This window comes from Rhinatrema bivittatum, chromosome 2, assembly GCF_901001135.1.
Source record: "Rhinatrema bivittatum chromosome 2, aRhiBiv1.1, whole genome shotgun sequence".
Lineage (NCBI taxonomy): Eukaryota > Metazoa > Chordata > Amphibia > Gymnophiona > Rhinatrematidae > Rhinatrema > Rhinatrema bivittatum.
Genome location: NC_042616.1, coordinates 508938261 through 509010349, shown reverse-complemented (window position 1 = coordinate 509010349; position 72089 = coordinate 508938261). Strand labels below are relative to the sequence as shown.

The following is a 72089-nucleotide window of genomic DNA, read 5'->3' as shown; positions in this document are numbered from 1 at the left end:
TCCCCAAAGAAGAAGCAGGCAGTGGAGTTCATGCTTCAAAGGCTCCTCAGACTGAGGGCTGTGGTTCCGGTGCCCACATCTCAAGAAAGTATGGGGCGATATTCCATTAATTTTGTTGTGCCCAAGAAGTAGGGCTCCTTTTATCCCATCCTGGATCTCAAGAGGGCCAACTGTCACTTGAAGATGAGTCATTTTCACATGGAAACCTTATGCTCTGTGATAATGATGGATCACCAACACTTTCTATGTTTTGTGGTGTTGGGGCACCATTATCAGTTTGGGGTGCTGCCTTTTGGTCTAGCCATCACTCCCAGAACATTTTCCAAGGTTATGGTGGTAGTAGCGGCATCCTTGAGAAAAGAAGGAATTCTGGTGCATCTGTATTTGGATGACTAGCTGATTTGAGCCAAGTCTCAGGAAGAGAGCCCATCTGGTGACACACAAGGTGATCTCCTTATTGCAGGAGTTCAGGTGAGTGGTAAACCTGACCATGAGCAATCTTCAGCCATCCCAGTCATTGTAGTATCTGGGGGTCCGTTTCGACACAGGACAGGACAGAGTTTTCCTACCAGAAGTTCGGAACCAGAAACTGATGTCTCAAGTGCATCAGTTGATGAATACCATACACCCAACGGTGTGGTCCTACCTACAGGTGCTCAGCTTGATGGTGCCTATCCTGGAAGTGGTGCCATGGGCAAGGGAGCATATGCATCCTCTTCAGCGCTCTCTGCTATCTCATTGTAACCCGCTATTAGTCTGTGGGGCTAAACCTCAAGTTCATGGTATGTGGGTCTTGTACTTGGGATTTATGCATGATTCATGCGCAAATCAACTTCTGCATATGCGCAATTATGCTTTGTACACATTTTTTATGTACAGAAAACATTTTGTGTACCAAACATGCCTTTGCATATTTTGGGTTAGTGTACTTTCTTTTAAACTCCATATGCATTGGCATACTATTAGCTTACAGCACTGGGGATTCATTCTTATTGCATGAGTAAAGAAAGCAAGCTTCTTATTATAAACTCTGTTTTCTGTAGTTAGGAGGATGAATTAGCCATAACATGTGGGTGACATTCAAAGGCACTGAATGGACCTCTAATACCTAGCACAGCTTTTGCTCTGCTGAGCATGTTGGGAATTCCCACTCAGATATAGCCTCTTGAGTCCCCTCAGTTAATTTTAAAGTTAAATCTAACTGGGAAGTTGACTCTTCAGGGAGTGGGCAGGTATTTAGTATGGCTAATTCATCTTGCTACCTATGGAAAACACTGTTTACGGTAAGCAAACTTGCTTTTTCCATCAATAAGCAGGACTGAATTAGCCATATGTGGAATCCCAAGCTGAGGGTTGCAGTGGCATGTTTACTGAATAAGCAATCCAGGCCTTACCATGGAGAGTTGACTACTGGGTGAACAGGCTACGCAAAACAGGCTTGCCTGAACTGTCACCTTTTGAGAGATTTTCCAGACAGTAATGGGACGTACAAGTGTGTAATGACCATGTTGCAGCTTTGCAGATGTCTTCAAGAGGCATGGCTCACAGATGGACCACCAATGGAGCCATAATTTTAGCCTGATGAGCCTTGATAGTGCTCTAATTTGAAGGCCTATTAGCCTATAGCCATGCATTATATAGTTTGTTAGCCAGGTGGACAATGTATGTTTGGCCACTGCTGTGCCCATTTTGTTGGGATCGTAAGAGATTGACTCTTCTGGCTGAAGTTACTGCAACCAGGAATATTACTTTCCGTGTTAAAAATTTGTGAGAGGCCATCTCCAATGGTTCAAAATGTGGCTTCATTAGTTGTACCAGGATCACTTTTAGATCCCATGGAATGGGAGATTTTACAACTGGAGGTTTAGTATGCCACATGTCTTTCATAAATTGAGACTAATGGATGAATGGAAATAGGGTTACCTCAGTTTGAACATAGCAAGCTGTTATGGCACTGAGATGTACTTTTACTGATAAAGTGGCAAGGCCTGATTTAGAAAGTGAGAGCAGAGTTTAGTAATTCTTGGCTCGCATGTAAAAATATCCAAATTGTGTTGATACCATATGGAAAACCTTTTTCATTTGAATCCATAAGCTCTTCTCACTGCAGATATTCTTGGATTCACAAAGCTTTCTGAATTTGCTAAATGAACTTTTACTGTTTAATATATATTTGAGCCTAGTATAGAAGTTGTGTATAATTGCATAATTTTGTGCCTTAGGTTTTAGAAGGGGGCAGATTTTAACTGAAACCAAGTATGTATTCTAGACTGTTTTTCTGGGTCAGATTAGCCATTGTTTGCAGTTCTTCCTGTGAGAGCCAGCTACAAGCTATCTGAAAGTATTCGCTTTTTTATATGTGGGCTAAGTATATTTCTTGTCTGATTTTGGTAATATTTTGTGCCTTTCCGGGGGGGGGGGGGGTGGTGGTATTTTACTTGTGAACAAAAGTCCTAAAGTGTGTATTGGGGCTGAAAAAGAAAAAAAAGGTTCCTAAGTTTTACCAGTCTGTCTAGGGGGAGGGGCTCTTTGTAGATTTTATTGATCTAGAGACCAGCATTTGAGAGCAGACATTAGCCGTTTGTAGTTCTTCCTGTGAGAGGCAGCTACAAGGTATCTGGGGAAAAAAAAAGTTTTTTCCCCACCCCTGAGTTTACTTTTTTTATATAGTATTCCCTGGACTCCTAGATAATTAGCCTCAATTACTTCATCTCCCATTACATAATTGTTACTATTATCTGAGCTGTATGGAACTAACTGTCACATTGCTTGTAAATATTGGTTTTTATATTCTACCCATTAATCTTTACTGGCTAACACTAATAGTTTTAGTTTTTATTTCAAATACCTATTGAAAATATTTGCTAGAGCCTAAATTTTACATTACCTTATCTATAGGATTTTAAGGAATTAGTGATAATTTAACAAAATGTCTTTCATTCAATGCAACAATTGTGATGCTTATGTCCCAAGGCCTATCATTTGGAAAATCAAAGGTTGTCCCTTTTGCCTTCAGCTGTCTACAATTAAAATGGAGCTGATTCATCTAAGGGAGAAATTGTCCAATTACCCTCCCCATCCTTGATCCATCCAGTATTTCTCACTTATCTCCCACAGAGGTTTCAGAAACCCAGGAAAAAATGGTTTATAGTGGGCACTGGTAGAACAAGACATGTGACAGACACCACCTTCCCCAACTTTACATCATCCTGTGCATTAACCCTCACTCCCACAGAGATGTCAGACATCAACAATTCGATAACAATGTGCTCTGGCAAAATAAGGCCTGTGATGAAGAGATACCCACTCCCCCCACAGTTACCCCTACATAATGCTTTTTTGCATTGGAGAATGAAGAAACCTCAGCAATAGATTTTGAAGTGATTTATAAAAGTGAAGTCACACAATGCACCCAGAAGCCCTTCAAAAGAATCAAATGTCATAAAAGAAAGTTGCTTCTGCTGGGAGACTCAATCATCAGAGGAACCAATTTGGGAGCACATTTTGATGGTGACACTACACTGAGGAGCCTTTCAGAATCCTCAGCTAGTAGAAATGCAAACCAAGTCATAAAAGAAGAAAGTAGGAACTTTGATATCAGTGTTATTATCCATCTGGGAACCAATGACCTCAATAGAAATGGTATCTATGAAGTACAAAAAGATTTCCAAAATCTAGGAAAGATGAGACACACTGCAAAGACTATTGCCTTTTCAGAAGTAGTACCTGTTCATTGAAAGGGAAATGAGAAGCTATGCCATATAGATGATTTAAATCCCAGGCTCAAAACCTGGTGTACAGAAAGCGGTTTTGGATACATTGGAGGCGGGGGTCACGTATGGAGCAATAAAAGGCTATATGGAAAGGATGGCCTACATTTATCTGTAAGCAGGATGCTAAGTGAGAAATTCAGATCATATATTATCAGACATTTAAACTAAAGAATGGGGGTGGCGGGAGATGGCCAATGAAATTGACATGTTAGCCCCAAGCAATACAGGAAGTGGGAGGAAAAAATAAAATCAATCAGCTCAAAAATGCAGAAAAGGTGTCTAGGAAGACATGCAACAAATTAAGGGAGAAAAATTGGAAAGCTATAACTACAAATGCTCATAGTTTGGGCGAGAAAATCCCAGACCTGCAGACCTTAATAGTGGAGGTAGACTTGGACATTGTTGCTGTTACAGAGACATGGTTCATGTATTCTCATGATTGGGATATAGCCATACCGGGCTATAACTGGTTAAGGAAGGACAGAGAGGACATAAAAGGGGGTGGAGTAGCTCTTTATGTCAAAAACAAAATCCAAGCAACTGAACTGCAAGGAATGTGGGATAGAGAAGCAGCATTATGGGCCATCCTAAAAAAAGATGATGGTGCATCCATTTTTACTGAAGTGGTTTACAGGCCTCTGAGGCAACTAGAAGAACTAAATAAAGATCTGGTCGAAGACATCCAAAAGGTAGGAAAGAAAGGAGAAGTGTTGATGTTGGAGATTTTAATCTGCCGGTTCTCAAAGGATGTGGCTGATAAAACAAAAGCAAAAAGATCAGCTTTCAAGAAATATAAAGGATCCCAAAAAGAGGAACACAGGGAAGAATATCTGGTGAAACCTAGGGAGACAAAGAAAAATCAAGAATGCAAAACGTCAGGTAGAAAAAAGGATTGCCAAAGAGGTAAAGCAAGGCGACAAAAATTTTTTCAGATATATCTGTTATGAAGAGAGTCAATTAGTGGACCCTTGGGCCGGCTGATTTGAGACAAAGTCCAATAGTTAATAATGAGCCGGGAGGCGGACCCAAGCTGGAGCGGGTTGGTGAAGTCTTCGCCCTGGAAACCCGAGACCCCTCCCCCAGGAGGAGCCCGTAGGGGTCCGGGTCGCTGGGACTTAGGAGATCCGGTGGAGTCTGTAGACCGAGGCTGGCTGAAGATAGAAGAATCGTGAAGAAGTCCGAGGGTCGTGGCTGGCTGAAGACAAGGAGAATCGTGAAGAAGTCCGGGGGTTGTGGCTGGCTGAAGACAAGGAGAATCGTGAAGAAGTCCGAGGGTCGTGGCTGGCTGAAGACATGGAGAATCTGGAAACCAGAGCTGGAGTCAAGGCACGGCTGAACCAGGCAGGAACCGGAGCTGGAAGCAAGGCACGGCTGAACCAGGCAGGAACCGGAGCTGGAAGCAAGGCACGGCTGGAACAAGCAGGGACCGGAGCTGGAAGCAAGGCACGGCTGGAACAAGCAGGAACCAGAGCTGGAAGCAAGGCACGGCTGGAACAAGCAGGAACCAGAGCTGGAAGCAAGGCACGGCTGGAACAAGCAGGAACCAGAGCTGGAAGCAACTAAGCACTCAAGAGAGCGACCTCGTTGCAAAGGCAAGGTAAGAGAGGCAGACGCCGGTTTAAATAGCCTGCCGGCGTCTGACGTAAAAAACGGGGCGGTTCAGCATTTCCGGGTGCTGGACCTACAAAAGCTGTTTCTACGCGCGCATGCGCGCGTTCCCCGGCAGGGGGAGGAGTCAGGCACGAGCCGCTGCCATGCGGTCGAGTCGGCCCCGGGAGCGGCGGATCGCAGCGGGCATGGGGGAGCCGGTGAAAAGGTAAGGACCCGGTTGCTAGCCTAGCGACCGGGACCGCAACAGTACCCCCCCCCCCCCCCCTTACGCCCCCTCTTCAAAGGACTCGGCCTGTCAGGATGGTCTAGATGGAACTGCTGCAGGAGGGTTTTGTCCAAGATATTGCGGGCAGGCTCCCACGTATTGTCTTCGTTCCCACAACCCTCCCATGCTAGCAAGTATTCCCAACGCCTGTTGGCAAATCGAGCATCTAGAACCTCTCGTACCTGAAATGTGGGATCCTCAGCTGTGGGAGTGGAACAGTCTTCGAGTGGTTTGGGATGAAACCTGGAAAGAACCACTGGTTTTAACAGGGAGACGTGGAAGACATCATGGATGCGTAGAGTGGTAGGGAGCCGTAGGCGATAGGAGACCAGACCTACCCTTTCTGCTACGCGAAAGGGACCACAGAACTTGGGTGACAACTTCGTGGAAGGTTGTCTTAAATGAATGTTTTTTGTACTAAGCCACACATGATCGCCAGGAAGGAAAGAGAGTGCGGGTTTCCGGTGTCGATCATAGTAGTGCTTAGCAGTGTGTGCGACTTTCTGAAGTCAGCGTTGAGTAGAGGTCCAAAGTTTACCCAGTTGGTCAGCAGTCAACTGAGCGGCAGGTGAAGAGGTGGGTACAGGCAAGGGCAATGGTGGCTTAAGTTGTTTGCCATACACAATTTGGAAGGGCGACTTCTCTGTCGCCGCATGTATTTGATTAATGTAGGCAAACTCTGCCCAAGGTAGGAGATCCACCCAATTGTCTTGTTTGTGGTTGATAAACGCTCGTAAGAACATCTTTAAAGAGCGATTCATGCGTTCTGTTTGACCGTTACTTTGCGGGTGAAAGGCTGTAGAGAAACTCAACTGGATCTTAAATTTCTTGCATAAGGCCCTCCAATATCTGGCCGTGAATTGTGGGCCTCTGTCAGACACGATGTCTTGGGGCAGGCCATGGATGCGAAACACGTGGTGCGTGAACAGAGAAGCCAACTCAGTAGCGGAAGGTAGTTTGGGCAAGGGCACGAAGTGAGCCATTTTAGAAAAGCGATCCACCGTGACCCATACCACAGTCTTGCCTTGGGAAGGCGGAAGTTCTACCACAAAGTCCGTGGCTATATGTGTCCAGGGTTCCGTAGGCACCGGTAACGGTTGCAGTAAACCTCTCTGAGGACCAGTTAGTGGTTTTTGCAGGGCGCAGGAGGAGCAGGAGTTAACGTAGAGCGAGACGTCACGTCGAAGTCCAGGCCACCAATAAAAGCGGTTTATGAGGTCCAATGTTCTGTGTCTGCCGGTGTGTCCTCCGGACAAAGTATTGTGTCCCCAAGACAAAACTTTTCTCCGGAGCCTTTTCGAGACCGGAGTCTTACTTGTAGAGTCAAGCGAGGTGGTAGTTAGTTGAACACATGCAGGATCCAGGATAGGTTGCGGAGGATCCTCCTCTTCTTCCAGCTGGGTGGTACAAGACAGGGCGTCTGCACGAATATTCTTTTCTGCTGGTCGATACTTAAGAATAAAATTGAAGCGACTGAAGAAAAGTGACCATCTCGCTTGCCGTGGATTCAGTCGCTGAGCTTGGGCTAAATACAGTAAATTCTTATGGTCAGTATACACGGTCACCGGATGGTTAGCTCCTTCTAGCCACTGCCTCCATTCTTCGAAGGCTAACTTGATGGCTAAAAGTTCCTTGTCTCCGATGCCGTAATTACATTCAGCAGGCGAGAATTTCTTGGAGAAGTAGGAACAGGGCATTAACTTGCCAGAAGTATCGTGTTGACTGAGGACTGCTCCGACCGCTAGGTTAGAGGCATCGACCTCCACGATGAAGGGGCGTCATGGATCCTGGTGACGTAAGCAAGGTGCTGCTAGAAATGCTTGCTTCAATTCTTCGAAGGCATTGGAGGCGGTAGTAGGCCAATCGTGGGCGTTGACTCCTTTGCGGGTAAGCGCGGTGAGAGGAGCTACTTTCTGAGAGTAATGAGGTATGAAATGCCTGTAAAAGTTGGCGAAGCCAAGGAAGCGCTGTAAGGCCTTCAGGCCAGACGGACGAGGCCAATTGATAATGGCTGCCACTTTTTCAGGATCCATCTGGAAGCCAGACGAGGAAACAATGTATCCTAAGAACGGAAGTGTCTCACATTCAAACTGGCATTTCTCAAGTTTGGCGTATGTGATTGTCTCTAAGGGCTTGTAAAACCCGCTTAACATGTTGGTGATGCGTAGAGAGATCTTGAGAATAGATCAAGACGTCATCGAGGTATACTATGACAAAAGAATGAAGCATTTCCCGGAGTACCTCATTCATAAGATTCTGGAAGACAGCAGGAGCATTACATAAGCCGAAAGGCATTACCAAATATTCGTAATGTCCGTCGCGAGTGTTGAATGCTGCCTTCCACTCGTCTTCCGGACGAATACGAACCAGATTGTATGCCCCACGCAGATCCAGTTTTGTAAAGACCTTGGCCCCTTGTAGTCTATCGAGCAATTCCGGGATCAGAGGCAAGGGATACCGATCCTTTCTTGTGATTGAATTTAACCCTCGATAGTCTATGCATGGCCTAAGAGAGCCATCCTTTTTGGCTACAAAAAAGAAGCCCGCTCCTGCAGGAGAGTGTGAAGGGCGAATGAAGCCCTTAGCAAGGTTTTCCATAATGTAGTCTGACATTGCGCGGGTTTCTGGTAGTGAAAGAGGGTAGACCCTACCCCGCGGGGGAGTGGAGCCTGGAAGTAAGTCAATGGCACAATCAAAGGGCCGATGGCACGGGAGGAGCTCTGCCTTTTGCTTAGAAAACACGTCAGAGAATTCATGGTATGGCAGAGGAAGCTCCAGAGCTGAGTGAGAGAGCAGAACTTCGGGCCTCGGAAGGGGGTCCAGGCAGTTCTGGATGCAATAAGAACTCCACTGAGCAATTTGGAGAGTATCCCAATGGATCACAGGGGCGTGCTGCTGCAACCAGGGGAGTCCCAAGACCACAGGGTGTACGGACTTTTCGAGTAGCAGAAAAGAGATTGTTTCGGTATGAAGTGTGCCAGTTCGTAAGGTAAGTGGCATCGTGGTTTCGGAAATGTAGCCGGGTAGAGGGGTTCCCCGGATGGACGTAACTCGTAGCGGAGGTATCCGGCGCTTTGTAGGTAGTCCTAGTTGATGTACTAGTTCCTCTAGGATAAAATTCCCACCGGCTCCGGAATCAAATGCTAGAGTCTGGAAGGAGCCCCCGGGGTACTCTAAAGTAATCGGGACCGTACATTGAGGAGCAGCATTAATACAGCCTAGGGAAATCTCCTCCTTTCTCCCTAAACTCGACCATTTCCCGGTCTCTCGGGACATTGAGCCAGGAAATGGCCCTTGGTACCGCAATACAGGCAGAGCCCCTGGGTGTGGCGTCGCCTCTTTTCTTCTTCGGTCAAAGGCGTCCGCCCGAGCTGCATGGGCTCTTCCGAGGAGTTGCTGGTAGCCGACTGTGTCTTGTGAGGTGCGGTTAGAGATCGAGAGAAGGAGGGTGCCAGCGAAACCGGCCGAAGAACTCGGCCTTCCTTGGCCCGTTGTTGCAGACGTCTGTCAATCTTCCCCGCCAAATCTATTACCTCGTTTAGGGTAGAAGGAACATCCCGGGCCATCAATTCGTCCTTAATACGACCTGCGAGTCCTTCCAGGAAAATACCTCGCAAGCAGTCATCCTGCCACCCGAGTTCTATAGCCAGAGTGCGGAATTCTATGGCGTAATCCGACAGAGAGCGGGACCCTTGCCTTAGCTGCAGGATCTCTGTGGTAGCAGTAGTCATACGGGCTGGTTCATCAAAAGTCTGTTTGAAATGAGCCACAAAATCCTGCAAATTGTGAAGCATGGCGTCCTGATGTTCCCACATGGGCGAGGCCCAAAGCATGGCCTTCCCATCGAGCAGTGATAAAATATATGCCACCTTGACGGCATCAGAAGGGAACTGCCCTGGTAACAGCGTGAAGCGGATGAAGCATTGGTTCAGGAAAGCCCTACATGACTTGGCATCCCCGGAGTACCGTGTGGGTGCCGGAGGTTGAGTCTGCACGGGAGTCTGAGGCGCAGGCGGAGGTGGGGGTTGTACTACCTCTGGAGGATTAGCATCCAAGCGGCTTGCTAGACGATCCACCGTAGCAGCAAATACCTCCAGGCATTGCTGTTGTTGCTGGATTCTTTGGGCCATTCTGGGAATGGCCTGCATGGGGGAGGAGTCCGCCGGGTCCATGGCCTTTGCAAACTGTTATGAAGAGAGTCAATTAGTGGACCCTTGGGCTGGCTGATTTGAGACAAAGTCCAATAGTTAATAATGAGCCGGGAGGCGGACCTAAGCTGGAGCGGGTTGGTGAAGTCTTCGCCCTGGAAACCCGAGACCCCCCCAGGAGGAGCCCGTAGGGGTCCGGGTCGCTGGGACTTAGGAGATCCGGTGGAGTCTGTAGACCGAGGCTGGCTGAAGATAGAAGAATCGTGAAGAAGTCCGAGGGTCGTGGCTGGCTGAAGACAAGGAGAATCGTGAAGAAGTCCGGGGGTCGTGGCTGGCTGAAGACTGGAGAATCGTGAAGAAGTTCGAGGGTCGTGGCTGGCTGAAGACAAGGAGAATCTGGAAACCAGAGCTGGAGTCAAGGCACGGCTGAACCAGGCAGGAACCGGAGCTGGAAGCAAGGCACGGCTGGAACAAGCAGGGACCAGAGTGAAGTAACTCCAATACAAGGCGAAGACGTAATGCGAAGACAGCCCTTTTATAGGGCTAGGCAGGAAATCAGTCCAAAGGTGGGGCCCAACACACTTCCTGTGGCTGGCCCTTTAAATATTGAAGAGAGGCACGGCCACGTGCCTAGGAGGAAGAAGCAGGAGCTTGTGCAGGACCGCGGACAACGGCCTGCACCGACGTCGGCATCAGAGCTGGGCCTGAACGCAGGCCCCGATGACGGGGGTGGCTCCAGTGGCCAATCGAGCTCGGGGATGCGGCCTCCTGCCGTGAAGATGATGGTGACATCGGCGGCAGCTCTATGCCACGATGGATGGCGGAGAAGTCCGCGGCTCCGGCCGCGGTGAAGACCAGGGCTAGATGGGTAGCCTCCGGGCTGCGAAGATAACTGAGGCTGCGGCTACAGCCATGCGGGAGGGCCCAACTTTGGCGGCGTCCGTGCCGCATCGGGTGAGGCAGCAAAGAGGTAAGCAGTGCCTGCTCGTGGGGGGACCCGCGGGCAGGGTCCATGACAAGTCATCATTGAATATTCCACATCCAAGCCATCAAGTTGACGGAGGGAAGGTTCAGATGAAATAGATGCCACTCTTCTTGAGTTAATAAATATGGATCTGATCCAAGAGGCATCACAGGATGATGGGAGGTGTGTACTAGATACGCAAACCAGACTTGTCTGGGCATGCTGGAACTATGAGAATTAGATGAGTCCAGTCCTTCAGTACCTTTTGCTTTGCTCTGGCTAATAGCTAAATTGATAGAAAAGAGTACACGTGATCTGCATTACAGTCTAGCAAAAAAATCATCTGGAGTGGATCTGAGTTTGCTGAGAGGAACTTTTCTAGATTTCTGTTTTGTTCTGATGCAAATAGATTGCTGGAAATCCCCAGAGAGCAAACAGGTTGTTGATTGCTGTAGGCACTATGGGGTCGATTTTAAATTTTACGCTGCCGCGTAAAATTTATATTTTGCTGCCACACGCATGTTATAAAATCCGGGGTCGGCGCGCGCAAGGGGGTGTACACTTGTGCACCTTGCGTGCGCAGAGCCCAAGGGGAGCCCCGATGGCTTTCCCCATTCCCTCCAAGGCCGCACCAAAATCGAAGCGGCCTTGGAGGGAACTTTTCTACTGCTCCCCCCACCTTCCCCTCCCTTCCCCTATCTAACCCACCCCCCAGCCCTAACTAAATCCCTCCCTACCGTTGTTGCAGAAGTTACGCCTGCCCGAGGCAGGTGTAACTTGCGCGCACTGGCCGGCTGCCAGTGTGCTATCCCCCGGCACAGGCTGCTGTGCTTGAGGACTCGGGACCGCCCCCACATCCCCGTCCCTGGACCGCCCATTTTTGAAAGCCCCGGGACATACGAGCATCCTGGGGCTTGCACGCGCTGCCGAGCCTATGCAAAATAGGCTCGGCGCTCACAGGGGTAAGGTTTTGGGGGTTACGTGCGTAACCCTTTGAAAATCTACCCCTATTTGCTTTAGCATAGATTTTTGAGCACACAATCTGCCAGCATGTTGGAGATTCCAGGAAATATATCACTTGCAGCAAAGCTTGATATTTGCATGCCTATCCCTATATTTTTAATGTTTGTTTGCATAGAACATGGCAACTTGAATGTCTGTTCAAATGAGAATGCTCTTCTTTTTTTTTCTTTTAATTTTAAGTTTTAAAGAACCATACAAACCTGTAGGAATATCTCAGGTGTGGATATCTTACAGTAGAGTACTAGATTTAACCAATAATCTTATCATACAAATTCATTAGCTTTAGGGAGTAGTTATATCCACTTTTGTGAGATAGTACCTAATTTTAATATAGCAGCATAAGGAAACAAGATTTAATATGGTAAAACTATTTTCTTTGTTCTCTTTGGTTTCAGTGTGTTACAATTTCACAGCACAAGACATGGTCATGAAAGATAAATCGAACTTACACACATTATCTCTAAGCCCAACTTGCACTTAGTAATTATACAAATGCCAAACTAATTAACCCATCTGAAAGATAATTAAGCTGGTGTTCTAACCCTTAGCCATCTTGTGAAGGTCCAGAAATCTGTCTCGACACTACAGGTTGAAATTCAGCAAAATCCCATATAGTGGAGGACAATTAGAACCCAAAGGTCTCACAGACATCCCCCTAAGATATGACAGCATGAACAGGATAAAGATGTTCTTTGTTTTCAATTCTTTCAAGGGATAGTTAGTCAGACTTCATATCTGGGATTCTGAAGGTAATAAGTATAAAACTCAGCCTTAGCTTAAAGGTTAACTGCAGCAGTCAAAACTTTGTAAGCAAAGCTCTCAAGCTAACTTTTGGGTAATCTAGGAGGAAAAGCCTTAGGATAATGTCTGCAGTCTGAATAATTCAGAGACCTTTTCTCTGATCCAAATCTCATTGCATATTCAGCTCCATAGGGTCAAATGTTGATCCTGATTGGATGTTACCACCTCCAACAGACATATGATTAGTGGAATGCAAATGTTGTCATCTGAGTTCAGATGCATATGAATATTCCCTTGTGGGTTAATGAAGTTTGTAGAGTCCTTCAGCAAAACAGGTGCCGGAACACCATTTCATAGCTGGTCTCATGGTTGGAAACAAAGTTTTAACAAGGACGTGTTTTACAATTCTTGTCCAAGGTTTCTTCTCACGGGTGAGGTACTGACAAATGTCTGATATGAAAAACAAACACAGTCTCATATGAAGTTGCCAAAATCAGGCCTAAAGCAGTACATCTTTGTACTGCTTTAGGCCTGTACTTATGGCTCAGTCTGTATGCATAGCAGTAGGCCTCAAGTTCAATGATGCATATCCTTGTTAAGGGTCACTGGTGTTTCTCCTATATACCATAGCAATATAAAAACACAGGTACAATATATAGTAGAACATATATATACTCACATTTTGTTTCCCTCAATTCCCAATTTTTATTTATTTATTATTTTTATATACCGACATTCATATTCTTAGTGTTTGGGTAATTGCCAGGTTCTTGTGGCCTGGTTTTTGGCCTCTGTTGGAAACAGGATGTTGGGCTTGATGGACCCTTGGTCTGACCCAGCATGGCAATTTCTTATGTTCTTATTCATCTCAATTGAGATATCACACCGGTTTACATTCAGGTACTGTAGGTATTTCTCTATCCCCAGAGGGCTTACAATCTAAGTTTTTGTACCTGAGGCAATGTAGGGTAAAGTGACTTGCCCAAGGTCACAAGGAGTGACAGCGGGACCTGAACCTTGGTCACCTGGTTCATAGTGTCTGTCTTGTGTGCAAACCATATATTACTATCATAAATTATAATGAAGGAAGGATCTAATCATTTCTGGCCAGCTAGCCATACCTCAGAGGGCACACACAAAGTTTGGAACTTACTGAGAGTATTATTGTGTATGGCTGTTAATTTGCCCATATAATATAATATGGATATCCTCCTCTGTAGCAATGGAAGAGTTGGAATAGCAGACCCCTTCCACTTGCAAGCAATTTCACATCTAGCTGCTATGATTAATTGTAAAAGTGAAATCAACTTCTTTTTGGCTCAATCTTTGGGAATAATGAACAGTAGAAAAATTTTTGGATCAAGGGGGAACATCAATAGCTAAACATATTAAATATCATAAGAACATAAGGCTTGCCATACTGGGTCAGACCAAGAGTCCATTAAGCCCAGTATCCTGTTTACAACACTAGCCAAGTCAGGTCACAAGAACCTGGCAGGATCCAAAGGGGTAGACAGATTACAAGCTGCTTATCCCAAGAACAAACAGTGGATTTCTGCAACTCTACTTTGTTAATGGACTTTTCCTCCAGAACGATTAACCTTTTTTAAATGCAACCATACTAATAGCTTTCACCACATCTTCTGGCAACGAATTCCAGAACTTAATTATGCGTTGAGTAAAAAATATTTTATTAGTTTTTTTCTTAAATATTTTATTGAATTAACAAAAATACTTTAATATCCATAGGCAATCAAAGGAATATCAAGAAAATATAACATACAGTGCCCAATATTCAACATTATATTCCAATAAGATAGTCCACATAATTTGGGAAGCGCTTTCAAAGCATAACCTAAACAGGTATAACAAAAGAAATCTGTATACAAATATAGTAAAAGAGATACAAAAATATAATACCATCTATACTTCGCTTCTGACAGTCATAAATCAATCTCCTTATCTGCAAGAAATGTCTCAAGATGGGAAAGATCTTAAAAAATAAATGTATTCTTCTGATATAAACAAGGCACTTGCAGGGGAATTTAAGGAAAAATAATGCCCCTAAAGATAAAAAATTCTTAGTTTTAATAACAAAAACTGTTTCCTTCTTAATTGTGTATTTCTAGCAACATCAGGAAATACTTGAATTTTTTTTTGTCCACAAACAAGAATATCCTCCTGCTCCTAAAATATTTCTGTAACACCAAATTTTTATCTTGTTCACTACAAAAAAGAAACAAAGAGTAGCCCTGGTGGGAATATCATCAATAGATGCCTCCAGAAAGGTCAGATTAGGACCATCTCCCTGTAAGACATACAATTCATCCTCCCGTCCTTCAGATCTAATTCTAGACCAAGGGATATATATATATATTTTAGAAATTACCATTTCTTTAATCAAGGAAGTAAGTAAGTAACACTTCTCCAATATACTCTATTTATTTATGCATTTTCATATACATATCAAGGCAATACACTTGATTTGAAATTCTGTGGTACAAAGGAAATTTATAATTCCACTATAGTAGTCATTATACAGGTAAATTACTACTTCCAAGTCCTCTATTAGAGGAAACTAACAAGATCAAACTTACAGGAAATAGTAAACAAGTTACAAATTAAGTAATACTGACTATCTAAAGGACATTTTATATATTGGGTGGCCCTATATATCCTGTCTTTAATGGTTGTCAAACAATGGGGTTGATAGAACTTGTCAAAAAAGTATTCAATTGGCAAGACTGGAAAAAAAACATATGAAACATTATGCAACTTGACTATACATTTACAGGGAAACAAATATAAAAAAGCCTCCCAATTCCAAAACTTTAAGGTTTCAGGAACAAAAATTGTTTTCTCCTTTTTTGGGTTTGTTTAGAGAAGTCTGGAAACACAGAGACTCATATCCAAAAAAAGCTCAGATCGATGATGAAAGAATTGCCTAAGAACCCAATCCTTGTCCGATTCCAATAAAAAGGAAACTAATAATGTTGCAGGTTTTATCAGTTTTTTTGAGTGATTTCCAATAAAGCTGATACATCTAACGGAGAACTAGCAATAGGAGATAGTTAGACACCATTTATTTGTCCAGAGCCTTTTTTCTTGAAAAAGGGAATGTAATATATATGAGAAACAGGTGGAATTAATTTCTCCGATAGCTTTAAACTTTCCATCAGATATTTTCTCCACATTTCTAGTGGGGGAATTATTGGAGCCCTTGGAAAGTTAATAAAGCGTAGATTTTTTGCTCTGTGTTGATTTTCCAAGTTTTCTAATCTGTATGCCAACACTTTATTTTCCTTAATCAAATTTTGTTGTAAGTTCATCAGTTTTCCTGTTTCAGCTTTATTTAACTCACACATTTCTTTTGCTTCTGCAACCTCTACCTCCACTTTTTTAATCTGGGTATCCACCATTGAAAAGGAGTTTGAAACAGATTTAAATTGGGTAGTCAAGTTTAAATTCAAAACCTGAATAGTGCCCCACAATACATCCAGAGTAATGGAAGCAGGTCTTACCAATGCTAGTGACTGAAAAGCGAGTTGAGGGAACATTGGTTCTTCCCCTTGCTTTCTTTCTCTGTCAGCAGGTGAAGTCGCCTCCTTTCCTGGTTCCAGGTCCGGCATTTTACATGATGCCGCCGAGCCCGGCAGCACAACCACCTCTCCATGTTCTCTCTCGGCCAGCCCTCCCTCTGACCGGCTCAGACGATATGCTTCTGCTGGCTTGGGGGGGGGGGGGGGGTGTGGGGCACCACTCCTCCAGGGAGATTGTGATGGACAGCTCTGGGAGTGAACCAGCTTCCTCCGCGTGCCGGCTCTGTTCCAGCAAGCTCACCCCTGGGTTGTAGTCCTTTGCAGTGAACAGGAGAGTCCATGGGTCCCCGAATTTCTAACGATGGCAATTGTGCAGGAAAAGCTTGTTCTCTGGCCCTTTTCTTCCTACCAGAGTGGGGCATGTTGAGGAAAACAGTGACCGGGTTCCAGTTGGCATCTCACTATCAGCAGGCCAGTTCAGCCATCTTGGTCCCCCAACAAAGAGGTCTAATATACTTTTTAAACAATTCAGTAGGATATAACCTTGAAATAGGAAAATTTAAAACACAAAGATTCTTTGATCTCATTTAACACTTTTTTTGCATCACTAGACTATCTTTTATAAAAAGTATTAGATAACTGTATTGAGGCAATATGAAATGTTACAGAAGTAGAAACAAGAGTATTCTTAGCTTCAGCTGAAAAATGTCCAAAATGAGACAGACTGAGTTAACAGCTTTTCCATATTTGTGACTGCCCTCAAAATATTAGCAAGAGTAATGGACATAGAATCAAGGAGCTTCAAACTAGAACTTCCTGATGGGGGCATCCCCACAGATGGAGAACTTCTGGGCTGAGTATGAGCCACCATTTGTTTACCTGATTGCATTTTGTCATGTTGGGAGATGTTGACTGCAGGGTCTAAAGAATTTAAGTCAAAGAATTAGCTTCAAGACCCCGAGTAATTTGAGGTGATGGATGTTGGCCAGGACTCTCTGTAGACCCAGATGAAAATGAGATATCAGGAATAGAATTCCATGTAGATTGACTCACCCTTCACATCAGATGTGTATCCATAGGGCCTCTTACCAGAGTGGACATCGAAACTTTGATCTTCCTTTTCCTGCCCATGAAATTCCCAGATAGAACTAGCCCAAAAATGCAATAAGGGGCGCGTTCCTTTGGCACGGGCCGGCAGCTGTATACCACAGCCTCCTGGCTTTTACTGGCTCCTCGGTTGCGGGTTGATGACATCACCAGGAACGGGTATGTGCCATGACACACCTGCCCCAGATGAGTGGGGCCAAATTTCAGTCCTCTAGCCAGTTCCTCCTGCTGGAGGGTGATCTTTCCAAGGCACTCCCAAAACACACTGCAGCCTTCTGGCTTTTACCAGCTCCTTGGTCGCGGGTTGATGATGTTGCCAGGAATGGGTATCTGGTATGCACCACAACACCTTCCCCAGATGAGCGGAGCCTAGTTGCAGTCCTCTAGCCTGTTCCCCCTGCAGGAGGGCGATCTCTTCAAAGCACTCCCCTTCTCATATTAGTTTTAAATGTATTACCCAGTAACTTCATTGTGTGTCCCCTGCTATTTGTACTTTTCAAAAGAGAAAACAATTGTTTAACTTTTACTTGTTCCATTCTACTCATTTATAGCCATCGCTTCTCCAAGCTTTCTTCATAGGGGAATTGCTCCATCCCCTTTATCATCTTGGTCGCCCTTCACTGTACCTTTTCTAATTCTGCTATAATCTTTCTTGAGATGTGGTGACCAGCATTGAGCACAATACTCAAGATGAGGTTGTACCATGAAGCAATACAGAGACATGTTGGTATTCTTTGTTTATTCTCCATTCCTTTCCTATTAATCCCTAGCATTCTATTGTCTTTCTTAGCTGCTGATGCATACTGAGCAGATTTCAATGTATTTTCAACGATGACACCTAGATCTTTTTCATGAGTGTTGACTCCTAAAGTGGAACCTTGCATTTTATAGCTATAATTGTTACTCTTCCCTAAATGCATCACTTTGCACTTGCCTACATTAAATTTGCCATTTCCATGCCCAGTCTCCCAGTTTTGCAGTGTCCTCTTGTTATTTCTCACAATCCTCCTTGTGATTTGACAACTGTGTCATCAGCAAATCTCATAACCTCACTTGTAGTTCCTATTTCCAGTTCATTTATAAATATATTAAAAAGCATCAGTCCCAGATTTCATCTCTGGGGCACTCCACTATTATAACAGCCACATAGCAACAGCCACATCTAGATCAGATCATGACCCTCTAGCACTTACTTCCTCTTCGTTGTAATTAGTTTGAGTTATCTGTCCCCTCTATGCTCCTCCTCACCAGTTCTATACCCCTGTTTTATTGTAACTTTTAAGCTTCCACTAGTTAAGGTTATGTTATAATACTTTACTTTGTTCCCTGTAAACCGATATATGATCTTTTTTCATGAATGTCGGTATATAAAAGTGTTAAATAAATATTCACCTGGGAGCTTACCGAGGAGACCACGCCGAAATTGGTCTGCGTCATAGAGAGAGCCACGGCACGGAAGGACGAAACCAAGGGAGATTATCCGGTTGCCTGAAACATCTTGGTCCCGCCTACCAGTGACGTCATCCGCCTGGGCCCTTATTTCAACAGAGGGCTGCGGTGCGCAGCCAAAGCCGCGCGCCAAAGGGGCGCGCCCCTGGTAGCGTTTTTTCTTTGTTTGTTTCCCAGATACTAGTAGTGATTCTTCTAAGAAAATAAAATCTTCGATGGGAAGGAAGAGGAAGGCCAGAATGGCAATCTCTACCCTGGTAAGAAAGGAAGTCTCAGGCCCTTTGGACCAGCATTTCCTGCGATTGGTGAGTCAGCCTACTGGAGAGGCAACTCCAGATACTTCTATTTTTTTTTCATCTGGGACCTCCCTTAGTCCAGCCGAAAACCAGACGCCCATTATACCTGCTGAAGGAAAAGGGGCAATAAGTATTACTGCCCCAAATACGCTGGCAATGACAACTGCAGTGCCTTCAGCAGATCTACTAGTAATCCAGGAGAGACATTCTGAGACTAATGTGATGGGACAATCAATATCTGATACCTTAGGGGAAGGGAATGTTGACCCTGAGAAAACAACTCTAGTAGATGTGTGGAAAGTTGTAATAAAATTGGAGAAGATGGTATCATCCTCCATGAGTCAGTCCTTTAAATTTTCCACTGAAACAGGGAAGACTCTGGAGGATCATGGTGAAAGGATAAAGCATCTTGAAGTATGTTGTGGATCAACATCAAAGCAATTGTCAACTTTGCAAACCACTGGCTCAGCCTATATGAAGGATTCTTTAATGTTGTACAGAAAAATGGAGGCTTTTGAAAATGCAATAAGGAAAAATTTAAGATTTTTAAATTTTCCTTTTACTAGGCTGTTATCAGCCCAAGAGCTACTTGGTAAATATCTCAAAGAAGTATTGGGTATAACTAAGGATGTAATAATATCTAAGATGTATTATATTCCAATGAAAAAAAGAGAAGTAGTACAACTTGAAGGGGAAATTGATGTGTTAAGTACAGAGAGCCCCAATTTGACAGCTTTTCTTGAGGAATCAGTGGATGATATTCAGTCTAGATCCACTTTAATAGTGGAATTTTGTTTAGAACAAGAAAAAAATTATGGTACTCCAGAAATATTTTAGGAATAAAGAAATAAGTTTCTGTGGCCAGAAAATCCAGATATTCCCTGACGTATCGAAAGATACTCAAGCAAGACGGAAGCAGTTCCTTTTATTAAGACAAAAGGTATTGGCCCTTGGGGCATCCTTTCATCTTAAATTTCCCTGCAAGTGCTTAGTCACCTATCGTAATAATAAATTTGTTTTTCAGGAACCAAGCCATCTTGAGAGTTTTCTTATAGATAAAGGACAGGACATTGTTACAACTTCAGGGAATGGGAATGCTTGACTGGTTTAGAAAATGTATCTCTTTCTCCTTATGAATACTCATGGTTTTGAGTTAATTTTCCTATGATTGTTGTGGATTTGCTCCCCATAAAGTGGGCTATTCATGTTTGGTTCATAAATGAATGTAAGAGTGAAAACCTTTCTTCTGAGTTAATGTTGTATAAACTATTCTTTTTCTTTTTTTCATGTGCATTTGTAAAAATGACAAGAAATTCAATAAAATATAAATTAAAAAATAAATATTCACCTTTCTCCATTAGATAATTGTACCATTTAGCCCTTCTCTGTTTTCTAACTTTTAACCAGTTGCACTCCACAATAGGACTGCCACCTATCCCATGACTTTCTAATTTCCTAAGAAGTCTCTCATGAGGGACTTTGTCAAATGCTTTCTGAAATCCAGATATACTATATCAACTGGCTCACCTTTATCTTTTATTTACGCCCTCAAAAAAAGTAGCAAATTTGTGAGGCAAAACTTCCCTTGGCTAAATCCATGTTGGCTTTGGCCTATTAAACTATGCTTATCTATTTGTTCAGCAATTTTGTTCTTTGTGATAGTTTCTACCATTTTGCCTAGCACAGACGTCAGACTCACTCATCTAATTTCCTAGATCACTCCTAGATACCTTTTTAAAAATTGGCATTACATTGGCAACCCTCCAGTCTTCAAGTACCATAGATGTTATTGATTTAGCATAGTCACCTTTTTGAAAGTTAATGCTGTCTTAGTAGATTTCTTTTTTGCGCTGCCTCCAGTTGTTAAGTCAAATTTGATAATGTTGTGATCACTATTGCAAAGTGGCTGCAACACTTTCCTCTCACACCAAATCCTGTGTTCCACTAAGGACTAGGTCCAAAATAGTTTCCCCTCTTGCTGGTTCTTGTACCAGCTGCTCCATGAAGTAGTCATTTATTTTATCTAGAATTTTATTTCTCTAGAATGTCCACATGTAATATGCACCCCATTAATACTGGGGTAATTGAAATCACCCCTTATTAATGTGCTACTGATTTTGTTAGCTTCCTTAGGGGCAGATTTTCAAAGGGATACGTGCGTAACCCCCAAAAAGCTGCCCCTTCCACCCCCTGCGCGCGCCAAGCCTATGCTGCATAGGCTCGGCGGCATGCACAAGCCCCGGGACGCACATAAGTCCTGGAGCTTTCCGGGGGGGCGTGTCCATGGTAACTTCGTAGTATAGGCATGATTTTGGTCATCTGGTGTTATTTGTAATGTGGCTTTGTTACATTGTACCTTGCTATAAAACACTGGAGTGAGCAGGCTATAAGTCTTAAATAAAATTTTAAAGAGACATTTCTAGTAAACCTAAAAAATGTCAGTCTAAAGAGAAAGATTTAAAAGGAATTCCATTATTCCTTATTACTAATTAGATCAACTAAAAGCTAAACACATTAACCTTACCAAACTGTTGCATTCTATTTCAAGAGATTTGTTTTTATAAGGAACCCTTAATGAGCCAACCAATTCCAACATGCAGAGTAAACTACAGCCTCTGACCTAGATAACCTCTGCCTTTTATCTACAGCAGTAAATTGTTCCATGCTGGGAAGTAGTATTTACAATGAGGGAACAAACTATTTACTTTCAATTCAATGATATTTCAGGAAACTATACACCACTCATTTGTTTCAGGTACCTTCCACCACTAGAAGACAAAGGTTTGTTAATTGAAGTAAACATTTGAAAATAAAGAGACAACTATGTTTTAAAGATTTTATTAAACCAAGTATAAAACGTTGTCTACCACAGAACAGTTTTCTTGCTTCATGTGGAAACAAAATCCATTTTTACAGTGAAAAAATAAATACCTCAGAGTATGAGGTTATATGCCAATGTGCCATACAAAAGTAGAGTTTTTTTGTATACTTTTGACAAAAAGTCTGTGCAAAGAAACAAATGCATAACACACATTACTGCTACATTAAGGCAAATATGAAAAAGTATACTCTGAAAAACCTCACTAAAGTGACAGTGTACTTTTTCCAGCTTTCAAAATCTGCTAGTATTGCACCCAAAATGATCTCCTAGTTTTCCTTATATCTGGGAGAACATATCAGTTGACCAAAGTCCAAAATGCCCAACTGTTGTGGAAGAAATGGGGGAGGAGGAGGAAAAGGTCAACCAAATTAATCTTCAAAATAGTGAATATGCCTACAGTTAAAAAAAAGATAAAAAAAAAAGATAACTGTACACTGTGATTGTTCCAGCAAAGCTAAATCCCAAAAGGGAGACTAAAGCAATGTTACCAGCCTACACCATCTCCTCCCTTTCTTTTCAATTAAAGATCTGCTGGTACAGGCTCAGGTCAGTACCTCCAGGTACTACCTATACTAACATACACAAAGGCTGTATAAAGCTTTCACATCAAGCAGCTCAGTTATGCCACAAAACTAGAAATCACAAATTTGGAGTCTTTTCTATTAAGTAGACTGCTGACATTTTTTTTTCAGTTTGCGAAATACAAAGGACTTGTAAAGTGATTTTTTAAATTTATTTTTTTTTTTAAATACTGATTTCCTTGCTTGCCCATTCTAAGCAAAAATCACTTTAAAAACCATTTCACCACACTAAAATCCTATGGAGCAGTTCTTTAAAAACAATCTTCCTATTAAAATGTATGGAATTATTAATGATAAAAATACAAGAATACTCATAAAATCAAACAAAAAAACCCAAAGACCCTACAAACTACAGTTCTCTTATCAGGGTAAATCAAGTTACACCATTGTAGTCCTCCAAGATTGTATACAGAATCTTCTGGCAAAATGCTATTACTTGGACAATACCCAATAGTTTGAAAGGAAATAGTTATAATGCCTCCCTCCTCCCCCAATTGCCATAAAACAGAATTGCTTAGTCAAGCAGTTCCCCTATCTACTTTCAGTTTCCTGTAACAGTCAACTTAGAATATCCAACCAAATTAGTTTGCTTTCTTATGGTTGTTTTATTTTTGGCTTCCTGCTGCAGGCAGATTCTGGAATGATTGTTATCCTCTCACAATCAACTGTTGCGATTTGTATTAGTGCAGTTCAAGAGACACACATCCCCATCCAATGTTCATATTAACGTTAGGTTAAGTAAACTTGTATGGGTTGGCAAATACACATGCTGGACATGCTCCACAGAGGATCTGCAGACTGGACAAGACTAGAAAAGGAGGAAAGAAAAAGAAAATAAGTATCAGGAAGTTTGTGGAAAGAATGCTGCTCCTGCACCTAAAGCAATGGTTAATAACCTACAATAGGTTACCTTAATGTTCACTTTTTCCTTTTGTTAGTGAACCAGTTATATGAAAACAAAAGTGCTTTCTGTAGAAGCAATTTATTAAATTCCAATTTATCTTTGGAGCTTAATCTAGTCATCTTTTGTCCCCATGTCTGTTCAACAGGATTAGGGCATTCAGCTGAGCTTCAGTGCTCATCAGCAATTAGATTATTTGTATAACAAGAGGTTTAAAAAAAAAAAAAAAGGGAAAACTTCTGGGCATGCAGCTGGTTAACATCTCATTCCTGGCATTTACTAAGGCTGCCAGGAGATACTGCTGCAGTCCCAGCCAAGCAGCCCTCACTGCCCATTACTAAAATATAGGGCAAATAGAGTCAAGATTTAATTGCACTATTTTCGGGGAAGGGCACTTAATTTAGTTGAAAAATAATGGTTAGTCTGAAGTTACCTCAGGTGCAGTGTAGTTGTGGGGGAAACCAAATTCAGAGCTTGGTATGCACACACACACACTTGTGTGTGTGTAAGAAGTCCGGGGGGGGGGGGGGGGGCCAGGAATGTCTATCGCCAAGAATATCCTTAACTGGATGAGAGGGTTTTTGCGATTGGCTGGTGTGATAGGACATTATCAGCCAGAGATGCATGGCGCGCTGTTGGCTTATTGCGATAGTATATTGGGAGCTTACAAGGACTACGAAGGTTGGGCCTGGCTCAATTACGATGAGAAGTTTAGAGAAAAATGGCGGGTAATAAATTCATGAGTTGGGGTATGCAGGATATCAATTTATGGCTCACTCAGATGACAAATAAAGGGACAGTGATGAGTAGAGTTGTGGGAGGGGCGAGGGTAAGGAAGATAGGAAGACTGGAGGCGGAAAGGACATATGCTGGAGATACAATAGAGGAACGTGTCTGTTTCCTGATTGCAAATTCCGGCACTCCTGCGCAGTTTGTGTGGGCGGTCACCCTAGTGGCAGATGTGGGCAGGCGGCTGCCAAGCCCACGCCGGGTGGGAACAAATAAAAAAAAAACCCCAAAAAAACCAAAGGCAAGGTAAGGGACATGTGATTACGGGGTTCGGGGTCAATAAAAAAAAAATTAAAACAAAATAAGGACAGGAATGAACTTAGTTGACACAGGCAGGAGAAATAGGGGAGGGAGTCCAGTAGTTTGGTGCGAGGTTGCGTGACGTTCATGTTTTCCATTTTCTGTAAGGATGGGTGGAGGTCGGGCGAGGTTCGAGAGCACCGCACAGGTCTTAGAGCGAGGCCGAAGAAGAACGGGAGCTGATCCGGAATTCAGTAGCTCACAATATGTGGGTGGTGTACGAGAAAGGAAACCGGATAGTTTTGGATTATTTACGGGGTATGGGATGGCGGGAAGGGCCAGCGCCAGAAGACATGTTAGTTCGGTTTGTATTAATGGCAAAATGGGATGGGTACACAGTGGGGTCTGTGAATGCTTACTTATCTGGTTTTAATTTTTTCCAGAAATTGTCAGGAGTACATGTAGGCGGGTTTAGGATTAAGAAGGTATTAATGGGTTGGCGAAGTCAAGGAGAATGCAAGGTTAAGAGGTTGCCGATACGTTTTCATGATTTGATTCCCCTGGCGGAGTTGTTAGTGCGGGTTTGTTGGTCAAGTTTCGAAGTTTCGTTGTTTCGAGTGGCCTTTTCTTGGGCGTTGATAGAGAAATCCAGAGCGGGTACCAGTGTGATGGGCCTGAAGTCTCGAAGCGTTAGCATCACCGCAGAGGCAGTTACACTATTTGTGCATAGATCCAAAACTGACCAAAGCGGTAGAGGCAGATATATTCGGCTGTTGCCCGTACCAGAGTATGGGATGTGCCTTGTCAAGACGGCTTGGATATATAGACTGAGGAGGCCGGAAGTTGAAGGGCCTTTCTTAATACATGAGGACAGCTCGGGACTGACGCAATTTCAATTTTCACATGTGTTGCGTTTGGCCATCTCAGGTGTGGGTAAAGACCCAGAGTTTTTCAGTTCGCACTCCTTCCGTATTGGGGCGGCCACCACGGCAGCGGAGGCAGGGTTATCGGCAGAGGGCATAAAGCGGTTGGGCAGATGGAGCTCGGATGTATACAAGGGATACATTAGGACTTAAAAAAAAAAATTTAGGGGAGGGGAAAGGGTATGAGGTACAAAATCGAGGGAGGGGAGGGCAGTTTCAGTAACATTAACCATATCATTTTCTTACAGAGAGCAAGGGGAGGAGAGAAGGGCGGGGATGCGCCTGGATCGTGGGCCATTCCTTCATACACAGAGCACAACAGCGGGCTTGGAAACGGCCATACAGAGAACATTTGGAGCTGGAGAACCTCGGGTGGAAGTTGGCTTGGTTCAGCAAGCGAGGCATGCAGTGGGACGAGCTGCGGGCTTTCTTGTGGGATAGGGTAGAGATGTGGGGTAGGCTGGATATCCTGGTGATTCACTTGGGGGGGGGAATGACATAGGGCAGAAGACATGCAGAGCATTGTTAACAGGCATTAAAAAAAGATATAGCGCAATTTATGAATTGCTGGCCGGAATTGAGAATTGGATGGTCTGATATTATTGTTGGCTTAAATAACAGGGAAGAAACGATATGGAATACGGGAGTTAAATTAAATCAGCAAATGGGTAAGTGGATGGGGTGGGAAGGAGGTTTTTGGATTTGGCATCAGTGGTCTTGGGAGAGTGTGTCAGGGTTTTTCAGCGGGGATGGAGTCCACCTGTCTGACATAGGAATGGACTTGTTTAACAATCAGTTGCAGGAAGGAATAGAAAAGGCTATCAGGACATGGTTCTAGCCGCAGTTTGGGGGGGGGACACGAGTCGACCATAAGTGTCGTTGGTGGCGGAAAATCCGAGCCCAGTTTTTGAGTTTATTGTTAAAGGGGTATTGGGGGGAAGGGATAAAAGGGGTAGCCGCTACGCGGGAGGATGAGAACCCGGGGGTTAAAGGTTCTCAGTGAGCCAGCTCTCGCAGGCACGTGGCGAAGCAGGTGAGAAAAAGGGGGAGGGGGCGGTGGAGATAGGGGGATGGTTGGGAGATCAAAAGAAGGGGAAGTTAAAGGGGGGTCAGTTTCGTTGCAAGGACTCGGGTTATATACATATGCAAATAAACTGCGGCCGATTTAAATGCCATTCAAGTGTTGTGTTCAAGGGTGGGGGTGAGAGGAGGAGAGCATGTGTTGCATCCCGTGTTAGTGCGAGCGAAAAAATAAAATAGAACGTCAGACCCAACTCTGCGGGATGGCGGGTGGGTTTCGTGAGGACTACATCTTGCTGCCCTGGGAGAACACCTGTTACAGGTAAGCAACTCTTTCTCCCAGGACAAGCAGGATGGTAGCCTCACATTTGGGTGATTAGCAAGTTACAGGCCGACTCATGTTTTATCAGGTCAACGGCCCGTAACTCGTGCAACAGGCATAACAACTGGGGTGCCATTGACTATGATGAGGCAGCCTGAATCACAGCAGGCGGTTGTGGAAGGAGTTGGGTATTATACTGGAAATAGGTTTTTCAAGGCAGATTGTCCAAAGGCAGAGTCTTGTCGTCTTTCCTTATCTAAGCAGTAGTGAGCTGCAAATGTGTGAAGAGAACTCCAAGTCGCAGCTTTGCAGATGTCAGCAATCGGTACTGAATGGTAGTGTGCTACTGAGGTTGACATAGCCCTACTGAGTGCGCTTTTACTCGCCCCTGGAGAGGAAGGCCTGCTTTCTCATAGCAGAATGTGACATTTTGCTAGCCAGTTGGAGAGTTTGTTTGCCCTCTGCAACTCCTGGCTTGTTTTTGTCAAAAGAAACAGAGTTGGGTGGATTTTCTATGGACTGCAGTGCGGTCTAGGTAAAATGCAAGTACACGTTTACAGTCCAAGGTGTGCAAAACATTCTCGCCCTGGTGAGAGTGAGGCCTTGGGAAAAAGGTGGGCAAGACTATAGACTGATTCAAGTGAAAGTCCATTACTATCTTAGGAAGGAATTTAGGGTGAGTGTGGAGTACCACTCGGTCATGAAGGAACATTGTATAGGGTGAGTATGTGACAAGGGCTTGTAACTCACTGACCCTTTGAGCAGATGTAATGGCTACTAGGAAAAGGACTTTCCATATAAGAAATTTTACTTCACAGGAATGCAAAGGCTCAAACGGGGATCACATAAGCCTTGTAAACACTACATTTAGGTCCCATTCTGTAACTTATGGTTGAATGGGAGGCTTAAGTTGAAGTAAGCCCCTCAAACCGACTTACTAGGGGTTGCACTGTTAATGGGGCATTACCTATTCCCGTGTGGTATGCCTCAATGGCACTCAGGTGTACACGTACAGAAGATGTCTGGAGACCAGAGTCTGAGAGGTGCCATAGATAGTCTAAAAGAGATGGAGTGGGGCAGGAAAAGGGGTCAATATCTTTTTGAGTGCACCATTTGATAATTCTAGTCCACTTAGAATGGTAGATGTGTGTGGAAGCTTTCGTGAAGCTACGAGAACCTGAGAGACTTGAGTTGAAAGATTGAGTGGTTGTAGGATCAAGCTTTCAACATCCAAGCTGTTAAGGCAAGGGTTTGTAGATTTGGGTGGCGTAATTTGCCGTGATTCTGTGTTATGAGATGGGGGATCTGTGCCCAGACGAATGGGTTTCTGGGTCGAGAGATCGAGAAGTACGGGAAACCATACTTGTCGAGGCCAGTATGGGGCTATGAGGATCATTGACCCTCTGTCCTGTTGTAGCTTCACGAGAGTTTTGGCTATGAGTGGTATCGGAGGATACGCATAAAGGAGGCCTTTGTTCCAGGGGCGAGCAAAAGTGTCCCTGGTGAAAGTTCGACTGCTGTGGAGGGAGCAGAAACTTTCCACTCTGTGGTTCAGTTTGGACGCAAAGAGGTTGATTGACCCCAGCGATGAAAGATTTTGCTCACTACACAGGGATCCAGAGACCATTCGTGGGGATGGAAACGTCGACCGAGACTGTCTGCTAGGACATTCTGTATGCCTGCCAGATAAGTGGCCTTGAGATGCATGGAATGTGCAAGGGCCCAGGCCCAAATCTGCACTGTTTCTTGGCAAAGCAGATACGAGCCTCCCTGTTTGTTTACGTACCACATTGCTACTGTGTTGTCTGTTTGTATCAGCACAGACTTGTGGGAGAGGCAGTCTTTGAAGGCATAGAGGGCATAGCGTATCGCTCTAAGTTCTAGAAAGTTGATTTGAGACTTTGCTTCGAGCGAGATCCATGTACCTTGCGTTTGGAGGTTGTTGACTTGAGCTCCCCAACCCAAGGTGGATGCATCTGTGGTCAAGGTTACTTGAGGAGCCGGTTGCTGGAATGGTAGGCCAGTCTGTAAAGTAGGTTTGCTTGTCCACCAGCAAAGTGAGAGACGTAACTCGTGGGTGACTCGTATTAGGGACGATAGTGGCTGAACAGCTTGGAGCCACCGAGATTTCAAAGTCCTTTGAGTCCTTCTCATGGCTAACTTCGTCATAGGGTTAACGTGGACTGTAGATGCCATGTGGCCCAGTAGTGTAAGAAATTGATGGGCAGAGGCTACTTTGCACATGCTCAGAGAATTTGCAAGTTTTGCAAGGTTGTGTGCACGGTCGTTCGGCAGGAAAGCTTTTGCGACTGTGGTGTCTAGGTCTGCTCCAATAAAGGTGAGGAGCTGAGACAAGTTCATATGTGATTTCTGATAGTTGATTAGGAATCCCAGGGAATGTAACAGTCATGGTGCTTTTTAGAGCAGCAAGAACTCCCTGCTTGGACTGACTCCTGATGAGCCAATCGTCAATGTAGGGAAAAACATGAATGCTGTTTTTTTAGATGTGCAGCAGCTACTGCAAGGCATTTTGTGAACACCCGAGGTACTGAAGCCAGTCCGAATGGTAGTACTCGATATTGGAAATGCTTTTGCCCTACTATGAATCGTAGATATTTTCAATGTTGTGGGGAAATAGGGATGTGAGTGTAGGCGTCTTGCAGGTCCAGAGAACAGAGCCAATCTCCTTGTTGTAATAAGGAAAGAATGGTCCTGAGGGAGACCATCCTGAATTTTTCTTTTTGAAGAAATTTGTTGAGACTGTGGAGGTCTAGAGTGCTCCTGGGCAGGGCCAAGACTTGCACACGTAACCACGAATTTTGCAAAGGCTGATCACGGCAAGTGTACATGTTACCTGCATAACTTTACTGCTGGTCCTTATGAGGCACAAGTCTGGAGATTTTGAGCCAGAGGGGTCCTGAACACCAGGGATTGGGGGGGGGGGGGGGGGGGGGCGCATATGAGAAAGACTAAGCCTCTATTAGAGAGAATATGACACATACTCTAAAAACAGAGAGACGGGCACTTTCACTTCAGGGCAGGCGGTGTTACATTGGTCTACCTAGGATGCAAGGGTCTGTAGACCAGTGATTCTCAACCATGTCATGGCTCCCGGTGTCCTGTTGCCCTGGTTGTACTTCACTTCTCCCTTTTTCCAGCCCCTGTGGGCCAATGGGAAGCCTCCTTTCTTCCTGTCCCCACTGCCCAATGGGAAGCCTCCTTCCTTCTACCTGCCAGTGGGAGTAGGAAGAAGGGAGGAATCCTCTGATTGGCCAGTGAGGCAGGAAGAAGGGGCATTGCATAGCCCAGGGGCGGGGTGGCAGTGTCAAACCCCTGACAGCAGCTAGGCAAAAGTCCCTTGCCCACATGAAAATCTTTTCAAAACTCTAGGAAATACTCAATATCTCTGCCGCTAGATGTCATCAGCTTGTGTAGCTGATTAATCTAGCCTGATCTTGGAAAAAAAACAAAACAAAAAACACTTACCATGGAAGTTCATTCCTGTCACACTTGAAAACATTAGATTATTGCTTTAAAAAATGACATTACAAGATTCCTTATCAAAGCTACAGAAGGGAATGTCAAATGAAGTTGAATTCTCTATTCACTTATAAAAAATTTCCAATGTAACAACCATGATGTACACACTGTAAAAAAAAGAAAGCTAACAGTATTACCTGTAACTGGATAGCACAGGCCTCGCAGCACACCATATGGCCACACGGGCAGAAAGCAGAATCTATTTCTTCCTCACAACACAGCATACACAGCATGGCCTCTTTCAGTTTCTGCAGTTTCTCCTGGAGAGTTTTTGTTTGCTGACAGCTCAGGCCCTCACAACTGTTACAGTTCAAGCTTCCATCCGAAGATTTGAGGGGGGAACTTTGTGCACTTTGGTCATTTCTTGGTAATAAGTCCACAATGCCAGCATTGTACAAAGCCCTCCTTGCATGGTCATAAACTTCCTTGGATGTTCGTCTAATGTCAAAGACATACTTTTTCCCCAGGTTGATGTTTTCATTCAGGAACAAGGATGCTAAGTGGCCCTTTAAGTCTCGACTATACTGCATCATGACAGCACTGGTAACAGTATCACATCTAAGAAAAAAAAATAGAATACTATCATCCAATTTGCTTGTTATTACAAACATCATCTAAGCCTGTCACATTCTTTATGGCTGCATATATAAAGATTAAACTACTGAAACAAAGGAAACCTAACCATTTAAACAAATGGGCAGATGAAGCCAAACTTTTGCACAATAGAAAAGCAGAGACAGCAAGCACAAGTTTGGAGAACAAAAAAGTTTTAAAGGTAAAGTTTCAACAATAAAACACCTTGGACAGAGTTTTAAACTGTTCAGAAAAGGGATAAACAGGAGAACAGTTTAAAAGGAAAATTCATTATTCTATCATTTTTGCCTATCATTTAGAAATGTGATCTGGCTCAGTTAAATATTAAGATAGAACAGCAATGATATGGCACAAGACAGCAATACATACCGATAGAATGCATGGGTTTCTGTTATCGCTCTGTATAGACCACTTGCTGCCCTGTTACTGATCATCTTGAACAGAAGAACTATGCTATTCCCAGACTCCTTGGTAACAGTCAGGTAGACATTCTTCCCAGATTGTGTTGCCATTTGAACAATAGGATAGGTAATCCTAAGTGGAGAAAAAATAAATTATAGTAATTTGAAGGGTACAAATTTAAAGCATGGGAAACCAGCTTAATTTCACCCTCTGAAAAGAAAAGGTGTTTGGTTTTTTTTAAAGCATATTACCCTAGTAGAAGTGATGAGGTAGAGAACAAATAGCTGTCCTTCAAAACAAAATAACGAATTCCCAATAATGGCTCACAAATAGTAAGTGAAGTAAAACTGACTTTCATGGTCAATGCCCCATTTATATTGCTAGCTAAAAATACATATACTACACAAGCTATAAATACAGGCTAGAAAGGATGCACACAAAGGGATTTTAAATTTTACCAGGTCTTGCTCACCATTATTCCTGCCTCCCTACCAATTTTTTGTGGTGGAGAAAAGAGGGGGACCACTGATGGGATTATAAGTTCTCTTTTACGTTGAGTGTACACTCTAGTACAGCATTCTCTTCCACACCATCCCTTTCCCTCCCCACTCACCCTGTAAGTTTATTTCCTGTTCCCTTCTGCAGCCCCCTGTCCTTTCACCTTCTCCAATGCTCCCTTTCAGACCCCTTCCACTGTGTCATCTGATATCCTACCCCTACCCAGTGCAATTCTCTTCTCTAGCCACCTTTTCAGACCTGTTTCCCCCCAACTCCCCACCCAGTTAGTTCTGAATACACACCTCTACCTCCCCAACCTCAGGGCCAGTCCTGCTGCCTCTTACTCCTACTCATGTGCCCCAAAGTATACTGCTTCTGCTTTTTCCAGTCCCTGAACAGGACTAAAGATGCTGCATCCACCACAGTCTCCTGAGCCCTGATAAGAATGAAGACCACTGCATGTTCCTCTCTGCCAGCCAGGTGAGTGAATTTTTGAAAAAGGTCAGTAAAATGAGATAGGGTGGGGGGACCTAAGCCTTCAGGATTTCTGTTAAAACCATGTGCACCAGGAGTCATACCAAATCGGATGCAGTGGAATTAGAATAAAGTGTAGTGCACTGGTAACAGAGTGCATTAATAGGCAAATAAGCTAACCCATGGATGCAGAATAATGCAAAATAGAAAGTTTTGAAGACCTGTAATATTCTTCATATATGGACTCTTCTTGCATATTTATGCTCTCAAGTTCTGTATGAAAACAGTTGGACTTCTAGTGCATATGGATGCCTCTACTTCTGGATTCTCTCTCTCATGGGCTTTTATTTTTATTTATTTTTTTGCTGGATTTGATAGTACTTTCTTTTGGAATACCTGTTAATCAAGCTGAAGTCATCTTTGCAGACAGATATACCCTCTGGTCCAATACCAATTACAAGTTTCTGTCCTTCACTGTCCCTTACAGAATGCCACTCCACTCCATAGCTCTCTAGTGATGAAACAATCTGCAGAACTTGGTATTCAGCTGAAGCCAGACTCATTCCTTCCAGGCCTTTATGCTTTACAATAATACTATGGATAGAGATAGAGGAAGACCAAAATGTAAGACACGCACACATACCCCCTTAAATGAGAGTCTCACTATATAATGTCCTGAGTACTGAAGTAGCTTCCGCAAACAAAAAAAAAATATGCCCAGTTGTGGCAATTGCTTAGATCTGTGTGCCAGCTTTTAACTGCCAGAAAGTTCACAAGTGGAAAGACAACTGCTGTGAAAACACATAGCAGCATAGCTCTAGCCCAGTGTTCAGACCTCATTATCATAAACAACCAGAAAGACAAAGCTCTTTAGAGTTCAACAAGTGTTAAAGCATATCCAAGATGCTGTATAACCCAAACAAAAAAACCCCCAAAAAACTTAAATTTAGATGTCAGATAAAAGCTGACAAAGCTTATAATTTTATACAGTGACATCAAATGATATGCAGTTAGAAGGAGAAAGAACAAGAAACAAAAAACTTACAGTGAAATTTAATGCTCAAGTCTGAAGGACTATAAATCAAAATGTTTGGCAGAAACATGGTATTGCATGAAACAGGTTATCAAAGTGTTTACAGCAGGGGTGGCCAACTCCAGTGCTCAAGAGCCAGAAACAGACCTGGTTTTCAGAATATCAACAATGAATATGCTTAATAGATTTGCATGTGATGGAGATTGAATATGCATAAGATACTTGCAAGGACTTTGTGGATATCTTGAAAACCAGGTCTGTTTCTGGCTCGAGGACCGGAGTTGGCAATCCTAAACTTAGAACAGGATGCATACTTCTTGTAAGATCACGGACCAACCAACAGTGGTGTTAGCTACTTGTTCCTAATTGTGTGGTTATTACTGCCATCCCATTAAGGCGGCGGCTTTCCTACCAGTTTGGGTCACAAATCCCACTAATTAATCTCAGTTTATATCCATCCTGGGAAACAATTACCATTTAAATATTGGAACTAAGCAGACAAATGTATAGTATTCATTTCAAATACATTTAAGTTTTCTAATTATAGTATTAACTGGTACAGGTTTTAGCAGCAAATATTAGCATTTATCATTTCTATTACAAATATTGATCCCAGAGAAAATGAACACAATTGCTGCTTACCAACTACATACAGGAAGAGCTTCAAGCCTTATCCTTTTGATTTTTAATATTTTACTTTTCAGACACTGTAGGTATTTCCTTACCTGTTTAAAGTGGCTGCTTCCAGCTCCTTGGCACACAGCTCCCGATAGCTGTACTTGGCAGTGTTTTGATTATAATCTCCAAACTCGATCTGAGCCAGCAATGCACTGAGCTCTATTGCTTGCTCCGAGGAACAATGCAGATGGCCTGCCAACAAATCCTCTTTTACATGCAAGAAAAACATATGCCTACAAGAGGAAAAAATATGCACATGGTTCTGTATAAAGCTTTTTGCATATTGAGTCATCTAACAAAAAATAAACTATGCCATACTATACAATGGATTATACACTACATTTCAACACCAAGCCCTATTATGGCTGCATGTGTCTCTGTATAATATAACATACATAAAAAAATTTATGAACAAGCAAGAAACATCAGCTCAGGAGATCCTCTGCCAAAAAGTTTTTGAAAACAAATGCAGTAGGGTATGTGTATACATACATAAAACAATTTGCACTTATACTGATTGGTGTAAAAGTGGACCATTATGTACACACATACAAATCTTTTCATGAAGTAAACTTTTCATGAAGACTGTAATCTGTAAACACCTGTATTTATTATAAGAATTTGTATTTACTATTTATATTTATTATTTAGCTATTAACATTGTTCTGTTACCACTTGGTACTATTTCTCTCCTTTACCTCAAACTCTAAGTTCCTACTAAGTTAGCCATGTTATTTATACCCAATTGTTGGATGTAATTGTATATTTGTTTAATTGTTCAATCTGTTTGATGTAATTTTCTGTTCCTTGTTCTGTGTAAACCGAAGTGGTATGCACAAGTGCATGAACTCCGGTATATAAAAGCCTTTAAATAAATAAATAATAAATAAATCAAGTTACATCCACACACCTAGGGTACAAGACTACATAACTTGTTTATAAAGTTCTTTACACAATAGCTCAAACCTGTATAGACTGAAATCGAATATACAATATCTTATCTGAACGACTCCTATGTGGATGGGATGAACTGAAAGTAAACATATGATATCCGATTGGTTCCTGTGTGGACACTTTTTGAAGTACCAACATGTAACAAAAAGATCAGTTTGGAATCTCCCACTGTCGTCACAGGCAAATTAAGCAAATGTGTTGATTCATTGCTGCATACATTTGGCAAAAACATACATGGCATAACAGGACTAGAAAACAGATGGTTTCTAATGGAATTGAGGAAGGATTTGATAAAGTTGGGACTCAATTCTGTAATAGCACTGTAAATGGCTATCTTGCTAAAAAAAAAAAGCTTGTGTTTGGGCTAGTTATAAATGGAAGAATTGCAAAGAAATTTAACTCTTTGCAGTGTTAGTGATTCTTAACCCCCCCCCCCCCCCAAAAAAAAAAAACCCACATCTCGAAGTCTTTCAAAGTATGCACGTATGGTGTTTGTATGAATGGGGATATTTAATTTTTGAAGTTTGCTGAATCACTGTGGGAAACATACGGTTTGAGCTATTTAATATTGTGAAGTATTTATAAACAAGTTATTTATATTCTTGTAGATTTGTATTACATTTATCTTTTTTAGATTTTCATTTTTTGCTACAATACAAAAAAACTAACACTTCATACAAAATATTGCACAAAAAAATAAAAATGCTTCCACGTGGTTCCTCAATTTAAATGTCTCTGTGGGGTACTCATGTGCCCCGTCACAGATGAAGCACACTAACAAAAGTTCCTTTGATTCTTTTTAAAGGGAAAACCTCTCAAAAATATTTTGGGGGTCAGAATTAATACATTAATTCCTCTGACCATCAGGAAATTGTTCCTGATCTAGAAATTGCCCCGTTTCCTCTCTCACATCAGTTATTACCCCAGTTTTCATCATCTTAGTGTTGGCTCTGTAAATCAATTGTAGAACTGATTGCTTCCTTGTATTAATTGATACCCCAATTTCTTCTTTGACAAAGATCTCTTGTTTCACCACCTAAATGGCTCTTTCAAGAGAAAGAGTGTCACCAGGGTACCCCAATACTTCAACACTGTTTAACAAGAACCCGCTGATTTCTCTACAGAACAGCTGAGGAACCACAGCTTACCCTACTTGTTTCATCATTTCACTTCACAAAACAGAGCCATCTCTCAGTATGACTACTTGTTTGTGATGAAACACCGTGGCTTGCAGAAGTAGCTAAAAAGTCAAACTTGGGGGGGGGGGGGAAATTATAAATGACAGATTGTTATTGCAAACCAGTATACTCAAATTAAATTTTCAAAATCATGTTATTTCTCCAATTTTTTGTAAAATAAAATTAAAAACTGAAAAGGAGTGCTGCTTGCATAACTATTCAATCCCTTCAGACTAGTACTTGGTACTTTTGCTGCAATAACCGCTTCAAGTCTGTTGGGGTAAGTTTCTACCAGCTTTGCATACTGTTTGAGAGTGATTTTTGCCCATTCTACCTAGCAGATATTCTCCAGGTTGGTTGAAAATTGCAGTCCATAAGCATTCAAACAGCAACACAGATTCTCTAATGGATTGCAATCTGGACTTTGATTTGGCCATTGTAGAACATTCAACTTTTTGTTGTTCAAACCATTCTTGTGCTGTTTTGGCCTTGGCTTGGGCTCATTGACCAGCTGCAAGGTGAACTCTTCCAAGTTTGAGGGGTTTTTTTTTGGTTTTTTTTTAGTAGACTGAAGCAGGTTGTCTTGCAGTATCTCCCTGAATGTTGCTCCATCCATCCTTTGATTTTAAGATGCCTAATCCCCACTGAGGAAAAGCATTCCCACAATATGCTGCTGCCACCCCCATACTTTACAGTTGGGATGGTATTTGCTGAGGAATGGGCTGTGCACCACAAACGGCAATAAGATGCATGTTAAAAATGGGCACTTATTTTGCGTGCTGTGTTAACGGACATGTTAGGGACGCATAATTCTTTCCTAACACTCAAATGCATCAGGCGCCTAGGAGACATTATGCCCACATTGCAACAGGTGTTTTAATATGAGCATCCAATTTATCCCACTTCAGGCTGATTTCACCTAATATACACACACAATAGCAAGGGAAAAAATTGGCCTGGAGCATTATATTGAGCGCCCAGAATGTCTTTTTTTTTTTTTTTTTTTAAACATCAATCCTTTATTCTTAAAAACCACAAGCAGTAGATTTAAGTATCACGACAATACTAAGTAGGAGGAAACACAGGACAGTATTTTTTTAAATTTATGAGCCCTTAACTTGTGGATTGATCAGGCTAGCTCTGGGACTGGCATTAATTTTACTGTGTTTAAGTGCATGTTGGGTGCCCAGCAATTTTCTACATGGGGGTGGGAGATAAGTGCTATAGGCTACACATTTGTTAGGGTGAGCGTTTTGGCAGGCTAATCTTATTATATCGGGTGCTAGTCTAGCGCTTCTAAAACATGTGGCCAACTGCATGTAAACCTAGGCTGGGCGTACTTTATTGCATCAGCCCCAAAGCATTTTGAATTTTGGCCATAAAGCTCCATTTTTGTCTCATTTGACTACAAAACCTTATCCCACATATTAGCTGGGTCATTCTGATGTTTTCTGGCAAACTCCAGACTTGTTTTGATGTGGTTTTTCTTCAGTAAAGGTTTCTTTCTAGCCACCCTCCCATGCAGGCCAGTTGCACGCAGAGCTCTTGAGATGTTTGACTGGTATACTTCCACTCTAGTCTCAGCCAATGAACTCTGTAGCTGTTTCAAACAGGCTAATGCAATACCATGTGCTCAGGCTAGTGCACAGGTTATGTGTGTCCATAACCCCATATTCAATAAGGGGATCCGTTCGTCCAAAACATACATCGCTAATAATAATTACATGTAAATACCATGTTGATGGGATTAGTTATTACCCCCTTATGTAAAAAATAACCTTGCACCTGATGTGCACATTTTAACCCTCAAAACTTAACACCAGCCCCACCCTCATCCCACTGCATTTGTTTTCAAAAAACCTTTGGACACAGGATTGCCTGAGCTGATGTTTCCTGCCCATTCATAAATGGAATTCAAACTGTAGCCACTGAACTTCCACAGATGCAAAGGCACACAGGGGGAGGAGTCAGGACAAACAAGTTTAACCCTGCACATGCTTGTTTCACCCCCCCCCCCCCCTTACACTGCCACCCACCTGCTGCGCTCACTACCTCAAGCTCTGTTGGTTGTGCCAGCCTCTGCAAAATTAAGACTCAATCATCCGATAAAGAACTGTCAGGTTCAGTCTCCATCCTCTGGAACACACTTTCATTTGATATCAAGAATGCCGCAGAACTTCACTGTCAGGAACCACAAACTGCTCACCAATTGGAACTTGACTCTGCCACAGTATTTACCCCAGTTTACAACTAACTGTATCTGTCATGCTTTACTTGTGCTAAAATGACCCTACTATATTTAAAAATAGAATTGGGGAAACAGGAGACAGTACTAATACCACTAAAGTGCCCTAAGTCTATTGAAGTGTATACTGTAACTTGTTTGGATTAATGTCTATTCTTACAATTTTCCTGAAACACACTTTAAATTCTTAAGTTGAAAAAGCATGATAGATGACTATGCTATACTCTTCATGAGCTGCAGTAGTAACATGGCAGTTTCATCCTGGGGAAGTTCTGCACTCCTACAGAGTGCATTCCACGCTTGCTCACAATTTCCAGTTTCTGCACACAATTTGTTACAGGCCCCAGCATGCCATAAACAGAGCCCATCCTGCTTACAGCAAAGAACTATTAGTAAAAATTTGTAACTTATTAAAATCATCCATTGTACCTGAAGACTGGAGGATAGCAAATGTAACCCCAATATTTAAAAAGGGCTCCAGGGGCGATCCGGGAAACTACAGACCGGTTAGCCTGACCTCAGTGCCAGGAAAATAGTGGAAAGTGTTCTAAACATCAAAATCACAGAACATATAGAAAGACATGGTTTAATGGAACAAAGTCAGCATGGCTTTACCCAGGGCAAGTCTTGCCTCACAAATCTGCTTCACTTTTTTGAAGGAGTTAATAAACATGTGGATAAAGGTGAACCGGTAGATATAGTATACTTGGATTTTCAGAAGGCATTTGACAAAGTTCCTCATGAGAGGCTTCTAGGAAAAGTAAAAAGTCATGGGATAGGTGGCGATGTCCTTTCGTGGATTGCAAACTGGCTAAAAGACAGGAAACAGAGAGTAGGATTAAATGGGCAATTTTCTCAGTGGAAGGGAGTGGACAGTGGAGTGCCTCAGGGATCTGTATTGGGACCCTTACTTTTCAATATATTTATAAATGATCTGGAAAGAAATACGTCGAGTGAGAATCAAATTTGCAGATGACACAAAATTGTTCAGAGTAGTTAAATCACAAGCAGATTGTGATAAATTGCAGGAAGTCCTTGTGAAACTGGAAAATTAGGCATCCAAATGGCAGATGAAATTTAATGCGGATAAGTGCAAGGTGATGCATATAGGGAAAAATAACCCATGCTATAATTACACAATGTTGGGTTCCATATTAGGTGCTACAACCCAAGAAAGATCTAGGTGTCATAGTGGATAACACATTGAAATCGTCGGTTCAGTGTGCTGCGGCAGTCAAAAAAGCAAACAGAATGTTGGGAATTATTAGAAAGGGAATGGTGAATAAAACGGAAAATGTCATAATGCCTCTATATCGCTCCATGGTGAGACCGCACCTTGAATACTGTGTACAATTCTGGTCACCGCATCTCAAAAAAGATATAATTGCGATGGAGAAGGTACAGAGAAGGGCTACCAAAATGATAAGGGGAATGGAACAGCTCCCCTACAAGGAAAGACTAAAGAGGTTAGGACTTTTCAGCTTGGAGAAGAGACGACTGAGGGGGGATATGATAGAGATGTTTAAAATCATGAGAGGTCTAGAACGGGTAGATGTGAATCTGTTATTTACCCTTTCGGATAGTAGAAAGACTAGGGGGCACTCCATGAAGTTAGCATGGGGCACATTTAAAACTAATCGGAGAAAGTTCTTTTTTACTCAATGCACAATTAAACTCTGGAATTAGTTGCCAGAGGATGTGGTTAGTGCAGTTAGTATAGCTGTGTTTAAAAAAGGATTGGATAAGTTCTTGGAGGAGAAGTCCATTACCTGCTATTAAGTTCACTTAGAGAATAGCCACTGCCATTAGCAATGGTAACATGGAATAGACTTAGTTTTTGGGTAATTGCCAGGTTCTTATGGCCTGGATTGGCCACTGTTGGAAACAGGATGCTGGGCTTGATGGACCCTTGGTCTGACACAGTATGGCATGTTCTTATGTCCCAAGCAGCTGTGAGCTGAGTATTCTGCTCGCAGTGAAAATGGTGCAAACCACAAGTGGAGCCCATGCCGCTTGCAGTGAAGATGAAGCAGGCCCTGGTGAAAGTGAGCGTGTGTAGGGTGTGAGCACATGCGTGCCAGAAAGAGGGAGCTTATGTTAGAATGTAGGTGTGTGTGAGAAATAGGAATTGTGTATTGAGGGAGTGAGGGTTTTTGTGAGGAAGCCTGTGTGAAGAGGTGTGTGCATGTGAATGAGCCTTTATGAGGGAGTGTGTATGTGCACAAAAGAGGGAGCTTGTCTGAGGGGGTGTGTGTGGGCCAGAGGGAGCATGTGTGAGCAGCAGTATTGAGAGAGGGGTAAAACTCAGAGTGGAGATATAGTGGAAGGGGTTGAGTGTAGAGGGAGAGGGGAGAGAGAGTGGAGGGGTTGGGGCCTGAGAGGGCAAATTGAAAGGAGACTGACCAGGGGAGTAGGGACAGTGTACTTCTAGGGAAATTCTGCTCAAAATATTTTAAAGGAACTCTGCATCTTTATTAAGATTTTTCTGTATATTTTAAATTTAAAGACTGCCATTATATTGGTCAAAACACCACAATATACAAGAATTCAGTATTTCCCCAGGAGTTGCAGTTCCACCTTTACTATCTTCCTGCACAGCTGTATTTTGTTTTCAAAACAAAATGCCCGCTCTCCCGGCGCGCGCATCAGCCACTCGCTGGTGCGCACGATTCAGTATGCAAATTAAGTGGTGCGGTAGCCGGAGCAGCGGCTGTCAGCGGGTTTGACAGCCGACACTCAATTTTGCCGGCGGTTCTCGAGCCCGCTGACAGCCACAGGCTCGGAAACCGGATGCCGGCAAAATTGAGCATCTAGTTTTCGGCCCTACAGCCGCCGGCCCATTTTAAATTTAATTTTTTTTAACTTTTTTTACTCTTCGGGATCTCCGACTTAGTATCACCATGATATTAAGTCGGAGGGTGCACAGAAAAGCAGTTTTTACTGCTTTTCTGTGCACTTTCCCGGTGCCGGCAGAAACTAGCACCTACCTTTGGGAAAGCACTAATTTCTTAAAGTAAAATGTGCGGCTTGGCTGCACATTTTACTTACTGTATCGCGCGGGCATACCTAATAGGGCCATCAACATGCATTTGCATGTTGAGGGCGCTATTAGGTGCTGCGGATTGGACGCGCATTTTCCTCCCCTTACTGAATAAGGGGTAAGGGAAAACGCGCGTCCAAGGGCAGGTTAACAGTGCGCTCCGGAGTGCACTGTACTGTATCGGCCTGTTAGTGAAGTAAACTATGGTTTGTAGGCTAAAACTGGCCTACAGGGACCCTTTGATTTGGCCCACTTATTCAAAAGATTTTTCAGCCTGCCATCTTATAGCTCCATGGCTTTCCCTGCCCATGCCAAAGGGCTGGCCCAGCAGGCCTTTGACTTGAATAGGGACAATTGGAGCTACTGCATTGTTTCCCTGCTCTCTGGAAGATGGAAGGTAATTGCATTGAGAAAGAGGTAGTCCCAGCAGAGGAGAAAAAAGTTGTTGCCATGTGACAGAAGCCTGTGATAGCTGATACCTGGGCTGGGGGGGGGGGGGGGAGAGAGAGCAAGCAAGCTTTGGAGGTGTGAGAAGGATCCTGGAGTCTGGCTCGGTAAAGTGCTAGCCTCCGCAATTTTTGTATTATATTCAGGGTACATAAACAGATACAAATCTACCAACTTTAAAAAGCATTGCAAAGCCTTCAGAGTTATTACATTGTGCTGTTGTTTCTCGGGACAACCTCAACATAGCTTTAGTTGCCTCAGTTTATCCAGGATAATCTCCACCTCATACAAGTTAAGGTGTTAATTGCATCTTAGTTAAGCTTTAACTACAGCATCCTTCAAGTTATCAAAATGACTGATGAAGCAGTTCACACCAAAGAGCCACATTAGCTGGAATGTGAGAATCCATATTATGGAACCAGTTTCCATCTTTAATATTAAACAGCATTATGGCTATACAATATCAAATCTATGCAGTGTGTGGGAGTTACATCAGTGAGTGAAGAGTAATGTCTTTCTTTAGGATGCAAGGGGCAAATATCCAAATTAACTTTTGTCTTTAGACTAGTCTTCCAGTCTTGTCCATTCCTAGGTGAAAGGATAGTTCTACACAAAGCAGTGATTCAAAGTAAGAGTAGTCTCCTCTTCTCTAAAAGAGTACATACCCTACCATGAAATCATTTAAGGCTAGTAGAAAACTCCTCAGGAAGGGTGACTGTCATTAGGACTATATATAAAAACCCAGTATAATATAGGACCCATAAAGGGGGTCTTTCAACATTATTTTTGTATCTTGACATTCAACAGGTTTTTTTCCTCCCCTCAGTCAAAATTTATTTATTTAGCATTTTTTATATACCGAGGTAGAGCAGAGTAGCCTTCACTCCGGTTTACAATTATAACAACCTTATAATTATAACCTTAATTATAACAAATATCTACCTTCTCTTCAGCCTCAAAGATATAACTATCTGCTTCCCATAAAAAGCAGCTCCCAACTTTTAATAGAATGTCCTTGTATCAAAAATGATTTAATCCTAGATATCTGATATGGTTTCTTCCTTTTCCCTAGAGAAATTGAGGCTCCATATATTCACAATAGTACATGAGTATTAAGATGTTAGGAAAAACTGATCCATAATGCAAGTGAGACCTATGCCTATTTCACTTATAAGTTACAGATTCTCAGCTAACTAGTCTTACCTGGTCCTAGGTTTTCACATCAAGATTACTCTTATAGTCCTGTCGCAGCACAGGAAGGTATAGCAACCATCAAAACTTGTTAAAGAGCCAAGGCAGATGGGTTTACAATTTTATTTAACATTAACAGTAAAACAAACCACCTAGATCTTTTGGCCATCAATCTAAATCAGTTGAATGAAGAAAAGTTCAATAGAACTGGCCAACAATCCCCAGACATGTGCTGTGATAAACAAACACTTGAGTGAATTTTAATTGGGAAAAAGACTGGAAAAATGGATACACAAACTGAGAATACAGAACACATGTTTCAAAAACAAATACTGCTTTCAATTCAAGAATGTGAATGTAATTGCTTGTATAATAGTAGCCTAAATAGATTATAGTGTTCAGTCCTCCTGAACACATTAACATCTCCTTGTTTGTATCTCCATTTAGCTGATTTGTTCCCAATTACAAATCCACTTGTGTCACACAACACATTTTGTCTTTTGATTAAAACCAATCCACAACATGACACTGCCTCCTATCCCATGATAGACTTCCTGTCTTTCACAAGGACTAGGTCAAATACCTTCTGAAAATACAAACACTATATCAACTCGCCCACTTTTTATCTATGTTGTACACCTTCAAAAAAAACACAAAAAAACTAAAAGTATTGCTAAGGCAAGACTTGCGTTTATTAAAACCATATTTCTTCCCCATTAAGTCCTATGTAATTGGCCAGTAAATTCTTTAAGATTAGTTTTGACCATTTTGCTTGGTACTGACATAAGGCTCACCCATCTATAGTTTTCCCAAATTCCCCTGGAGCCCTTTTTAAAGATCATTTGCATTCATTGCTCAATTCCATCTTATATCAAATACTTCAACCACTACTTCCTCTCTAACATTTAAAATTTGAATTTACACATTTCAAAGGGTACAAGAAATAAGTGCATGATATAGTGAAAATCCTCCAGCTTACTGACTATCCGATAACTGCTCATCCATGCTGGCACAAATCTTAGGTACCATACAGATTATATCAAAAGTGACTTCATGACTCCAAAAGGATGTAAACTAGAAAGAAAGGCTGAGGAGAATACAAACCATGGACCTGTTAAGGAAAGCAGTGAAAACATAGCTTTTTAATCTAGTTTAATGTCCAATTTCTCCGTACTGTTTTTAATATTTTATTGAAGTTATTTGAGGTGTTCTCTTGTGTTTATATGTTCGCATTAAGATATTTTGTTTTCTCTCTTTATGCTGTTTGCTGTTTTTAGTAATGTCACTGTTAAATTGTTTTAAAAGTAGGATATCAAGGATAAACAAGATTAAAGGCTGAAGGGTTGCTTGCATTCTGGAGATGACTATGTAGACTGCTAAAAAAGCATTTCAGCTTCTAGACCATGGGATGTTACAAGGAATGTCAAGCAAAAATGGGGTCAGCATGTTGAAGGGGCAAGGCATCTTCCAGAACAAACTGGCAAACCTACTGAAATGGCAAAGGAGTGGCACTTTATATGAGGTATTCTAGAAACAGACCTACAGGACTTATGAGATAAGGTGGTGGCATTGTTGATTGATCTGGAAAGAGGGAATAGAATATCTGAATGTACACTAGTACCTCAGCACAATGAACAGTGAATGATCGCTCCACAGAAGAATATCCACGAGCAAGTGGGGGTAGTCATATAAGCTTTTGTTTTGAAACACTGTACTTGCATGCAGTTTAAATACCTGAGCAAGAACATTTTAAAAAAATGGTAACTGAACTGGACCTTCTGGATAGTTGGAAAGCATCTATACTAAAAATTTTAAGAATAAAAATAATTAATGCACAATAATAAAAATGAGAACTTGTACAAGTTAAATGTATTAAGCAGAATAATGCCCATGCCTCCTTAAAGAGAATATAAAACTTAAGCTATACATATACCCATTGGTTTTTCCAGAGGTAGGAATAGAACACAGACTAAAAACTTAATCATTTAGTCATGCTTTTGCAAAGCATGTGACAATTCAACCAAAGGAACCTTAAACAGTGAGACACAAAATGAGAAAATATAGCTATACCCTGTTCATAGAATTATTTTATAAGGTATAGGAGGAATCAGCTCTTTGGTAGGTTTTGGGGAAGTAAATTAACCAAGCAGGACTTGAGTACAGGTTAGGTAAAGAGAGCTTTAGGAGGACATCATGGAAGGGGGAAAGGGGGGGGGGGTGTCTTTCAAACCCCCAGTAATAAGTACGGCACTCAAATGGACATAGCTTCTAACTGCTAAAAGTAATTCCAATAGATACCAGCAATCTACTTTTCCATGCAATCTTCTGCACTAAATTGTCAGACATTAAAAATTCACTAATGCTGTTTGTACGTACTTCTAAAAACTTTTGAGCACTAAACTAGAGCATTGCCAACTGTTTACAGTAAGCTAGCCTTTAGCTCCAATGAGTGCTTCGGAAGAGCATATCAGTGCACATAAATTGAAGTAGCAGAATATAAAAACTTTTAAATAAATAGTATTTTCATGTTAGTTGAGTATTAAAAGAAGATCTTGAGAATGTCTCATTTGCACAGATTTCTCCTGTTTGAGTCCAACTAGTTAAAAGCACCGGTCATAAAATGATGGCTGGACATGGCCTCCCCGACTGTTGGCCATAGCCCGGCTTACAGTACTCTGTGTGTGAGGAGTCAATATGTGCAGCAGGAGGGCTTCACTGGGATAATTGTGAGCAAAGTGTGTGGTACAGTCAGTACAGAAGGGAGGGAGCAGAATGCACAAAATCAGTAGTCAGAGTAAAGGCCATGAGTGTCTATACAGGAACATGAAGACAGCCACCTGAACTGCCTATTTGTGAGATTATGAAACAATATAGTAGTTTAATTTTATTATTGCTCTTGGCATGTCCTTTGAACATGCACATGAATAAGTAAGAACACTGTTTCAATAAGCATATATTTCAATGGGTATTGCTTTCAGAGCTTACATGAATTAAGAGTAACTATTTTTTCATAGCTCTTGATTTTCAGTCTGTACTGTATTTCCACATTTTACTGAAGTGGGCACCTATTGTTACATTTAGGAACGAGAGAATGGTTCTAAGTTCAAGTGCACTCTACAGTTACTTGAACTTTATCTCAGTGTGATTTTGCATGGGGTTTGATGGAGATCCATTCCTTGATTTAGATTAAGAGAACAAAAAAGTAGGGAAGCACAAAGACTTTTTAAAAAAACCTCTTAAAATGTTTCCTAAGAAAATAAAATTAGAATAAGAGGTTTTAAATTCAGTTGACAGTTTATCTAAATGCGTAACAGTTCCACTACTTTAAAAATCATGTAACTTAGTGGATATCTTCTCCCAGGGCCCAGATTTAAGCATAGGTAACTGCTTAGGGCACCAAATATCCACGACAAAAAAAAGCCTGCTTCTGCTTGCTTTAGGGCAATGTGCCAGCACAGTTTCAAAGGGGCGATGCCATGGCACTCTGGCTATGAATGCCAAAATCTTAAATTCAGCCCTGCTTCCCCTAACCATTTTTTGAGAAAATATTACAAGTCTGTATAAAATGGAGTGGTCTGCCTAGCTCTGTCACTTATGATTGTTTTCCAGTTGATCTAGAACCAGTTTTGGAACTGCTAATGAGAAATCTGATATGGTGACATCTAAACTGGGAACTACGGTACATTGTTAAAATGCTACATAATCTGTACCTCTATGATAATTGCTTAGAACTGGATTTGCCGCAATTCTGGGAAACAAATCTAACACACAAAGCAAGGAAAGAAGCACTGAGATTAAGCAATTTTTTTTTTTTTATGAAGATAATGTGTCAGCTGGGGAGCCTTAAACCCACAAGGTTAATGTCACTATTTATTAAATACAGTTCATGAAATTTTTCAAAAATTAAATTCAGAAACAGGGCTGCCAACCTGTATTACTATAAAATGAATTAGTCCTAGCCAATATCTCTAGGCACCCTAGGTCTGTCATTTAATTTAAGGAGCACAGAAGTTGAACAAGTACCTATCCAGGACAGGATCAACATTAAGTAAAGGATGAGGTTTTAGGCTTGTGTACAGGCTGGAAAGCTTAGAGCATACAGCTCTCCAGTTCAAGCCACAAGCCATCCCAAGTAAACTTGAAAGCTAAAGCTTCACCACTGAAAAATTAAATGAAAAAAAAAAAAGCATAGGCTTAAACTTTAGAGCTGATAATTAAATACGGGCATGTATTAGGAAGGGGTAGTAGAGGCAAGACCCCTTCCTCAAAGAATGTTTTGTTTTTTTTTAAAGTAGAAGTTGTTTTTAAACATTTCATAATATCTAAGAGTTCAGTTTTATGCTTTTCTACACACTTTTCTGTATGCTTTTTTTCTCTCTACATGGTTTTAACATTGCTCTCCAATATCATTTGTACATAAGAACCCAAGCTTGTGCTTTTTAAAATGCCTGCTTTCCTTGCAAATGTACTCTACATTAAAAACTCCAGATGAAACTTTATGGATAGACAAAATTAAACATAACTGGCAGCACCTAGTGACCAATTCTGGTGTAAACCTGAGAAACTCTAATCAAACCAAGAGCCTTATTTACTACTACACGATGCCCATCCCCCCTCCACCTCAGGACAAAATGGAAGAAACATTTTAGATCAGGATCCAAAATGAGTACACACAAACACACCATCATGTCTATAAAAAGTAAACAAACATATCTTCAAAGTACAGCATGTGTTTTATTTTATAGAGAAATTCAACAAAATAGGTCAATTTTGTTTCAGACATTCCTTCCTTGTACTTTTAAGTTAATTTACAAATGCAACCTAACGACAGACAGAAGTTATAAAAAAAACAAACACACAACTCTCCTTCAAAGCTTAGACATACTGTATGAGAACTACTGTAATCTGGCACCATCAAGGCTGGAAAGCATTCAGCAATTTTAAGTGGGAGGACCAGTTTCCTGCTTTGCTTTACAGACAGTTTTGAATGACCTCTAGTAACACTGCCTACTAAGAGGTTATTATCGGGCATGCAGGCAAAAAAAAATACATGCATTTCCTTATCACAAACACATACGTAATTCATCTCATGTGCTCGTCTGCTATATGACAAGGGAAGGGCTCAAGGAATGCCACATCTAACTAGCTCTTTTAAAATTTTTCAGAACTAACTTTATGCATAGATCTTCACCTACACAAGCCAATGACAGGAGCCACATAGCTGGATAAATTAAGTACAAGACAAAGCTACTAGCAAAAGGGAAAAAAATATAGGTAAAACTGGAAGAGTTGGGAAGGTAACTGAAGGAGAGATTTTAATATAAAACACAAGTGTACATCTTGGAGCAAACAGAGTAAATTCTTTTTTTTACCTTGTCTGCTCCTGTAAAATAAGATGTGGCTCCACAAAAAACTTGACTCGAAGTTTCAGTCTGTAAGGGGCCAGACCATCCATTTGCTGAGAGATTCTGTTTCTCAGATTCAGCCATAAACTCTCGCCTTTGTTACCGGAGAACTGTAGTCCAAAATAATCAACTTCTATGATCCCCAACCGCCTGCAGACCTACAAGAAATAGATGTATCACTTTCCAGTGGTGCGCAGAGCCAAAACCTTTACTCACTCAACCACTTGCATGAAAACCACTTTTTAAACAGACAAAAATATTTTAAGCTAACCTTAACAGGTCAGTGCACGTTTTAACTCTATAGCAGTTCCACTGAAGGCCCTGAAAAACCTCATGAAAGGTCAGTGCTTCAGTCATATATAAGCTGAGTGTAGATAAATCTGAGTCCTAAGACCAGAGCAAAGTCCTTAGAGCCAATATAGAACATATATAAAAAAAAAAAAAAACCCTAACTTATGGAACAGAGTTGTTGTATATACATATGGATGTATATATACACACGAGAAAATAAAATGTTTTAGCTAAGCTGCTAAACTACCAAATCCCCACTAACTCTTGCTTCCTCCACAAGTGTATCAAGACAAAATTATAAATCATTAACTTAATACGGTTTATATTAGGTTTCTATAAAATGAAAATTGCTTAGTAACTTTTTACTTATGTCTGTAGCACAAACTTTTAACTAAGCTGTGCAACTGCACTGTTTCTTCACTGATCTGATGGAGAGGCAAACTCTTGAAAACGTGTCACAGATGTTAAAAAAAAAAAAAAAAAAAAGTTATCACCTACAACAATTTATATTCTGCTTTTTATTGACCCTTAATTCCACAGAGATTAACAGGACAAATTCACTTTTTATAAAAGACTACAAATATACAAAACAGATGAGCTTAACAAGGTGTACTCCTTTTGGGAGCTGAGGAGAGCCACATATGTTTTGAAAACACTTAAGTTCCTTCTTTCTAACCTGGACCCCAATCAGGGCACTCTCGAAGTTCTCTGTTAGCCTCTCCACACCTGTCAGGTAGGTTGAAACCCCCCCTCCCCCATATGCATTCTCTTTGTGTAATGCCACAGAACACACAAAATGCAAACTAGTGATAAAGAATGAGGAATTTCAAATGCTATACAAGAAAAACTGTTTACAGCCATCTGGAAAGGTTTTTTTGGGGTTTTTTTTTTTTAATGGTGTAGTTTGTTAGCTCAGATATTTTACTGCATCCATACCAGGATCTGTTTGGTAGCTGTCTTGTTCTTCTCTTATTCTGCAACTTAAAGTCAAACTGTTGACCTCCAATAACCTCTATTCATACTCTACTCAGACTAACCTCATGTTAAAAATAAAAAGGAACTAAAACCCCCATCTTCAAGGAAAGATAATTAGTATATCACAAACTCAGTTTCATGAATTAGGCAATAAGACAAGTAGCTTCTAGCAAGAGTTTAGTTTTTCTTCTTCTTCTAGGGACCCAAATCAAGCCTTCTGAAGGAAAGTTGCCTTTACAAACATTTACAGGCCATTACATAAATTAAAAAAAAAGTTTTAATTAAAAAAATATTAAAAAGTAGCATACAAACTATGATAGTTAATGAAAAACACATACTTCCAAATGCTCAAATACAGAATTTAAGACATCTTTTCAGAACTTAAGATTTCAGTTTCATAATGTCTTTGTAGTCTCACTTTCACCTCCTATTCACTTTTTAGTTTGAAGAGATGTTTTAGCCTACTCTAGTCACACCAAGATTACAGTACGTGGAAAGTAACTAAACTTTGCCAATAAACTGATTAGAGAACGAATAAATTGATTCCCGACCCCATCAGCGGCTGTAGAGGCCCTTGGGTTGGGGAGCCAAGTCTACCGCCTAAAAATCTGAGGACAAGAAGGCGAAGAGTGTACATGAACATAAGAAGTTACAACTTTTACGAGAGAAATACATTCATGCTCTCCGGTTACCTGTACCATTCGTGTTTAGCTCAGACTAGGAAAGAGGGGGGAAGTCACAAGAAAAAAACAGCAGGATCAAAGGGACATCGCTTCTCTGCACTCAAGGCTCCCACCACGCTTACCGACGGATTCGAGGAGCGGCTTTAGCACTCTCCACCGGTTTCAGCTTCCCTCCCACCAGCCCCTCTGCCCCTGCAATGCAGCCTACCACGGGACACCTCGCAAACCAGCGAAACCCGCGCCCCCCCAACCGCCACCGCAGGCTCGCGTAGCCAGACAAGAGACCACGAATGCGACAGAAATAACTCGAAGCTGCAGCAGGACAAGCCTGCCCGGGTCCTCTACAAGCGGCGGGAAATGGGAGCTGCTCCAGGCAAAGAAACCGACTTTCTTCCGTGGAGGCGGGAGAAAGGATAGCGGAGGTTTCTTTATGCTGGAAGCGGTGTCATAAGAGCGAAAGTTGCACCTGGTTCAGGCAGTCCTCGCCGTTGGCCTTGGCGTCCACGTCCACCTCCATGAGGACGGAGTCCGGCTTGCTAACGTAGCACAGCATCCCGCTGCTCCCCCGCGCGCGCGCGCGTTCAGCTGCAAGCCAACACGGCGATTACCACCGACTAAACGGTTCCAACGACCTCTCCTTGCCGGGGCCTGCGGTCTCGCGCATATAATCCTGCACGCTCCTCCGCCCGTGGCGCCTCTAACCAACCGCCGCGTGACTTGCCTCGCTCCCAGCAGAGCCGCAGCCAATCACAGAAGGACGGAAAGGGAGGGGGGGGACGGTGCTCGCGCGTGAGTTGCTGCTGGCTTGCGCCCCCTGATGGCGCGTGGGCAGAGCTGCTCGATAGGGGAATGATGCGGGGCTGCTGCTGCTGCTCCACTGGTTGCTCACGTTGGTTGGGGCAGCCTTGTTCTCCCTGTCCTGCTTGTTGTTTGCGAGAAGGACTTAGAGCTGCGTCTACGTGAGTTTCGATAGAAACTGTTCTAAACCAAGTGGTGTAGCCAACAGTCGGTGCTGGCAAAGAATTTTTTTTAAAAAACAGTAATTATAGGTGACGGTGCTGGCGTTTTCTTAAAGGGTAATTCAGCACGAACTCCAGTTTATGGCCGACTCTGTACGTGTGTAGCAATATGGCTGAATTTATTTACAAAACTTTGCCACAGGGTTCCAAACAAGTATGCTTAAAAAAAATGCAGCGTCCCAAATTAGATTTACAATTCCCCCCCACCACGCCTAGAAGAAAACTTTGCTGTGATAATGCCTTTACTTTAAAACCAAGCATCACAACAAGCTGCAGCCTCACAGAAACATAGAAGTGACGGCAGAAAAGGAGCTAATTGCCCATCCACTCTGCACATCAAGCTCCCATACTTATCCGTTACTCAGCGGCAAAGGTCAGGGCTCTCATAGGTTACTGTTGAGTCAAATTTCATTTCGGCCCCTGCGGTTGAAGCAGAGAGCAGTATTGGAATTGCAGCAGAAGTGTAGGATCAGGCTTTTTGGTTAAGGGTAGTAACCGCTGCAGCAAGCAAGTTACCCCATGCTCTTGGTTACTGTTTTAAGTTCAATTTCCTTTCGCCGACAGTTGAAGCAGAGAGCAATATTGGAGTTGGATCAGAAGTATAATATCAGTTTTTTTTGGTTAAGGGTAGTAACCGAGCAGCAAGCAAGTTACCCCCATGCTTATTTGAACTGTACAGTCTAGGAAAACAATGTCCTTGTTGGTTGTTGTCTGAATAACCGAACTTCACGGGCTGGGTAAACAAATAAGGGGGGGGGGGGGGGGGTTGGGTGCTTAATACAGCAGTTATTACCCTAAAACCAATTAAGCCTAATACTTCACTTTGAATGCATATACAGCATTGCTCACTGCTTCAACGGCAGAGATACATGTGGAAAAGAGGATTTGCATTCAGACAACATCCAACAAGGCATTGATCTGTGCAGTCTGGGAAAACCAGCATTGAGGTAACTTGCTTGATGCAGCGGTTACTACCCTTAACCATTAAGCTTTATGTTCACCTTTGATGCAACTGCAACATTACTCTGCGTTGATGGCAGGAAATTTGAATGAAACAGTTACCAAGTGCCCTGAACTTGGTGGTTGGTGAAATAGATAAGTATGGGAAAACAAGTGTGGGAGCTTGCTGGGCAGACTGGATGGGCTAATTGGTCTTTTTCTGCCATCATTTCTATGTTTCTATGAATCCAATACCTCTTTTGCTCCTGCTGTTGACGCAGCAAGCAATGATGAAGTTGCATCAACAGTATGAAGGCATATTTGTTAAGGGGTAGTATCCACCACACCCCTAAGTTACCCCCATGCCTCTTACTTCATTTCCCTTCCCCTTGCCTTCAGGGATCCACAGTGGTTAATTGCATGCCCTTTTGAAATCGTTCACAGTTTTTGTCTTCACTAGCTCTAGAAGGACATTCCAGGCATCCACCACCCTCTCTATGAAGAAATATTGCCTGATATTGATTCTGAGTTGTCCTCTCCAGCGTTTCATTTCATGAGCCCTAGTGGTTTCTTTCCACCAGAAAAGGTTTGTTGGTGATCGAGCATCATTAAAACCTTTCAAGTAGCTGAAGGTCTGTATCATATCTCCTCTCCTCCAGAGTATACAGATTTAGGTCCTTCAACCTCTCCTCATATGTCATTTGATGGAGACCTCCCACCATTTTGGTTACCCTTCTCTAGACCACCTCCATCCTGTTTCTGACCCTTTTGAAATACAGTCTCCAGCACTGAACACAAAACTCCAGCTGAGGCCTCACAAAGGACCTATAGAAGAGTATTATCACTTGCTTTTTCTTACTAGATATTCCTCTCTCTGTGCAGCCCAGCATTCTTCTAGCTTTAGCTATTGTCTTATGATAGTGTTTAGTACGCTAAAGATGGTGAAGCAATATCATGCCAAGGTCTCTCTCCTGTTCGTATACAGCAGCTTCACCCCCCCCCCCCCATCGCATGCCATTAGTTTGGATTACTGTCTCACAAATGCATGACTCTATACTTCTTGGCATTAAGTCCCACTTGCCATATATTTGACCACTGTTCAAGCTTCCTTAAAGCATGTCTCACTCTCTCCACTCCTTCCGGCGTGTCCACTATGTTGCAGATCTTATCATCTGCAAATAGACAAACTTTACCTTCTATTCCTTCCGCAATGTTGCTCACAAAGATGTTGAACAGAACCAGTCCCAGCACCAATCGCTGTGGCACTCCACTAAACTCCATTCTCTCTTCAGAGTAGGTTCCATTTACCATCACACACTATCCGTCAACCAGTTTGTAATTCACTCCAGCACCTTGGCGCTCACTCCCAAGCTTCTCATTCTGTTCATGAGTCTTCCATGCGGGATTGTATCAAAGGCTTTACTGAAATACAAGTAAATCACATCAAGCGCTCTTCCCTGATCCAATTCTTTAGTCACCCAAAGAAATCATATTCGTCTGACAGGACCGTCCCCTGGTGAAGCTGTGCTGTCTCCTATCGAGCAATGCACCAGACTGTAGGTAGTTCACTATCCTTTCTGGCAGCAGTCTCCATTAATTTTACAAACATATTTTGTCTGCAGTAAAGAACTGTGATTGCTGTGTTAGTCCACTTAGACTCAAACATATTGTAGGTGATAGTCCAGGAAAAAGATAATACATCATTGACAAGCTTTTGAGAGTTAAGTTAGTCCAATAAAAAGTTATCACCCCACGTGGGTGGTGTCCTTTAATTCCACAGTCCCTTATGATTTTAAATGGAACACTTAAAGGCAGGTTAGTTTGTTTTTAATGAAAAATACAAATAGTATGAGACACTCCCTGAAATTAGGAAGTAGCATGTTTAAAACAAAATCTGAGAAAATATTTCACCCAACAATTGATTTATATAATTTGTTAAAATGCAGTGACATACACCATAAAACTAATTCTATGTACAATTGTTACTCACAAATTATAGACAGGATCCAAAGTTTTTAAAATAAAGCAAGCTCTAGCATTCATTGACAGAGGATGTGGTGACAGTTTGTTAGCATAGCTGGGTTTAAAAAAAGTTTATACGCACTTCTGAAGCAAAACTCCAGGCACACTTGAGGAAAGCCACTGCTTATTCCTAGGCATAAGAAGCATTGGAACCCATCTACTATTTGGGATCTTGCCAGGTAATTGTGACTTGCATTAACCATTGGCTACTGTTAGAAACAGGATACAGAGCTTGATCAAACTTTTGTGTGAGCCAGTATGGCAGGTGCTATGCTATGTTCATTTTCACTTCACTAAAACTTTTCCATCAAACGTGATAACATCTCAGTTACAGCAGAGTGGCAATGATATTCAAATGCCTACTATGGTGGGTCACCCCTGGAGCCAATCAGTCAGTGCACTACCCTACCCAATTCACAATTTAACAAATTCCAGGAAATGTATAGTTCACTTCCTGACTTACAGTTTCACTAAGGAATTATGACATTAGAAAAGACATCTTACTGTCAGCTACTGCCTTCAGTAGAGTAAGAGGACTTATCAAACCTGTCCTGGTGATACCATTGTCAATTGGGTTTTCAAGATATCCACACTTACGGGCAGATACAGAAAAACCCGCGGGAGGGCTGGCAAGCACCTGCTCTCCTGGGCGTGCAATTCAGAAAAAAAATATGTAAATGAGGGCCTGCGGTAAAAGGAGGCATTAGGGACACTAGCGCGTCCCTAGCGTCTCCTTTTTGACAGAAGCGGCGGCTGTCAGCAGGTTTGACAGCCGATGCTCAATTTTACTGGTGTCGGTTCTCGAACCCGCTGACAGCCACGGGGTTCAGAAAACGGACGCCGGCAAAATTGAGTGTCTGTCTTCCAACCCGCGGGCTGATTTTTAATTTAATTTTTTTTTTTTTTTGGGGGCCTCCGACTTAATATCGCTATGATATTAAGTCAGAGGGTGTACAGAAAAGCAGTTTTTTCTGCTTTTCTGTACACTTTCCCGGTGCTGGCCGAAATTAACTCCTACCTTTGGCAGCCATAAATTTCTGAAAGTAAAATGTGCGGCTTTGCTGCACATTTTATTTTCTGTATCTCGCGGGAATGACTAATAGGCCCATAAACATGCAATTGCATGTTGCGGGCGCTATTAGTTTCGGGGGGGGGGGGGGGGGAGGGTGTTGGCCACTCGTTTTCCACACACTATTACCCCTTACTGTATTAAGGGGTAAAAATAGCGCATCGAAAACACATGGCCAAATGGGGGGCCCGTTAATATGTATGTTCATTGTGGATATCCTGAAATCTGACTGGCTATGAGGTTACCAGGATAGTTTACAGATGTTTGAGACAATGAGATTTATCTTATATTCTTAGAACCTTTTTCCTTCAACTTCCAGTCCAAGCTCCTTAGATACTTCTCAGCCTTATCAGACACAGGTTGGACTAAACCACAAGGGCGTCTTTCTCACAGAGGGACACTGAGGCATACCACTTCAGTGAGCTAAAGGGCTGTGCTAGCTTTGTCATTTTGGAAGTGAAATTGCTTAAATGGAGTGGGTGTAGATTTGGTAATTAGCAGAGGGTTTAGGGGAAAAAAAGTGTTTAATTTCTGAATAAGTAGATTTTTGGTCAACTGATCATACTGACAATTATTTTAAAATGATAACAAAACTAGAGGAATTTCCATGTAGCTCAGAAAGGTTCCTAATGAAGCTTCTCATTACTCAAAAACGGAGTTTAGTAAATTGACAAAAGTGTGAAGCATTCTGATTCAGTGCTTGTTTAAGGCTAAGGCATCCTCCACATCACAACAGAAAGGTTCTATTGGGCAGCTTCCTCAAAGGGCTCCAGCTGCTTGAATTTCTTACGTAGCCAGACTCAAGAAACACAAGAGGGCAAGTACATATCACTTCTTTTTTGCTTTATATAAAAAGCCTAGTTCATGGACCATTTGCTTGTTTTTCATGTTTTGACATTTTAATTTATGAATGTTTTTATTATAAATTGCTTAGAATCGTAGATAACACAGTAGATAAATGTTTTAATAAATAATAAAATTAATTTAAGTTCTAAGTTGAAACTGAGATATTTTGTTGATTGTGGACTTTTTTTTTTACCTGCATGAATTGGCAACATACTGGTCTTGTCCAGGGCCCAATGTGGAATGGAATTTGAGTCTTTAATAGCCCTCCAAAGCTTCATGGTTTCCTTTCACAGTCCCATGAAATAACCTACAACTGTACTTACATGATGTTAGGTTCCATATTAGGAGTTACCACCCAGGAAAAAGTTCTAGGTATCATAAAAATCATCAGCTCAGTATGGCATGGCAATCCATAAAGCAAACAATGTTAGGAATTATTAGGAAGGGAATGGTGAATAAAACTGAGAGCATCAATGGCTCTGTATCGCTCAATGGTGAGACCGCACCAAGTACTGTGTGCCATTCTGGTCACTGCATCTCATAAAAGAATAAGAGGTGCACTGGAGAAGGTACAGATAAGGGTGACCAAAGTAATAAAAGGAATGGAATGGCTCCCCTATGAGGAAAGGCTGAAGAGGTTAGGACAGTTCAGCTTGTAGAAGAGAGGGGGGGGGGGGGATGATAGAAGTCTATAAGATCATGAAAGGACTTGAAGGTGTAAATGGGAATCTGTTATTTACTCTTTCAGATAATACAAGGACTAGGGAGTACTCCTTGAAGTTAGCAAGTAGCACACTTAAAAGAAATTGGAGAAATGGTTTTTTTACTCAACACACCAGTAAGCTTTAGAATTAATTGCCAGAGGATGTGGTTAAGGCAGTTAGTGTAACTGGGTTTGAAAAAGGTTTGGTTAAGTTCCAAGAAGGAGAAGTCCATAAACTGCTATTGATCAAGTTGAGTTAGGGAATAGCCACTGCTCAGTACCGGCTTTAGAAGCATGGGATCTATTTAATGTTTGGATACTTGCCAGGTACTTGTTAACTTGGCCACTGCTGGAAACAGGGTGTTGAGCTTGATGGACCATTGATCAACGTCCCATGTTCTTACAACCAACTAGACTTTGATGGAAATGATCCCGAAATATTCGCTTCACCGCAAGCCTGGTTACATTCACATTCATGGAATTCAGTGTTTATGTTTTAAAGTCCAACAAAGTAAGAGCTGTAATGGTTCTAATGTTCATTTTCATTCTGTATTGCTCTGTCAAAAGCATAGGACATGCCTGCCAATATTTCAAGCATATAATGAAGATGGTGTCCTGGAGATCCTGTTCCAACTCTTCTTTAGAATTAACATTAAAAGGGTGACAGATCCAAAAAGGCATTCATTTTGAGTATGCAAGTACTATGTAAGTATGACCTTTCAAAAAGATTCTGGTAAAAAGACAGTTAGATTTATCCATGTCTCTAAGTCTCCAGCAAATTCAGCCTCTGCTTTTTAGTATGTACAGCATTCAAAAGAGCCACCGTTGCAGTGATACTCTGTGTCTCAAGTACCACTTCTTCAGGATCCTCAGGGTGGTTCTTTCAAGCCACAGAAATTTTAAAATTAAGTAGTATACAACAGAACAAGAAAATGTTAACAAAGTACTCTGTTTTTACATAGCAAATGCAAGACACTGAATTTTTTTCTTTTGCTTTCAAGTTTAAGATACCATACACCTGGCTATTACTCAAGCTTTCTTCAATCTTTCTTCCATTTTTTTGCTTGTCTCCTTAGCAAGTTATTGATTGTCTTGTATTTTGTCTGTTAGGTCATTTTGTGCTGTGTGCAACTGTATGCAACTAATTTTTTATTATGCATGTTTTATCTTGTAAATTGGTCACGGCCTGTGCATGAGCAATTAAGAAATGTTACTAAAATACAAAATACTCTTGCAAATCATGGTGTCATCCATAAGGAAAAGAAAAAAAAACCAAAAAGACATCTTTCCTTATATTGCTTATAAGAACTGAATGGAATAAGCCCTAAAATTCGCTCCATTTATCACCATCTTCTGTGATGTGTGGATCTGCCACTTTAACCTCTCCTTTCTCCAATATTCATCCAGTTTGTTGATGAGTCTCCTGTGTGGAACAGTGGTTAAAGCATTACTAATATCTCTCTCCTGAGCTACTCGCTGGTAACTGATTATTTGTTTGATATGGACTTCCCCCAACTAATCTTTGTTTCTTGGATCCTGTAATTTGCGGGATTCAAAATGTTTCACAATCCTTTCCTTTCATTCTGATTCCATTAATTTCATTACCAGTATTGACACACAGTTGTCTACTTCCTCTTTGTGCTCACTTTCTTACAGGCCGATACAGTACAGTGCGCTCCGACAGAGCGCACTGTTAACCCGCCATTGGATGCGTGTTTGACGCGCTAGCATTACCCCTTATTCAGTAAGGGGCCGAAAATGCACGTCCAACCCGCCGAACCTAATAGCGCCCGCAACATGCAAATGCATGTTGATGGCCCTATTAGGGATTCCCGCGTGATTCAGAAAACAAAATGTGCAGCCAAGCCGCACATTTTGCTTTCAGAAATTAGCGCCTTCCCAAAGGTAGGTGCTAATTTCTTCGGGCACCGGGAAAGTTCACAGAAAAGCAGTAAAAACTGCTTTTCTGTGCACCCTCCGACTTAATATCATGGCGATATTAAAGTCGGAGGTCCAGAAAGTTTTGAAAAGTAAAAAAAAATTTTTTTTAAATTTGAAGTCGGCCCGCGGCTGTTGGGTTGAAAACCGGACGCTCAATTGTGGCGGCGTCTGGTTTCCGAGCCTGTGGCTCTCCCGCGGGCTTTACTGTATCGCCCGTTAGAGATTATACCAGGCCTCCAGGTTGCTGGAATGTTTTGTTTCCAGTGAGTGATTTAACAGGCTTAATTAGGGGGTACTACAAGTACCTTAGATGTATTCAGAGTCCACTGCCTCATCTACTTTTAGTTTTGTTAGTCCCCTCCATGTTCTCTCTTCCTTAAATGGAGTTCTCGCACCATCACCGCCACTACCTTTTATGCTCCTGTTGCTTACCTGCAGTCTCTCAAACTCTTCTGTGAATGCTGCACAGAAATATTTGTTCAGTATTGCACATTTCTTATTAATTTCATGGGTGCACAGGTCGTTAATGTTTTTGAGAAAGATGGGGTCCTTAGTGCTCAAACTGTCATGTTCTTTGTCTCAAATCCCAATGAGCACCAATTTACATTAAGCCTGGGTACACTCCCTTAGTGATTCTCTCTCAAGCACTCCCTTAAAAGAGATATACAAATCCCCATGATACATTCTTACAATAGTACACATCATTAAACCCCAAAAGTAAAAGGCCAGATGCATTCTCCCCGTTATTTCTCCAAGATCCCATCTAGTGACCAGGCACATCATAAGAAATGCAATGGTTCATCCAGTCCAGCATCCTGTCTGACAGCAGCCAGTCCAAGTAACGGGGAAGTACTTGGCAGAAACCATTAGGAAAGGCCTTGCTCACTCCCAGAAGTAAGCAGGGGAGAAGTCTATCTGGCTACTAATTTTTATAGATCTGTCCTCTAGAATCTTGTTCAAACCTTTTTTAAACTCTTGATTATATTTTCTGGCAACAAATTGTATAGCTTAATTGCTTGCCTATTTAAAAAAAACAAAAAACAGAAAGTTTTAAATTAGTTTTAAATCTGCTACCAGTTAGTTTCATGGAGTAACCTTTCGTCCTAGTATTGTTGGATAGAGTAAATAATCATTCCCTATTAACCTGTTCCACATCACACATTTTTATAAACCTTTATCATATCCCTTGTAAGTCATCTCTTCTCCCTGTTGAAGGTTTCATATGGGAACCAAAACATTGATGGTAGGAACTATGATTTATTGCAAGTCTTACCACAAATTGTTTCTTGCTACAAACTAACTATTTAGATCAGTCATCCTCCCTTCATGTCTTTGCACTATTTTACTGTGCTTTCATTCTCAAAACTTCACTGCTTTCACTTCCTCCTTTCCTACCAGTCTTTTCTTACTGTTTCTTCCTTTCCTTTGTCCATCACTGTCTCATCTTATTCTCTGTTAAGATTCAGTGCTCCTTACAAGCACTCTGTAGGGCCACAGTCTATATTCCCATAGACGATCTTGGGCTTTGAACCTACAGCCTTCTGGCTCCACACTAGGAACTCTACTACCGTACTAAGTAAAAGACTCTCTCCATCCCATTCCCCTCTACTTTAAACTGATTACTCATAACCCTCTCTGTCCCACTTTACCCTGTCATACTCAAAATTAAGTGTCCCCCCCCCACTCACCATCATTTCTTTTTCTCCCATCACTCTTGCTTCTCATGTGTCGGTCTTTCCTCATACACACCCCTCTGTCATTTTCTTCCATGTCCCTAAACCTCTTGTTTTCTCTCTTTTGTTAGTCTCATCTCCCTGCAACAGTTTTGTCCTCTCAATTATCTTTTCATCTCATGCTATTCTCTCCTGTCACTTTTTACATCCTTCCCACTCTTTAAAGAGTGGCAGGATGTCGGGCTTACACTATGATGTGCACTGAGCCATCTCAGCCTCACTCTTATTTCATCTTTTTTTTTGGGAATAGTTAAGTATAAAATACATACAATTTAAAATAGTTTGACCTTCTAAAATGTTATCTCTGCCCAGATTTGGAGAAAGAAGGCTTGTTCACGTCCACAACTCCAGAAACATGCTGGGATGAAAAAGGTGAAAAAGTAGGGAAGCAGCAAAGAGTGGCTGCAGAGCTATTTATTAGTTATCTGTCTGGAATGTCTTCTCCCTCCCCCCCTACTTATATTCCCCCCCCCCACCTCAGAATGTATACACTGCTCCTAGCACATTTCAGTAGGTGTAAGGAGAAAGGTGACCAGGTCCCGGTTGATTGCATGCAAAGCAAGCATTACCAAAACCATAGCCATAACATTTATTTTTAATTAAAGATCAAAACCCAGAATTGTTTTTTGTTTTTAGAGTAAGGTCAGATTTAATGGATCTCTAGTCTTTCAACCTAACCAAACTATATGTTATTTGTTCTGACAGGATTTAACTCTCTCATTCTGTCTGTGGATAAGGGTGCCTAGTTCAGGGCCAGAAAGATTGTCTTCTTATAGTCGCTGTGCATAGGCATCCATTAATGAGTGGGGAGCAGGTGTTTCAGTGTCCCGCTGTCTGTTCTCTCTTCAGTGAAAGAGTTTCTCATTGTCAGGTTATAGAAATGTAATTAAAAATTTGAGCAGTTTCTGTTCAATGGGAAGGAAACATAAAAGATATAATTAATAGCTAATAAGATAGAAAAGGGTGTTATGGTTCTGTGAATCACCACCACCACACCTGGGGGTGGCTTGTGTGCAGGCACAGGGTGAAGCCCTGTGACATAATCACCTCTGGGGTGTTATGGTGTAACCTTTGTGTTATTGCCATAGATCACTGATATAGTGAAAGACTGACATTTTCTTAAAAGGATCTTGGAATTCTATTTTTTTTCATTGTAGTGACAACTTACATTTTTTTTTTTTAATGTTTTTTTCCCTACACAACTACATAGAAAGCTTTAGAAACAGGGTAAAAATACAGCTCTCCAATAAACAGGAGAAAATCTTATACAATCTTCCCCCACTAGAAAGGGCTGCTGTTTCACGTCCCGGACGTGCTGGTGCCACGACCGGGCCTGTTCACCTCAGGCTCCCCTCCGCAGGTCCCAGTCCGTCCTCCCCTTGCTGCGGCTGCCAGTCCCCGGCGCCTCTGGCTCTCTCCATTACTCAGCGGAGCTCCCGCAGGGAGGCCTGCGCAGGGCCGACACTCCATCTCTTACTGCCCAGGGTGGGAACCTCGGCCCGGGCGTCTCCCGATGACATCACCTGAGCACAGTACTTAAGGCGAGGCCCTTTCCCCAGAACCTCACCTTGGCAAACGCGTCGTCACACTTGTGTGAGCTAGTTGCCGTGCTTGTTCCAGTGCCTCTTCCTGTGTTCCTTCATTCCTGAGTCCTGTTCCACATTCTGCAACCCAGGTTGTACCTTCTCAGACTGATACCCGGTACTGACCTCTGCTTGCCTCTGACCACGCTTGGACCGCTACCTGGAACTGACCTCTGCCTGCCCCTGACCATGCTTGGACTGATACCTGGAACTGACCCTTGCTTTTGTTGACCATCCTCGGACGGATACCCTGGCTTTGACCCTTGCACTCCATTCGGTCATTCTTTTTGCTTCTCCTGCGACCACCAGGTCCACCTGCCTTGACGCTGTCTGCAGCCTTCCTCGAGCTGGACCACTAGGCGCTGTCTATCCTGCCCGGAGGACCTTCAGTTCCTGCCTCGTAACCAGTGGTCTCCGGTACTCTCTGTTCCGGTCTAGCTCGTCTGTTCACAGACTCTTTGTGGGCACACCTCTCCACCATCTCTCCAGGAGACCCCCAGAGGCCTACTTAAGCCCAGGCAGCCCAGGAATCCAAGGGTTCAACCCACGGAGCCCCGGGCCGTTATTGGTGAAGCTCCAGCTTGCCTCTGTCTCCTTGTGTGCTCTGCTTCCTGGCGGCAGGCACCCTCTGGGATCCCTCAGAGGGCCGTACCAATCCTGCGCCAGGCCAAGGATCCACCTCCAGCGCAACAGCTGCATATTAAAAATCCACAGAACAACCAAAACATCACTATCAAATCAGCAGACAAAGGAGGCTCAGTAGTGGTTATGGACAAAGAAAATTATATAGATGAAGGCTACAGACAACTCTCAAATAATACATATTACAAAACTTAAAAAAATAAATCATACATAGGAATATACAAAAGTACTGAAAAATGTCAACACATCTCCAACTACAGTCTCAGCTAATACCAAATCAACTTCTTACTGGTATTTTCTACATGTCACCTGAAATCTACAAACCTGGGAACCATAGCAGACCAATTATATCTGGTATCAGCACCCTCAGAGGAAATATCTGGACTAGTAGAGGGTATTCTCAAGCACCTAGTTAAAAAAGAAAAAACCACACACAGCTTCATACAAGATACCACAGGACTTTACAACCTTTCTAAACAGATTAAGCAACATCAAGCAGCCTCCTTGTCACAACAGATGTGGAATCATTGTACAGCAAGATTCCCCATGCAAATGGCATAGCTGTATATTATAACCAATACGCAGCAAAGACTGTTGCAAAAACAGCTGAATTCATCCTAAGCCATAACTACTTCAGCTTTAATAACATTGGTTTACAAATTATGGAATCTGCTATAGGCAACATAGTATGCCAACCTTTTTGTATCAGAATTGAATGAGACATTTGAGTGGTCACAACAAGCTTTTCAGATATTACTGGTACATTAATGACATCTTCATGATTTGGACTAAAGAAGAAAGCCTTAAGCAAATTTTACAACTCCTTCAATGCATTACATCCCACAATCAGGTTCAAGAGTGATGCTGTAGTATCTGAAAGGTTAACTCTTTCCATGGAGTAATCACTCAAGAATGGACACTTGCAAACAATACAAAAAAAACAAACAGATGCAGCCAATTTCACACCTGAAATGCTCAGCCTACCGCATACCCCGTCAGCAACATTCCTTACCTTCTCTTCGTTCCAACATGGCTACCTGACATGTCCTTCATTTTCTGAACCTGACTTATAACAAGTCAGCTACTTCTGAGCCTTGTTTGCCCAGTAGCCGGGACGTTCTGTGGCACCAGCTAATATCATCAGCACCTCCCAGGCACATAATGAAGCTCAGTGCAACAGGCTAATGCCTAAGCAATAGGCCCTTTTGTGGATTCCTCTGCCAAGGTGTTTTCATAGCTCCTGATCCTGACCCCTGTTCCTGCCTGTTTGCTGTGTTTCTGCCTCTGTTCCAGTCCTTGCCTTCTACCTGCCTTGCCCTGCCTTTCCTTCATCTCTGTACATAAGTACATAAGAAATGCCATACTGGGTCAGACCAAGGGTCCATCAAACCCAGTATCCTGTTTCCAACAGTGGCCAATCCAAGTCACATATACCTGACAAGTACTCAAACATTAGATAGATCACAAGGTACTATTGCTTATTAATTACCTTAATAGCAGTTTATGTATTTAACCTCTTGGAACTTGTCCAAACCTTTTTTAAACCCAGTAGCACTAACTGCTGAAACCACATCCCCTGGCAATGAATTCCAGAGTTTAAACTATGCACTGAGTAAAAAAGAATTTTCTTCAATTTGTTTTAAATGAGCTACTTGCTAACTTCATGGAGTGCCCCCTGGTCCTTCTATTATCTGGACTGATTTCTTGTTACCGAGCCAGCATTGCCCCTTGACTTTGCTTTGCTTGCTGCCTGCCCTAACCTCAGTGTGTCTCCATGTCTCTGCCTGAATTCTACCAGCCCTGATCTGTTGTAAATTGTGAGGTTTGGGTGGACCCTTGGACACTGTGGGAGCTGACCACGCCCACGGGGGAAGTCCCGTGAGGGGCCACAGGTCAGGCTTAGCTCAGACACACAAACACAGAGTTTGATCTTTTATTAGACCGTGTAAGGAAACCACCAGAGGTGGCAGTAGTGAGCAGCTGGCATAGCCCGGCAGGGCTGGTATCCCTCATGCGCTGGAACTGTGACTCCTCCAGTAGCAGTGCTGTAGTGGAAAGAACTGAGAGAATGAGTGGAGAATATACAAGACCCCAGTATGGAGATCCCCAGGGTAGGGAGAGCAGACCCTCGAGGAGCGAGTATCTGAATCCTGAGAGCTGGGAGGCTTGCAGATGATGTACTCATGCAGAGGTTCCACGGAGATGGCACTGGGGCTGGAACGGAGGCAGGCCCTCGAGGAGTGAGTGCCTGGTTCCAGGGAACAGCTCTGAGGTGAAGGTGGTAGTACTCACTGATGTTGAAGATTAGCGAATCCTTCCAGGCAGAAGAGAAGGTTAGAGTAGGCAGCGAGTCAGAGAACATGGGCCCTCGAGGAGCGAGTACCAGTTTCCTGATAGCGACCTGGAAAGCAAGTGAGGCCCCCGAGGAGAGGGTACCCCATTAGCGTTAGAGAGTCCAATAGAGATTGGAGAGGTAGAGTAGCTGGGTATGGAGAGCGAATCCCATCCGTAGGATTACCCTTGCTAACTCAAAGGCTAGCAAACATTGTAGGCTTTAAATATCCGGGCATCATGACGTCATCATGGGGGGACGCCCCAGAGGTTCACACCAAGTAGGAAATAAGGGCTGCGTGGCGCACGCGCCCTCTGGGCCAAGCGGAGCATGGCGGGAGGCAGCGCCCAAGCCGGTCCGGGGACGCTGGAGAGGACGGCAGGCAGACGCCGCGGTAGTCCATCCGCAGCATGAGGAGGAGCAAACAAAGAGGTAGGCGGAGTGAAGCCGTCTGAAAGGGACGGTTGCAACATGATCTTAGCCTGCCACCTGTTAGAGCCTAGACTGTGCTCGCACAGTCCAGGCTGTGCCAATCCGACAGTGGCCCAAGGACTCACATTCCTGAAGTTTCCACCCACAAGTGCATTATGCACAGCTAAGCTACAGAATATCACCATATTTGTTCTAGCCAAAAGAACAGGAATAAACACCTCCAAGCGCTAAATGGATCCTTCAAACCACAGAGCTATCACCCCAAAGAAAACTGCCTTACTTGTGTCCTCCCCTTTTCAAAATCGGTTATCTATGGTATGCTCTACTATCCATAAACATTGGCCTGTTCTATGCTCCCATTCTATTTTTTTGCTCTCCTCATTTCTCTTTTCGCAGAGACTGTAACTTTCGTGATCTGAGTTCTAAAGAAATCAGGTGGATCCCTGTTAAGACATCATTACAACCTCTAGGCCACCACTCTTGCCAACAGTGCTCTGTCTGTTGCTTCTCACCATTTCTTTATTCCTTTACACATTCTTCAGCCAAAACATATGTCTTAAGATACCGGTTCCACTGCTCTTCCACAGGCGGTCATCTATGTCATTTTATGAAGCTGCCCATCTATTTATGTTGGGAAAAATGTAAGGACACTGCATACCAGAATTATTGAATATCGTTCATGCCTGTGTACAGGACATTTAGAGGCACCACTTGTCTCTCATTGGCAGGAATTCTCATATTCTGTAGATGACCTTAGGCTCTTTGCATTGGAAATTAAGCCCTTTACTAGAGGAGGTGATTTATCATCCCACTTCCATTGTGAACAGCAGTGGATATTTGAGTTGCATCTCTTTCTCGTTTTGGCCTCAAAGACATTGAATGGCATCATTTTTTCTGATGTCTTTGCGGTTCTTCTGTACTCTTCTTCTTTTTCCTATTATCTTACAGCTTCTTCACTAGTGCCTTACACCAGATTGGCTATCTGATAATTTGACTCGGTTGGCTTAGCACATTTGGTGCCTATTCTCAGTATATAAATTATCCTGCACCAATCGTTACTTTGCAAACAAATAGGGTCATTTATCAAAATGCTATAAGGTGTTTTCGCATGTGAAAGCACCATAACGTATGGTGTGATGCAAATCCAAAAAAAAAAGAGGAAGAGTTAGGGGCAGGAGTGGCTGGGTTTACCGTTTTGCGAAGCCCTATCGCATGGCTTTAATGCCGATTTTAGCTACACCTTTTTCAGTAGTGTTAAGCCGTGCGATAGCTTGTGTTAAGGCTTGATCGCATTTAGCGATGTATTCTCAAATGCCTGTTTTAGTAGTTTTGAGGCTCCTGGAGCACCAGCCAAGCTATCAAGAAAGAGAAAGAGAGAGAGATACTAGCCATAATGCCCCAACACTAGATAGGTATTTATATCTGTATGGGAGGCCCACCTAGTAACTAGAGGTGAGGTTTAGGTATTAGTGTAGGGGGTTAGGGGCTACTTTGACATTCAAAGTGAGATGTATGAACAGAACAGTGCTCTCTCTCTTGTGCAGATTTAATGATCCTCAGAGTGAGGAAACTTACTCAAAGATGAGATTTGTGCAATGTTCTCTCAATCTATCGCATGTGGTATTTAGTGCATTTTGATAAATCCAGGCCAAAGAGAGTTGAATCAGTGTCGGGGTGAAATTAATAAGAACATGCCATACTGGGTCTGACCAAGGGTCCATCAAGCCCAGCATCCTGTTTCCAACAGTGGCCAATCCAGGCCATAAGAACCTGGCAAGTACTCAAAAATCAAGTCTATTCCACACTACTGTTACTAGTAATAGCAGTGGCTATTTTCTAAGTCAGCTTAATTAATAGCAGGTAATGGACTTCTCCTCCAAGACCTTATCCAATCCTTTTTTAAACCCAGCTACACTAACTGCACAAACCACATCCTCTGGCAACAAATTCCAGAGTTTAATTGTGCATTGAGTGAAAAAGAATAAATACTTTGTTCACCCTGACACCGATTCAACTCTTTGTTTGCACTTCTGCTATATTGGATTGGCTTCCGTGCTGTTTTTTTGGGACCATCCCAAATCATTACTTTGCCAGACGGTGCACACTTGTCACAACATACACTTACTAAAGTACGGTAAGTGCCTCTCGGCTCTATTTCCTTTCCTTACTTTTGCCAACTTGATTTTTGCATTCTAATCTGCCTTCCTTTTTTATAGCTGTATTATGCATTATAAATACCTTTTCTGCCTAAAGAGGCTTTCTTTAAGTTTATACAATTATCAACAAAAGGTATGTCCTTATTTTCAATTCGATATTCAATTTAGTTGCTCTGTATGTTGTTCTTATGTCTTAACTGCATTGTTTTCCTTAGCCATTTTGCCTTGCCGCTCTGCACCTCACTTCTTACACTTATTGGTGCAGAGGCAAAGATATGCTGGAATTTTTTATTCGTGCATGCACTTGTACATGTGTGTTGTAAAATGCACCAATCACATGTAGGAAATAAGGGTGGGGGAAGATCAAAGGCTAGTACTGAAATACATTCCTAACGAGCTGGTTGTAAATCTTTTGTTAAAGTACAAACAGAATACCTAATGCTTGCAGACCCTGATCTTAAGTCAGAAAAATAAGATACGTAAAGAACTGCATTTGCCAATTTTCTTTGAATGATCCAAAAAGAGCAACGAGCTAAAGGGGTCCCTGGGCTCACAGTCTTTCAGGTTTTCAAGGACACTTCTTGTAGAAGGAAGACCTATGAGGGAAATGGCTTTTGTATATCATCCTTATTTCTGTTTGTATTAAAATAATCCTATTTGGAGGCAGACAGGAAAGAACTGGCTTTCCCTACCTGAGGTTTTCTCTTCTCCTTTGTCATTTTCCTGCTGTGTGTGACCAGCGAAACCCGGGGTGATCTGATTGGCCCCAATGGTATAACATCTTGAAACGCTGTTTTCCTATTGGTTATCGAGGAGAGGCGGAACCAGGAAGTGACTTTAAAAGACTTGGCACCTGCGGCGCATAGTCGTTGCCGGCGCGCTGCTTAAGCCGCGCGCGCTCAAGGGGCACGCGGCTAAGCAGGGCTTCGACGGGATTTCGCCTACATATTAAGGACAGATTAATAAGCTGGCCGCCGAATTTGCGCAATTCTTCAGGTAGGAATTATAAGCCCTCCTTCTTGACGCCTCCATTAGCGAAATCCTTATTAATTTTACATTAAACCACCGGATACGTTTTGTCCCTAGATATTTTTATTTCCTTTGATATGCCACACACAAAAAGGAAGGCCAAGCTAAGGCCTCCGGGTGAGGTGGCTGCACAAGAAATTGGACATAAAACAGTATTAGGGTGGCTGGACCCTCAGAATAACCCGTGTGAGCAGGCCGCTGTAGGAGAAACATTGGAATGGAGTGTTTCTCCTCTGGCCACAGAAACATCTCTGAGCCCGGGTGCACCGGCTCCACCATCACCACCTGGAAAAAGGGGGGTTTCTCCGGTGATTCCAGCTGGCCTATATGAGGAGGTCTTGACTCCTTTGGATCTTCGAGGAAACTTTGAAAATCTTGAAGGAAATGTGGATTCCTTTGAACAGATCAAGCAGACAGAGGGAAAACATCTGGGTTTAGTGGAAAATCCTATTATTTTGCCAAAAGAGACTAGTACACCGAGGAGTATAGATTTGGAAAAGGGAGAACAGGAAAATATCAGCGTAATTATCAAAAGAGATAATTTGCCAAAGAAACCAGCAAACATTACCCTGGAAACTTTGTGGAACTATTTGGTTAAATTGGACCTTTCAATAAATAATTTAACAGAGGTTGTGCTTAAAACTTCCAACTCGCTTGTACAAAATACTAGTGAAATAGGAAAGCAAAGAGAGATTATTAATTAAATAGAAAATCGTGTACTCCATGTTGAAAAAATTCAAACCCATCAGATAAAAATAGAAGATGAAGTGAATAAGAGAATGGAAAACCTAAAAAATGTTGTAAGATCATTGAACTTGAGGGTTAACAATTTCCCATTTATTAAGAAAATGGATCCACTGGAGTTATTTAGGAATTACTTAATGCAAATTTTAAAAATACCTGAGAAAGTATTACCAGTGATCGTAAAAGCTTTCTATCTGGGAGATAAAAAGATAGAGTTAGGAATGGGTAATAAATTAGAAAATCTCAAAGGGAAAGATAATGGGGAAGATTCAATTGATATATCTGATTTGCTGCAGAAATCACAGGACGAATTGGAAATAACATCAAGGAGAACACTCTTGGTTCAACTTGCCTTCTCCACAGACAGGGAGAATATTATGAGATCTTTCTTTCGGAATAGATTGGATAATTTCTATGGTCAAAAAGTATGGATTTTCCCTGACCTCACTCGACCTACACAGGCCCATAGAAAGAATTTCTTACAATACAGGAAGGAGGTGGTGGATAAAGGGGGATATTTTAGTTTAAAATATCCTTGTAAATGTATTGTGAAATTAGAGGCTAAAACATATTCCTTTCTAGATCCAGAGGGTCTTAAAGATCTTCTTGTAGGAAAATAGACCGGTATTAAATAAGTTTGGGCCCTATAAAAATGTAAAATTGCCTTAATGTTACTTTTTATTTCCTTTTTTTCTGTTCAAATTTAAGGATTTTGCTTATATTACCTTTTAACATCATTTGTGACAGTTGATTGTTGAGATAAAGGTATTTTGACGGAAAAATTTATTACTTTATATCTGTCATTATGATTGTTTCTTGTATAAATGTTTATTGTAATAATATGAAAGCAATAAATAAAGAATTGAAAAAAATAAATAATCCTATTTACCTGTATTGACTTATACTTGATTGTCTGCTTCTAGTCTTGCTTAACCCTCTTTTCTTTTAGCCAAATCTCTTGTCCTGTATGTTTGTCCTATTAGTTTGTAATCTCTATTGAGCAAGGACTGTCTTTTTGAATGTTTGTACAGTGCTGCATATAGTGTAGCGCTATAGAAATGTTTAGTAGTAGTAGTCATTTATATAAAAGGCTTACTGTGATACTGTATTTATTTTTTACATTACTTATCTTTGCTGATTCATTATCCATATATTAGCAACATTTAGTAAACTAAGTTTTGCTTTTGCAATATTGTTTATGCATGTTCTATGACATAATATACCTCCATACGGCCACTGCTTACAATATGTACATGTCTTAAAATTACCGTCTTAACTGGGATATTCAGTGGCATGGCAGCACTGCTGAATATATATCTGACTATCTTAAAGATAGCTAGATAGTTAATCCAGCTAACTTTAGGGCAGCCCTGTGCCTGACCCAAGTTAGCTAGAAATTATCCGCTAACAACTCCTCCCCATTATGCCCACGACTTATCCAGCGAAATACTTAGCCAGCTATTCAGAAGTGTCACTTAGCCGAATATTTCAGACTTATCCGGCTAAGTACTGTTCTGAATATCAGACCCATAGTAAATGTTGGCAGAAAGACACAAGTGGTTCATCCTTCATCCAATCTGCCAAGCAAGCTTTTTTTTTTTTCTCTCCTTGGGGTAATTGCTGCTCTGCGCAGGTTACCCTGTTTAACATGAGTTACCCTTTTCTTCATTTATCCACTACCCTTTTGAATTCCTTTACCATCCTTGTTCTCACTGTTTGTACTGGGAGGGCATTCCATGCATGCACCATCCTTACCATAAAGAAGTACTTCCTGACATTAGTCCTGACGCAACCCCCTTGGAGCTTCATGTTGTGACCCCTTGTTCTATAGGTTTCTTTCCATCGAAAGAGATTTGATTCCTATGCAGGTATTTAAAAGTCTGTATCCCATTACCCTTGTCTCTCCTCTCCTCCAGTGAATACATATTGGTCCTTCAGTCTCCTCTCATAAATTTTGGTGCAGACCCCGTATTATTTTGGTCCCCTTTCTCTGGACTGCTTTGTTCTTGTTTGCTATCATTTAAGATACAGGCTCCAGAACTGAACACAGTATTCAGATGAGGCCTCACCAAAGATCTATACAGAGGCATTATCACATCCTTTTCTGCTGGTTATATCTCTTTATCAGCTCAACATCCCTCTAGCCTTAGTCGCTGCTTTGTCATATTGCTTCGCCACATTCAGATCATAGGATATTATCACCCCGAGATCTCTCTCCTAGTCTGTGCACATCAGACTTTCATCCCCTATCATATAAGGTACATTTCCTTTGGATTTCTGCACTCCAAATGCATGACACTGCACTTCTCAGCATTAAATCACAACTGCCAAATCTTCGACCAATATTCAAATTCTCTTAGTTCACTTTTCATTTTCTCCTCTCCTTCAGGCGGGTCCACTCTATCGCAGATTAGTGTCATCTGCAAAAATACAAACTTTTCCTTCCATATTATCACTCACAAAGATATTGAACATAGTTGATTCCAGAACCAATCCCCAAGGCATTCCACTTATCACTCTTCCCTCCTCGGAGTAAGTTCCATTTATGTCTGTCAGTCAACCAATTTCTGATCCATTCCACCATCTTGGGACCCATTTTCAAGCTTTTCAATTTGTTCATGAGCCTCCTAAGTGGGACTATAAAAAGCTTTGCTGAAATCCAGATAAATCACATCAAATGCTCTTCCTCAAGCTAATT

General features: G+C 42.2%; 2 protein-coding genes across 4 annotated transcripts; both read right to left on the bottom strand.

Annotated features, from left to right (window-relative positions):
* Positions 1–7427: 7427 nt before the first annotated feature.
* LOC115083343 (uncharacterized mitochondrial protein AtMg00860-like) lies at positions 7428–7802 on the bottom strand. The gene has a single exon (XM_029587144.1). The coding sequence runs from the start codon at positions 7800–7802 to the stop codon at positions 7428–7430; it is 375 nt and encodes a 124-aa protein (XP_029443004.1).
* A 13936-nt stretch (positions 7803–21738) lies between these two features.
* MYLIP (myosin regulatory light chain interacting protein) lies at positions 21739–50907 on the bottom strand. 3 transcript variants are annotated; one of them, XM_029590692.1, is made up of 7 exons: positions 50668–50907; positions 48220–48410; positions 33840–34025; positions 32478–32675; positions 31077–31241; positions 30251–30671; positions 21739–23186 (listed from the first exon to the last, which is right to left on the bottom strand). In XM_029590692.1, the coding sequence occupies exons 1-7, from the start codon at positions 50752–50754 to the stop codon at positions 23097–23099; spliced, it is 1338 nt and encodes a 445-aa protein (XP_029446552.1). In that variant the 5' UTR covers positions 50755–50907; the 3' UTR covers positions 21739–23096. The 3 variants fall into 3 exon arrangements, with proteins under 3 accessions (XP_029446552.1, XP_029446554.1, XP_029446553.1); XM_029590694.1 differs by having other exon boundaries at positions 48220–48402; positions 50668–50894; XM_029590693.1 differs by lacking the exon at positions 50668–50907 and adding an exon at positions 50211–50234.
* Between the last annotated feature and the right edge of the window lie 21182 nt (positions 50908–72089).

Excerpts from the sequence above, each read along its gene's own strand:
- LOC115083343 (XM_029587144.1), bottom strand. The coding sequence starts at position 7,802 with ATGTTAAGCGGGTTTTACAAGCCCTTAGAGACAATCACATACGCCAAA.
- MYLIP (XM_029590692.1), bottom strand. The coding sequence starts at position 50,754 with ATGCTGTGCTACGTTAGCAAGCCGGACTCCGTCCTCATGGAGGTGGAC. Across the intron at positions 34,026-48,219 it reads ATTTTACAGGAGCAGACAAG|GCATATGTTTTTCTTGCATG; the intron begins GTAAAAAAAAGA and ends TTCCTCTTGTAG. Across the intron at positions 30,672-31,076 it reads GAAACCCATGCATTCTATCG|ATGTGATACTGTTACCAGTG; the intron begins GTATGTATTGCT and ends TTTTTTTCTTAG.